This window comes from Cryptomeria japonica, chromosome 7 (genome assembly GCF_030272615.1).
Source record: "Cryptomeria japonica chromosome 7, Sugi_1.0, whole genome shotgun sequence".
NCBI lineage: Eukaryota > Viridiplantae > Streptophyta > Pinopsida > Cupressales > Cupressaceae > Cryptomeria > Cryptomeria japonica.
In genome coordinates this window covers 269,972,328-270,044,416 of record NC_081411.1, presented here as the reverse complement: position 1 = coordinate 270,044,416, position 72,089 = coordinate 269,972,328, and the positions used below count along the sequence as shown (strand labels likewise).

At 34.6% G+C, this 72,089-nt stretch overlaps 1 protein-coding gene across 1 annotated transcript; it reads left to right on the top strand.

Moving 5' to 3' along the window:
* The first annotated feature begins 30,930 nt into the window (after positions 1-30,930).
* On the top strand, positions 30,931-48,824 carry LOC131033958 ((R)-mandelonitrile lyase-like). The gene is made up of 4 exons (XM_057965280.2): positions 30,931-31,183; positions 46,794-47,444; positions 47,862-48,684; positions 48,782-48,824. Exons 1-4 carry the CDS (start codon positions 30,931-30,933, stop codon positions 48,822-48,824), a joined length of 1,770 nt encoding a protein of 589 aa, XP_057821263.2.
* The last annotated feature ends 23,265 nt before the right edge of the window (positions 48,825-72,089 follow it).

Sequence of the window (72,089 nt, the reverse complement as noted above, 5' to 3'; positions counted from 1 at the left end):
GGAATAAATTGATTTTTCTCACATTTTTCTCTCTAAGAGGAAGATTAAGAATGAACTTGATGATGTCCAAAACTTGATCCAGGTTAATGATGCAATCCCTGGGCTTATTGAGAAGGAGATCGATCTTTTGTCTAATCTTCATGATATTATTTCTAAGGAAGAATTTTGAAAGTAAAGATCTAGGTCCCTTTGGATTCAACATGGGGATTCTAATACTAAGTTCTTTCATCTATTAGCTCTCAAGCATAGGGATACTAATATAGTTAAATCTATTTTTCACAGTGGTGTTATTTTTCACAAGGATGAAGATATCATATCTGGTGTGGCTAAATTTTTCTCTAATTTGTTAATGGGTAACCTAGATTTTTTAGGGTCAAAAGCTATTTCTTAGATAGATTTTGATTTTGATTATTGAGGACAAGAATAGGTCTTCGGAAAAAGTTCCATCAAATGATGAAGTTCATGCTATTGTCTTCTCTTTTGAAGGTAACAAAGGGCCTAGACCAGAAGGTCTCCATATGTTCTTCTTTCAAACCTATTGGTAGATTTTTGCTAAATATATCATTTGAGTTGTCAAAGTGTTCTTTGGAAGTAGATCTACCTTGAAGGAGTTCACTACAACTTTGATTGTTCTTATTCCTAAATTTGTGGATCTTAATGCTTTGGTGACTTCCATCTTATCGGGCTTCATAAGTCTATTTATAAGATTATTTCTAAGGTTTTGGTTCTTCAAATCAAGGAGGTTCTCCCCCATATTATTTATATTAAACAAAATGGATTTATTCTTGACCTCTACATTCTGGATTCAATCATTATGGTGCATGAGAATATTCATTCTCTTTCGGTCAACAAGAAGCCGGGTTTTGTGCTTAAGCTTGATCTCCTTAAAGAATATGACAAAGAGGGATGGCATTTTCTCCTAAAAGACTTGAAGGCCTTTGGATTTGGCCCCAAAGTAGTTTAAATAATTGGACAACTTATTTCTACTTTGAAGTCCTCTGTGATTATCAATGGCTCTCCTTCTTTCTTTTTTAACAATTTAAGTGGTATTAGATAGGGTGATCTTATCTCCCCCTTCCTCTTTGTCATTATGGTGGAGGCATCAGGAAGGTTTCTCTAGAAGTCAGCAATGACTAGTAACCTAAGAGGTCTCTCTCAATGCTCTTCCTCATAGGTTGGTTCTCATCAACAATTTGTTGATGACACTATTATTTTGAGAGAAGCCATTTTTAGGGAAGCTAAATGCTTAAAGGAAATTCTTTTGATGTATGAGGCTTTTTTTGGTTAGAGAATCAACATGCCCAAAAGTTCCATCTTCTTTTTGAACACTCTTGAATGTAGGAAACTTATGATTACTACTATCTTTGGCAACTCAGTTGTAGAATTTACTTCTAGTTAGTTGGGATTACCTTTGTTTTCTAATTCGGTTCTACATTCTTTCTAGAATAGACTATTGAATAAGGTTCAATCAAAGTTGGCAGGTTGGAAATGGGCCCTTTTGAGTCAAGTTGACAAGTTGCAACTTATTAAAGCATGTCCTTAGAAACTCCCTATTTCCCACAAGTTCATTCTAATATAAAAAAAACTCGATGCAATTTTCTTTGGACATGAACTGTGAGTAAGAATTGGATACACTTAGTATCTTGGGATCAGGTTTTCTTTCCAAAGATGCTTGGGGGATTAGCTATAAGAAAAAATAGATCATTTAATGATGCTTTTCTTTCTAAGTAGTTGTGGAGAATTTTTATGGAAAAGAATTAATAGAATAACATTCAATATAAAGAAAATATCTCCACAAATTTGGTCACTTTCACAGTTTTTGGTTGGAGGATCAACACGTCCAATCAAGATCAGCCCTTTAGAGGTTTATTTCTAATTCTAGATCCCTTGTTTCTAAAGGTCTAAGATGGTCTTTTGGAAATGGTAGGAAAATTTTGTTCTAGGAGGATTGTTGGATGGGGGACTATCCACTCTCACACCATTAAGGGGTTTCTCCCTATAAACAACCTTGTTCTAGGGTGGTTGTCTATTGGGTGCTTGACTATATTTCTAATATATTTTAGAAAAATTTGGTAGAAATTGATCTAGCTTTGTCTATTCTAAAACATTTAGTTTCCAATATTCATATCTCCTCTACCCTTCTTCGGGATTAGGTGGATTGAGTTGTGGTGCAGGGCACCTAATAGTCCAAGCATGAAAATTTTTTTTCTTTAAAATTTTGTGTGTTTTCTTTATGATTAATTAATGGAACAATCGTTTGGGACTCAGTAGAGCAATGGTTGTGTTGTCCAAGTTTTGGATTGTGTCATTTGTGTTCAGGATGTTGAAATGCTAAGGTAGATCACAAGAGTAGTACTCTAGATGATTATTATCATGTAATAGGGGTCTAGTGTGATGTGTTTAGGTCTTCTAGGGTGTTTTAGGACCTTCATGAGACTCATAATGCATTAGAATGAAAAGTTGCATCTTAGGAGTCAAAAGATGTAAAAAGTTGCTGAGCAACATTTTGCAATTTTTGGAAACGTTGCATTTTTGGATGATGGCATTGCAAAGTTGGTTGAACAAAATGAACCAATAGCATATAAGAAAAAAAAACTTCATTTTATGGGTTGGAGATTTGGGGAATGCAAGAACAAGTTTTTGGTTTTTGAAGCAATCTTGTCTTTTCACCGTTTTGACAGTTTTTCCCTTGTTTTCATTGCTTGGTACGGTCCAATACGGACTTGATTGTACAATATCATTGCAAGGAATGCATTTTTATTGAATTTAATTTCTAGTAAGCTTAATTTGTAGGACTGATTGTCCTTAGTTGCAGAGATATCATCCATTCTTTGCAACTAGGTGTAAAACCCTTGCAAGTAGGGTTTAAGAGAAAAAATGGCTCTAACCTAAGCGTTCAGTGATGGCACCTATTAAAATAAAGAGGAATTATAGGTTAGGGTATTTATATAGTTTTAGAATAGGTTTTTTTGCTTTGCAGGACCCTGTGGAGGAGAGACAATGAAGCCCTAGGCTCACCGTTGGGTGTTGGTGAGTTAGGACAACAAAAGATGGGCAAATTTTGAGTACATGTCGATTGGTGGAAGACAAAACAACACATGGTTGGAAAGCCCTTTGAATTCCCTTCAATAATCCATAATTAATTTTATTTGGTGATCTTACTGGTGAAATGTTTCAAAGACATCTTTCCCAGACACTCGGTTAGGCCTAAACCCTTGAAAATAGGGCAGTCTGAGTTCCCACAATTGTACGGAAAACCCAGATGCAATTTCTAAGTATTGTATGTAACTCTGGAAAGGATATCCAAAAATATAATTTATTTGTGGCCTTGTTTTAGGAATTTTCAAACTAAGTCTTGAAAACCGGTCTAGGATGGCTAATTCAGTTAGGCCTATTTGAGCCCGGTAGAGACCAAGAAAGGCTAGGGAACCATGGTGATGGGTTTGGTGATACTAAAATCCTCAAAAGACTTCAAAGACACTATGTAGATGTACCTTGAGTCCATTGAATGAGGTTGGAGTGTTGTGATCCTTGCAGGAGTTGTTGGAGCTGAGGAGTGGTGTGTGGAGATTGAGGTGGCAACCTCAATAGGAGGGGTTGATTGTCTAAGACCAGTGGCTACACCTTGGAGGAAAGCCAAAGTGGTTTAGAACTTGGAGGTCTCAATAGAAAAACCCCTACTAAGTGCCATTGGATGGGCTTGAGTAGTTGAAGGGTTGAGTAAGACAAATCAATCTAGAAGGTGAATTGCAACAAGCTCCATGACTCTCTGCATCAGAGTGGTATTAGAGCCATTCTTTGAAAGATTTGGTGTATGTCAGATTTTGAAGAATCGGAAGCAAATTCCATGGCTCCAAAGGCAATGACTCCAAAATCCATCCGATAGATGGTGGTAGAGATGATAGAAGGATTGAAGGATGTGGAAGGAAGTAGAGGAACTAGAGATGTTAAGAAGGAGAAGAGGAAGGTTAAGAAAAAAAGGGGAGATGAGATTGATAAAGAAGTGGAAGATGGAGAGGAACAAACAATAGTAACAATGCCTTAAGACCAAAAGCTATTCTTGGATGTAGTAAAATCCTTCTCCAAAGATAACTTGGATGGATTAGCCACCTATGGAGTTAATCTCAATGGAGAAGAGTTGTTAGATTGGATAGAGGCTCTAAATAATCACTTTGATTATAAGGAGGTACCAGAGGAGAAAAGAGTAAATGTGGTCAAATCAAGATTGAGAGGATCAACTTTAGTTTGGTGGAACATGATGCAAGAAGAAAGGGTACAAGAAGGTAAGAAGAGGATAACTTCATGGGAGCGTATGAAGATAAGGCTTAAGGCTCAATTCCTACCAGGGGATTATGAGGTACAAATCCACAAGCGACTGCAAAATCTAAAACAAAGGGAGTTAGATGTCAATGCATACACTGAGGAATTCCACAAACTCAGTTTGAGGGCTAGGAAGCATGAGAATAAAGTGGAGAAATTGGGTAGGTACATGAATGGCCTTAGAAAAAACATACAAGATGAGATAAGTATCCTCACACCAGACATTGTTCACAAGTGTTTTTAGTTGGCATTAAGGGTAGAGGTGAAGATCAAGAGGAGAAGTGATCAATATTAGAAACATAGAGGTGGTAAAAATTTCAGAGGTAGAGGAACCTTTGGTAAAGGGAAACAAACATCAAGAAATGAAGAGCAGCAAAACCAAGAAGGTAGTGGGGACTCACAAAAAGGAACATTTAGAGAATTCTTTAGAGGAAGGAGCAATTTTAGAGGAAGTTTTGGAAGCTCAGGGAGAGGAAATATAGTCTTCACTGGTAGGTGCTATCACTGCAATCAAGTTGGACATACTTGTAAAGCGGAAAATCGAACCCTAGGTGTTCTCCCCCACTCCAAGGAGAAAGGGGGTCACTAGGATTGACGGTTTTCACTTAGGAGGGACTTTACATTCAAAAGAGGGGTTGAAGCCCACAAGACCCAATCCCACACAATGCAGGGTTGGATTCTAAATGAGTTTCAAGGGTTGAGACATCAAGGATACCCTCTTTTGTAAAGAATGTAGATAGAAGATTGAACTAGGAATGTATGTAGAAGCAAGAAAGATTCACTTATAAATAGAGATAGGGATACGGGATGAAGCTGTAGACCTGGAATTAGCAGTAAAATGTTGAGATGATGCTATTCTGCAAATTCGGACGAAAGTTGACGGGACGATGGCGCCTGACGTGCACACGGTCCTCCGAAAAATCCACGAAACAAAGGGGGATCTGTTCGTCTCTGCACAAGGGTTCCAGATCTTCAATTACAGCCGGGTACCTGCAACCTACACACAAAAAAGAGAGGATGATTGGGGGGTTAGGGATTAGGGGTTTGCCTTTAGGTCAAACCCCGGTTTTGGAATTAACCAAGAAATGAGAATGCTGTAAATGTAAATGTTTGTAATGTAAACAAGTACTGATACCTTGTTGTAAGAATGTTTGTATTCTTACATGCGAAGGTGTAATGTTGTTGTATGTTATATGGTGTATGTGATCTCCTCTTCAATGGTTGAATCCTTGTCTTGAATGCAACACTTAGCCTTGAATGGAGACTTAGAATGATCAATTGCTTGAAGGAATGCTTGAATGCTTGAATGCTTGAATGTTTGCCTAGCGCTTTCGCCTCTTGTACACATATGTCCTTCCTCCTCAAAATGGGAGAGGAAATGTAGTTTATATACTTGTCAATTAGGGCTGATAGATTGATTTTTCCGACCTTGGGCTGACCAGGAAACAATATTTTCCAATTTGCAAACTTAAAGACCCGAAGCCCCATAAGAGACCGAGCCCAAAATAGGGCCAGGGACCAGGGCACTAGGTGCCATGGTCCTGGGGGACCAGGGCACTGGGCGCCCTAGTCCTGAAGGACCAGGGAACTGTGCGCCATGGTCCCACCTCCAGGGACAGCAGGGTGCAAGGAGGATCAGGCCAGGGTGCTGAAAAATGGAGTTTTTGGTGTCATAAACAGGTTTCGGGGTCTCCATTCAGGTTCAGTGTTGCGTCGCCATCGTGAAGACCTAAATGCAGTCGAAATTGCAAGTGTCACAATTTTAGTACGCTACATTTAGCCCCCACTTTAGCGGGAGTATAAGTGTACGCCCATACTTCCGGTAAAGTACAAGGAAACAACATTGCAAAACTTTCACCACGTCAAGAAGGCAAGATATACCAAGCCCCCAGTGGACTAAGGATCTTACGACTTCAATTGACAAAGTAAAAGGGAAGATCACGAGGGAGAACCATGACTATCAGTAGTAAGGTTCCCTCACTATGAGTCATGCAAGAAAGATATCAAAAATTTTCAAGGCAAAGCTAAATTTGTCAAGAAATTTTCAAGTATCTTGAAGAGATATGAATAGGGTGTATGCCCCCCTACATTAAAGCGATTGCACACGCCTCATCGGGGGTGATTTCTTTAAGGTAGTGATACATATAGGAAATGAAAAGGAAAGGAGCACGTTATCACAAGGATTTAGCCCCCAAGTGTGAGATAAGCCCAAGGATAATAGACACAAAACACAAGGCACAAGGTGACTTCACTTTCCTTGGGGTCAGTATGCTATATGATAATTCATGTATATCATATGTATGTATGCATAATTGTTCTTCATTCCCCAATCAAGGAAGGTCACCTAGAAGAAGGGAACACGTGTCTTTTGAGTCAACATGAGAGAGACCAAAAAGAGATCTCAATGTTTTGCATCGTCCTCAAGTAGTCAACACTAAGGACAACAAATAGAAGAATGAGAATAACACATAGAAGAAGTAACAAAAGAGAGGAGGAAAGAGTCTGCTATGCTAATGAACTAGTCTAGCACGTCATCTACCCCCCGATCTTGCTGATCAATATTTCGGGAAGGTAGGGAACACGCTAGAGGAGGAACATCTAACACAGCAGATGGAGCTATCACAAGATCCAAACAAGGGCTATGTTCATGTTCCAAGCCACGTTGTTCTTGTCTAGGAGCTAGGATAAGTGCTTTAGAAAATTCGTTAGATAAATTGTTATCAACATCAACATATTCATATTCACTATCAGAATGAAAAGAAGTAACATTTTCATCATGAATAACATTTTCATCTATATCATCATCAAGATTTATAAAAATAGGATCTTTAACTCGCACAGGATCAAGACCATCATGCATCTTATGTTTAGAAGATTTTGGCTCAATTTCTGGTTGAGGAGAAAATGGAATAATGCTAGCTGAAGGTGTTTTTGGGGATTGCAAAGTTTGAGAAGCAGCTGCCTGAGCTCTAAGACGACGCTTTCGTCAGCATTCACGTGCAGAACGATTTCGTCTAGTCTTAGTAGGAAGTTGAGAAGATTGAGGAGGAGGAATGTTCTCATCCTTATCACTTGGGTGTTTAGGTTGTGGTCTCTTAGGTTGGATAATAGGAGAAGAAGAAGGTCTCTTCTCTCTATAAAAAGAAGGAGGAGGAACTGCTCCATATAAAGGAAGAATATTTGGTTTAGGAAGGAGACCAAGTCCATCATGACGAGGAGGTATAGGTCTACTTTTAGGAAGTTTATTAGACATAGACATAGTCACATCCATGGGGATGGGTTGGGAATCTTCTTGAGGAAAGACATTAGTTTTATCTTTCAAAGGAAGAACTTCCTTCTCAAGAATGATAGGAATATCAAGTTTGGGTGTTCTAGGTTCACTTAGAGATAGGATCATATCTTTTTTCCACTTTTGATAAGATTTGAAAAGATGATCACTTCGCGGTGGAAGAAATTGGAATTGTTTAGGCCAAAAATAATCAATAGGAACGCTAGAAGTTCTTTCAGCTGGTTTAAAGAGACTATGATTGACAGTAACAACTTCACCATTATGGGGAAATTTCAAACACTTGTGAATAGGAGAAGCAATAGCTTTCATGGAAGATAGCCAAGGATAGCCTAGCTTCACACGAAATTGTTCGGACGATGGAATAATAGCAAAGCTTACATCAAGGGATTTATTATGGACCTCAATAGGTAATGTAATAGAACCAATTGCAGGAGAAGAAAATGCATCAAATAATTTCACAACCACATTTGTTTTGTCATAGATCACTTGATTCAATTGCAAAGTAAAATAAATTCTTCAGTAATGATATTAACCATGCAAGAAGGATCAATAAGCACTCCACGGCAAGGTGTATTCTTGACTTTTGCAACTATATATAAAGGACCATCAGGTGCCCTGATAGTTTCACTAGAATCAAATGTGATGGAAGGTTCTTTAGGGATTTTGTGCTGCTCTACAAAGTTAATCACATTTGGAGTCATAGACACAAGATCATCAGGTGAGACAGAGGAATCATTAGTATCGATTGCATTAGAGGTATGAGAAGGTAATCGATCAGTAAAAATCTAAAGATTTTGGTTAGGAGGAGCTACAGATGTGTTGCCTTTATCATTCACACCAGAAACAAAGATAGTATTATTATCAATCAAATCTTGAATTTTACCCTTTAAAGCAAAACATTTTTCAGTATCATGCCCAGGTTGACGATGAAATTGACAAAAAGATTTGTTATCAAAATAGGGTGAATTAATCTTTGTAGGATCTATTTTCTTTATAGGAGGAAGAGTAAGCACATTTTGTTCCAATAACTTATTCATAATACTATGCAATGATTCATTCAAAGGAGTAAACTTTCTTTCTTTCTTGAAAAACTTAGAAATAGGAGGCACACCTGATGCTGCATTCACATTGTTGATGATGTTTTCATTTAATTTAATGGACTCTCTTTTTGGTTTAAACTTCCCAAATGGTTGTTGACTACTATCACCCTTATCACTCGGAGCCATAGGATTTGCTTGTTCCATTTGACTCACAGTCAGTTGATAATTGTGAAGAGTTGCACACAACTATTGGAAAGAAGTAAACTCAGAAAAACAGAAGTTTTTCTCTAATATCTTTTTGTAAATTAGAAATAAATATTCTTTGAATATCATTGTCAGGCACTAGGAAAGAAATTTGGGCATACAAATGCTTATATCTACCAATGAAATCAATCACTTTTTCTTTAACACCTTGTTTACAATGCATTAAATCAATCAAAGTAACTTTATGACTTATATTGTTTTGAAATTGTTGAATAAAAGCATTTGCAAGTTGTTCGAAAGAAGTAATAGAATAGGAAGGCAACGAGCAATACCATTGTAGGGCTTTGTCTCTTAATGTTCTAGTAAACAATTTTGCAAGCAACCTTTGGTCATAAGCAAAATCAGTACATATTGTTTGAAAAGTCTTAACATGTGTTAGAGGATCACCCTTACCATTATAAAGCTCCAAATGTGGAATTTCAACATGTTTAGGGGGAATAGCTCGAACAATGTCAAGAGAAAGTGGGCTCGCAACATCAAATGTGGGCACACTAAACTTAGATTGATTCATAGAGGCAATTTGTTGCTGTAAAGAAGAGACAGTTTGTGCAAGATTGTTAATGGTCGCTTCAGTCGAAGAGTTAGATTGTGATGGAGGTGTTATGTTATTGAAAGAAGGTAGAGAGTAAGGTGGCGGGACACTATGATAGTTAGTCATAGGAGATGATTGGAAAGGAGGAGCACTACAAGGAGGAATGGAATGATTAAATGAATTGCCCACTTGCGCCAGGTTCATTTGCGGAGATGTAATAGGGACACTCATTGAAGGAATGAATGAAGAAGTCAGATTGAATGAAGGAAGAGGGTTAGTTGAAGAAGAAGGATTGCCCCCATGACTGGTGATCATAGGTGGAATGTCTTGTATTGAAGTAGTCATTATGTTTGATGTAAAAGTAGGTATACTAGCAATAGAAGTTGTCAAACGAATAGAATGATTGTCTTGAGTAGGAGGTTGTGTATAACCCAAAGTTTCAGCACAACTCTTCATAGGTATCACATTTGAATCCACAATGTGTGCAATACCATGCAAAATATCAATTCCATTCTTATCACTTTGAAGCATACGTTTTAGACCCTCAATTAAAGGAAGAGCTTGACTATCAGGGTATTCTTGAGACATCCATTGTCGAAAATCGTCAAATTGGTTATCCAATTTTGAAATTTGTTCTACAGAAACCTCATGGAGAGCTTCTTCATCATTAGGAGGATTAGAGGAATTACCTGTGTCCTCATTAAAAAGGCCATTCAAATTAGGTTCCATCTCCTTAGTAATTAAACCTTGGAAAGACTTAATTCTAAGGCTTCGTCTAACGGGAATAGTGTAAGTAGGGCTTATTGTTGTAAAACTCATGCACTAAAGAGAGAGAGAAGATTTTGAATTTTAGAGGTAGCAAATTTCAGTAAAATCAGCCAATCTCCTAGATTTAGGCTGTTAAATACAATCAGGACAATCTCCCAAAATTTCGGAAAAAATGTCCGGGACCGTGGCGAACGGAGTGCACACGGTCCTCGCAACGTTTTTCGAAATTTTCAGGGATGAAAGTTATGGTGATTTTACAGCTAACCTGAAAAAATTGAGTGATTTTAAGATCTGTAGATAGGCCAAATTAAAGTTGCAATCTCAAAATTGAACCCTACCAAGATTGTCGAAAAATGCAAAATTTGAATTTTGAAAAAGAGAGGGAAACTGAAATTTTGAATTTTATGATTTTAGAGGGAATACCAAAAGTAATGCTGGTTTTGAAATCTAAAAATTGACTCAATTTCATGCAAAATTCAATTTTGAAAATGGAAATCAAGGTTGTTGCAATTAAACATTTAATTTCAAAAGTCACAAACTGCAAAAATTTGAATAAAGCACTGAAATTTCGAATGAATGCCAACACACTTTTCAGATTTAGGATAGTGAGAAACACAATTTTGACATGAATTTCAATTTCAACAATTTTTGAATGATTAGAAGCCTTAATCCAAGCAATCACTAGACCAACTTTGACTTTAATTTTGAAAGTGTTAGAATTGATGAAATTAGCCAAAATTTTGGATTTTAGCAGGAAAATACAGTAAGATCTAGCTCCCAAAATTTCGGAAAAAATGTCGGGGACAATGGCGCTCGGGGTGCACATGGTCCTCGCAACTTTTTTCCAAATTTTCAGGGATGAGAGATATTATGATTTTGTTGCGGAATCCAAAGTTACAGCTGATTTGGAGGTGTTTTGATCAGTGAAATCATCAGTCAAAGGCTGAATCAAGAGGGTTTTTAAAATTAGGGTTTTGACACTTAACCACTTAATTTTCAAAATTAAAGCACAGATATGATTTGACAATTTGCAGTAGAAGGGTAGATCTGAAACAAGCATTAACAATTAAACATTTCACAAGCTCAATTATTAAAAAGAAAATTTTAGGGTTTTGTGCAATTAACCTCTAAAATTTGCAAAAGATCAAACATGGAAATGTAATTAAGGAAACCAATTTTTCAGATCTAACCATGAATAATCAGAATTAGGATGTTCACGTCGGGTTCACCAAAATGTAAAGCGGAAAATCGAACCCTAGGTGTTCTCCCCCACTCCAAGGAGAAAGGGGGTCACTAGGATTGACGGTTTTCACTTAGGAGGGACTTTACATTCAAAAGAGGGGTTGAAGCCCACAAGATCCAATCCCACACAATGCAGGATTGGATTCTAAATGAGTTTCAAGGGTTGAGACATCAAGGATACCCTCTTTTGTAAAGAATGTAGATAGAAGATTGAACTAGGAATGTATGTAGAAGCAAGAAAGATTCGCTTATAAACAGAGATAGGGATACAGGATGAAGCTGCGGACCTGGAATTAGCAGTAAAATGTCGAGATGATGCTATTCTGCAAATTCGGGCAAAAGTTGACGAGACGATGGCGCCCGGCGTGCACACGGTCCTCCGAAAAATCCGTGAAACGAAGGGGGATCTGTTCGTCTCTGCACAAGGGTTCCAGATCTTCAATTATAACTGCGTACCTGCAACCTAGACACAAAAAAGAGAGGATGATTGGGGGGTTAGGGATTAGGGGTTTACCTTTAGGTCAAACCCCGGTTTTGGAATTAACCAAGAAATGAGAATGCTGTAAATGTAAATGTTTGTAATGTAAACAAGTACTGATACCTTGTTGTAAGAATGTTTGTATTCTTACATGCGAAGGTGTAATGTTGTTGTATGTTGTATGTTGTATGTGATCTCCTCTTCAATGGTTGAATCCTTGTCTTGAATGCAACACTTAGCCTTGAATGGAGACTTAGAATGATCAATTGCTTGAAGGAATGCTTGAATGCTTGAATGCTTGAATGTTTGCCTAGCGCTTTCGCCTCTTGTACACATATGTCCTTCCTCCTCAAAATGGGAGAGGAAATGTAGTTTATATACTTGTCAATTAGGGCTGATAGACTGATTTTTCCAACCTTGGGCCGACCAGGAAACAATATTTTCCAATTCGCAAACTTAAAGACCTGAAGCCCCATAAGAGACCGAGCCCAAAATAGGGCCAGGGACCAGGGCGCTGGGCGCCATGGTCTTGGAGGACCAGGGTGCTAGGCACCCTAGTCCTGAAGGACTAGGGCGCTGGGCGCCATGGTCCCACCTCCAGGGACAGCAGGGTGCAAGGAGGATCAGGCCAGGGTGCTGAAAAATGCAGTTTTTGGTGTCATAAACAGGTTTCAGGGTCTCCATTTAGGTTCAATGTTGCATCGCCATCGTGAAGACCCAAATGCAGTAGAAATTGCAAGTGTCACAATTTTAGGATGCTACAATACCGTGAGTAGGTGCCCGGGAAAGGCCTCAAGCTCAACAAGCTCCTACATGGGTGAAAGAAGGACTCAATTTGTGCAAGAGGAGGATAATCAAAGTGAGACATCTCCTATCAGAAAGGCAAGGCCAATGATAGATGGAGAAAACTTAATAATGAGGAGAACAATGCTCAAGATACCCCAAGCTCAAGAGCCATCACAGAGGAAAAGTTTATTTAGAACCACTTGTAGGTCACATGGGAAAATTTGTAAGGTGATTGTGGATTCAGGTTCCACAGAGAGTATTGTCTTAGTTGAAATGGTGGATAAAATCAAACTAAAAAGGTTACCTCATCTCACTCCTTACAAGTTATCATGGCTCAACCAGGCTCAACATGTCTTAATTTATGAATAAGCATGGGTGGAATTTGAAATTGGCGAGTATAAAGACAAATTATTATATGATATATTGCCTATGGATGCTTGTCATTTGTTGTTGGGCCATCCATGGTAATATGATGTGAGAGCTAGTCAGGATGGAGAAAAGAACAACTGTCTCATCACCAAGAATGGGAAGAAGTACCAAATGGATCCACTACCTGATCCAAAAGAGGAAAAACAAATAGGATCAAGTGTGATGTTGATGAGAGGTAAAGAGTTTCTCAAAGTATTAAAGAAAGAAGGTCACCAAGGCCATGCTATAGTGTTGAAGCCTAAAGATGAAGCTAAGGTAGATCCAATAAGTGAAGTGCCTCAAGAGGTGCAAGGTCTACAAAAACAATATGTAAAATTTATAGGAGATGACATGCCTGATTTTTTGCCTCCAATGAGAGATCTAAACCATCAAATAGACTTAATACCAGGGGGAAATCTGCTTAACAAAGCTGCCTATAAAATGACACCTAGTCAAAATGAAGAGATCGCTAAACAAGTGCAGGAACTCTTATAAAAAGGGTTTATCAAGAAGAGTTTGAGTCCATGTGTTGTTCCTATCATGTTAGTGCCTAAAAAGGGAGGCAAATGGAGAATTTGCACTGACTCAAGACTAATCAATAAGATCACTATAAAGTACCAGTTTCCCATGCCAAGGATTGAGGACCTATTGGACAATCTAGGAGGTGCAAGCTACTTCACAAAGGTGGACTTCAAGTCTGGTTATCATCAGATTAGAATCAGACCTAGAGATTAATGAAAGACAACATTTAGAACCAATGCAGGCCTATATGAGTGGTTGGTGATGTCATTTGGCCTCACCAATGCACCTAGTACCTTCCAAAGGCCCATGAATGAAGTCTTAGTTGAGTTTATTGGTATATTTTTTATTGTGTATCTTGATGACATTTTGATCTTTAGCAGGTCCAAGGAGGAGCACCTTAAGTGTGTGGAGATGGTCTTGAAGAAGTTGAAGGAGGCTCAACTCAAAATCAACCTTGAAAAATGTGAGTTTTTGAAAATAGAGCTAGTATACCTTGGTTTTGTTATTTCTCAAGGATGTTTAAAGATAAATCCAAGTAAGGTAGTAAAAATACTTAATTGGCCTATCCTGAGGGGCATAAGTTATGTTAGAAGTTTTCATGGAACGACATCTTTTTATAGGAAGTTTGTGAGAAACTTTAGCCATGTTTGTGCTCCTATACTCAACAACATTAAAGGAGGGATTAAGTATCACTTTAAATGGATAGAGGAAGCCAATAAGGGGTTTGAAATGTTGAAAGCAAAGATAGAAAATCTGCCAACCCTTAGATTGTTTGATTTCAATAAGTTGTTTACAGTAGAATGTGATGCTAGTCAAAGGGCAATAGGGGCAATTTTAAGCCAAGAGGGTCATCTATAGCTTTCTTCTTAGAGAAGTTAAATGAAGCTAAGAAAAGGTACTCCACATATGACTTGGAGTTGTATGCAATGGTACAAGCATTGAAGAAGTGGCATCATTACTTGTTGCCCAAAGAGTTTGTAGTTTTCACTGACAACCATGCCCTTAGTTACCTCAATGGGCAAGAAAAGTTGAACTAGAGACACCTAAAGTGGGTTGAATACCTACAATCCTATATCTTCACTATTAAGAACAAGAAGGGTAATGATAACAAGGTAGTTGATGCTTTAAGTAGGAGAGTCATGACTATGCAGGAGATACAATTGCAAAGTGTGGGTTTTAGTGAGTTAAAAGACCTCTACAAGGATGATAAGGATTTTGCAGAGATATATAGTGTTTATTCTGATTTTTCTAATGCCTCACATGTCTCTTATTCAGAATACATGATAAAGGAGGGTTTTCTATTCAAAGGTCATCTTCTTTTTATACCTCAATGTTCTATGAGATAAAATATTATCCAAGAGAAGCATCAAGGAGGTCTAGGAGGTCATTTTGGCATAGATAAGACTTTGGAGCAGGTTGGTAGGCTTTACTATTGGTCCAAGTTGTAATCAGAAGTGAGAAGGTTTGTAGAGAAATGTACAATCTGCCAAAGATAAAAAGGATCATCAAGTAATGCAGGTCTATATCAACCCTTGGTCATACCTCAGAGGCCTTGGGAATGTTTGAGCATGGATTTTGTGTTAGGCTTGCCAAGAACTCCAAGGGGATTTGATAGTGTGTATGTGGTGGTAGATAGGTTAAAAAAATGGCACATTTCATACCTTGCAAGAGCACCAATGATGCCACCTATATTGCAATCCTCTTCTTCAAGGAGATAGTCTGAATTCATGGTCTTCCAATCACCATTGTTAGTGATAGAGATTTGAATTTTTTAAGCCACTTTTGGAGGACAGTTTGGAGAAAGTTGGGCACCAAGTTATCCTTTTCATCTTCCTATCATCTTCAATAATATGGTCAAACAAAGTTATTCAAAAAATCATTGGGTAACTTGCTAAGATGTCTTACAAAACAACATGGGCAGACTTGGGATTTAGTACTCGGTCAGGCAAAATATGCATCAATGACTCAGTAAACTGAAGCATAGGTAAAAGTCCCTTTGAGATAGTATATGGGTTTTATCCTAGGGGTATATTAGAGCTTAGAGATCTCGGTTCTATGGCACCTAAAAGTGCACAAGCTGAGAACTTTGCCGAAGGTATTAAAGAAGTGCATGATAAGGTAAGGTAGTCTTACAACAAATATCCGAGAAGTATAAGGTTCAAGCTGATAAAACAAGGAGGGGTGTACAATTTAAAGTGGGAGACTTAGTGTGAGAATACCTAAGGAAGGAGAGACTTCCAAAAGGGCAACCTACCAAGCTAATGATGAAGAAAATTGGACCTCTCAAGGTGCACAAATATGGACATAATGCATATGAAGTTGAACTTCATCCCACCTTGGGTATATCTCCTATCTTCAATGTATTTGATCTCTATCCATACAAGGGAGAATCACAAACACGTTAGTTGGACATATCATCACAGGTTAATGAAGATTGGGTTAGTGATTTGTCACCAAGCCAACTGATCAAGTTGGAGAGTATCTTGGACACCAAGGTAGTAAAGAAGACAAGGAAAGGAATCTACAAGCACTATCTTGTAAAGTGGGAAGGGCTGCCTAATTCAGACTCTATGTGGATGTCAAAATCAGATATACTTTAGCATGGAGTGGAGATTGCAGACCTCTTAACTCAAGGGACTTGAGTTCTTTGTCCTAGGGGAGTATGGTGCAGGGCACCTAACACTCCAAACATGCAATTTTGTTTTCTTTCAATTTTTGTGTGTTGTATTTATGATGTAATAATGGACCAACCATTTGGGACTTATTATAGCCATGGTCTTTTTGTCCAAGTTTTGGATTGTGTCATTTGTGTTCAGGATGCTGTCAGCTTGAGAAGTTGAAATGCTAAGGTAGATCACATGAGTATTACTCCATATGATTGTTATCATGTATTAGGGGTCTATTGTATTGTGTTTAGGTCTTATAGGGTGTTTGAGGACCTTCAAGTTCCTTGAAATGCATTAGAATGAAAATTTGCATCTTAGGAGTCAAAAGATGTAAAAAGTTGTTGAGCAACATTTTGCAATTTTTGGAAAAGTTGTATTTTTGGATGATGACGTTGCAAAGTTGGTTGAAACAATTGAACCATTAGAATATAAGACAATAAAAACTTCATTGTACGGGTTGAAGATTTCAGGAATGCAAGAACAAGTTTTTGGTTTTTGGAGCAATCTTGTCTTTTCACCATTTTGATAGTTTTTCCCTGTGTTCATTGCTTGGTACAGTCCAATATAGAATTTATTGTACAATCTCATTGTAGGGAATGAGTTTTTATTTAATTTACTTTCCATTAATCTTGATTTGTAGGAATGACTATCCTTAGTTGTAGAGATATCATCCATTCTTTGCAACTAGGTGTAAAACCCTTGCAAGTAGGGTTTAAGAGCAAAAATGGCTCTAACCTAAGCATTAAGTAATGGAACCTATTGAAATAAAGAGGAATTATAGGTTAGGGTTTGTAAATAGTTTTAGAATAGGTTTTTTTGCTTTGCAAGACCTTGTGGAGGAGAGACAATGAAGGCCTAGGCTCACCGCTGGGAGTTGGTGAGTTAGGATAGCAGAAGATGGGCAAATTTTGGGTGCATGTTAATTGGTGAAGACAAAATGTCACATGGTTGGAAATACCTATAATTTCCCTTCAATAATCCATAATTTATTTGATTTGGTGAAAATTTTCAAAGACGTCTTTCCCAGACACCCGGTTAGGCCTAAACCCTTGAAAATAGTGTAGTTTGGGTTCCCATAGTTGTATGAAAAACCTAGATGAAATTTATCAATATTATATGTAACCCTCAAAAGGGTATCCAAAACTATAATTTATTTGTGGCATTGTTTGGGGATTTTTCAACCTATGTCTTGAAAACCGGTCTAGGAGGGCTAATTCAATTAGGCCTATTTGAGCCCGGTAGAGACCAGGAAAGGCTAGGGAACAATGGAGATGGTTTTGGTGATGCTAAAATCCTCAAAAGACTTCAAAGACACTATGTAGATGTACCTTGAGTCCATTGAATGAGGTTGGAGTGTTGTGATCCTTGGAGGAGTTGTTGGAGCCTAGGAGTGGTGTGTGGAGATTGAGGTGGCAACCTCAATAGGAGGAGTTGATTGGCTACACCTTGGATGCAAGCCAAAGTGGTTAAGATCTTGGAGGTCTCAATAGAAAAACCCCTACTAAGTACCATTGGATGGGCTTGATTAGTTGAAGGGTTGAGTAAGACAAATCAATCTAGAAGGTGAATTGCAACAAGCTCCAAGACTCTCTACATCAAGATGGATCTTCAGATGGTTGTGTTTTAGTCTCGAATGTTTTTAATTGTCAATTTGAGTTGGGTGCACCTTCTCCTTTTCATGTGAAATAGTGGAATCCCAAGCTTGTTCCTAAAATCAACATTTTTTCTTGGTTTCTATCACAAAATAGAGTTCTTTCCATTCATAACCTTTGTAAGGAAGGTTTTCTTTTTCCTAATAGATTCTATTTGTGCAAGGTTCATGTGGAAAAATAATTCCATATTCTTTTTGTTTAACCTTATGTTCATTAAATTTGGTCTCACTTTCTGAATATTTGAAACCTCAATCAGGTTTTTTGGGGTTCCTTCTTTGAGGGCTAGTCTCAATGGGTGGAACCAACTTAGAATCCTTCTTTGTGTCTTATACGATCTCTTGATATGTCTGATATTGCATGGAAGGTTTGGAAGGTAAGTAACAACAAATTTTTTAGGGATATGGCCTTCCCAACTTCTAAGCTTGCTTTCAACTGGTTGCCATTAAGGAAAATATGTTTTCTAGTTTGCATATTACTCCCCATGTTAGTCCTAAGGTGGTTGTATTTGATTATACTATGCAAATTGCATAGACCCAACATCTTCCTTGTGATATATCTAGCCCTTTGAATAATTTCAAGTGAGCAAAAGATTGTATTGTTTAAAAATTTCCCTCCTGAAGGTTGGATTAAAATCAACATTATTGTGGCAGCCAAGGGTCATTCAGTGTCGAATGGTTGTGGGGGATTGTCTTCTGATCCTAATGGTAGGTTTGTTTCAGAAGTGGCCCTTCCCTTGGGCAATCAGACAAACCAATTTACTAAAGCTAATGAAACCTACATTGGTCTAAATTTGGCTCGTTCTAAGGGTTATAGGAAGGTTTGTATTGAAGGGGATTTTTTGAAAATGATCAATTACTGAAAGGCGATCCAAAAACCCAATTGGACCATCCAAGGGTTGATTATGGATTATTTGGATATAATTAATACCTTGGATGGATGTTTTATTTCCCATATATATAGGGAAGAGAATTTTTTGTGGACTAGTTTGCTAGTTTTGGTGTTGATTATTTTTCTATTCGTAGGTGGGGGAATAATAATCCTCTCTATCTCACTATGGTAAAATATAAAATTGATTATGCCCTAAATTTTATGGTGCATTACTTTGATATGTCAACTGTCATTAAGGGTGAAGTGCTGAATGAAGAGTCTTGCTACCACATTGGTAATAGAAATAAGCCTGCCTCTTAGAGGAAACCCAAGAGAAGTCCCACACATTCCTAGTCTAAGGGTATTGAAACTAAATATGATGAGTTGGAGTTCATCTAACCTATGAGACCTAGCACATTTAGAGATTTGGCAAGGAAATCTCAAATAATGGAAAGCCCAAGGTTATCCCTTTATGTTAATATTGGGAAACCCTCTATATTTTGCAAGGTGGAGATGGGATTTCTAGATAATAGGTCCAAAGGGGTTAGTGTGGAGGTAGGGAATAGTGATGATGGGGAAGGGGATATGTCTCAATCTATTATGCTTAGTAGTGAGGGGATGGCCATGGACAAAGATGAGGATATTTAGGATATTTATTTGTAGACTAGTTATGATTCCCAAGGAGGTTCTATAGAGGAGACTATAGAGGATAACCCTACAAATGCTATGAGGATGTAGAGAACCTAATCTTAAAAGCTTATTATGGTTAGACTATTAGGAATCCCACAGATACTGAGAGGGGGGGGGGGGGGGGGGTGAATCAGTATCTAACTGGTAATTAAATTTTTTTAACTTAAAACATGTAGAACATATTATAACAGTGTACCGGTATGCAAGAAATAATGTAATAAATAGAATTAAAAACATCCACATGAAAAGGACACCATGATACAAGGATTTAACAAGGAAACCTGGTGTGGGAAAAACCTCGATGGGATTTGTGACCCACAATATCCACTTACTGGCCAATAAGAGAATATTACTTACAAGAGGGGCCTGCACATGCAGGAAGGCCAATTGCCTAGAGTTGATTGCTCAATGGGAAGTCTCACTGACTTACAATGTGGATTATACAAATCCAATACCTTGTACTTCTTTACAATAGCATCTATAATGCCTGATCTAGTACCAGTTTCTGCTTTGTTCTTTACATAAAACCTTTAACCTATATTTCACATAATAGGTCTGCCTAATATCTTCTTTTTCTTCGCTTCTTTCACTTACAAAATGTCTATAATGATCTCTGTTATATATAAGAGTCATCTTACAACTTGCCAAGTTGGCTTACAAAGTTTTTACAATAATAAACAAAATATAATATAACAAAAATCCTATCGGCCTCTATGCTGGTATGCTTCCTTTCTCTGTGTCGTTTCCGGTGGTCTGAGTGCCGGTGTAGAGTGTGATCTGTTGATGCCAGTGAACTATCTTGTCAGTGTAATGCCTTGCCGGTGTAATGTCTTGCTGGTGTAATGCCTTTCCGGTGTAATAGGATTGTAAGGTTGCCATCAATGACAAAACCTTCAATCACATACAATGTCTCATTAGGGTGTGCATATGCCAACAATCTCCCCCTTTGGCATTGATGGCAACACTCATGTGAAATTTCAAAAGTGTATCCAAAAATGTGATGTCAAAAATGTTACCAAAAATGTGTGCTCCCCCTGAGCATATGATTCCTGTGATATTGAATTTTCTCATACCACTACTCCCCCTTTGGCATCAATGACAAAGGTTGTTAACATATCAGTAGAGTTTGTAGTTTCAACCTTGTAACTGGGTAGTTACAATTTGAAATAGATCCACCAAAATCAAGTTTATACTCTCCATAAACTTTTTACTGTCTCTTATTGCTGTCTTTGTTCTTTTAACTGTACTGGTGAGGTGCTGTATATGCTCTGTCAGTGTTTTCTGTCCCTGTATCAGTGCCTCAGATATTTCCTTCCGCAATGATGCTAGATAGTCCAATCTTGGACTTAGTTTTAATCTCAAATGCTTTGCCTTATTCACTATTCTCTCCTTTTCTCTTTCTAATTTAAGTAACTCTTCCTCAAAATTTGTTATCCTTTTCTCAAAAACTGATAATGTATCAGGTGAGTTAACAAAATTATTAGCAAGTTTATTGATTTCATCCCGTACCTTGCTTATTTTCTTATCTATGTCTACTATCAAAAAGTTTGTCTTGCAGGTGTCTTTGTATAGAGTTTTGTATTCCTTTAATAAGTTGCATAGTTCTAGTGTAGAAGTGTGTTAAATTCCCTAGTACACTTCTTTATTTGATCTTCAAAGAATTTTTTCTTTTCAATTTCTACCTTGTCCTTCAATGTCTCTTCCTTTATTTTCTCAATGTTCTCAGTGATGTATTTACACAAAGTATCAAGTTGTCGTAAAGAACCTTTATTGTCTATATTACAGTTAGGAGCAATTACCTTCAAAATTGGGATTGTGTCATCTATAGCTTTGTATGCCTGTGAACTACAATCTGTTATCCTTTTGATTGAATCTTAAAGTACTTCGGTTACATTTGTTGATTTGTGGCCTGCTGAGGAGGAACCAACATTCTGAATTCTACTGGTGGAGGAAGTAACCAAGCTTGTTGTGACCTCTGGTAGGTCTTTTTGTGTTTGCATTTCTTTAAGCAATGGTTTGTGTACTTCTCCAGTTGCCGGTTGCATTGTCTCCTCATGAACCTATTCCAGAGCCTGTTCTTGTTGTTGTTGCTCTTCTTGCTGCACTGTCTCAATCTATTGTTCGTTGTCATCTGCCGGTTTCTCTTATGTTTTATCAGTTTGTTCTTTGTCTACCACAATGTTGATCTTTGTGTATCAACATCTACTATGTATAAGACTTCAGGATTAGGATTGACATCCTCTAGATCCATACTTTCAATTGCCGGTTGATCTTCTATAGTTGTTGTTACTGGTGATGTAAAAGGAGGTGGGGGTAAGTTGTCTTTTACTTTGATACTCGAAGGTCCACCAATCTTTCCTTTTCCTTTGTCTCTTTCTTTCTAATATACCTTTATTGGTTTGGGGTTCCTATATTCTTCCTATTTTTCTTTTTCAACTAGGAATATATCCCATCCATTTTCTGTTTCTTTAGTCACCTCATTGACTCTTCCAATCATTAATGCGATGTGCCTGTGTGTAGTAGAGAATACTGACCGGTTTACTTCAGCAATTAAATCATCAATTTCTTTAAGTGAGTTCACTGGGTACACAACAAGTAGCTTTTCTATCTTGATTTTCTTATCATGTTCTATTACTGCTCGTCTCCTTGCTTCTAGTCTTTTGAATAGTTCATCTGGTACTTCATCTACAACTTCCATCAAAAAATTCTTATACATGTCCACATGCAATATAACACTATTTTCTACTTGTTCTCTATATTCTTCAGTTTCCCTTCCTCTGTAATTTCATTCAATAGTATGTCAAGAGGAGACAGGTTTTGTTTTGTTCTCTTTTTCTTCTTGGGTGTCAGTTTCTTCTTTGGTGTAGTCTTCTTAACTGGAGATCTCATTGCTTGTTGTTTCTATCTTGTCCTCCTAGGTGAGGGTGTGGTTGCCGGTGAGGGATCTCTTTTCTTTACAACTCTTTTGGAAGCTGTAGGCATGTCACTCTTCGAAGAAGTGCCTACTGATGATAGATGAGTCTCAGGCTGTAGAGTTCCTAGCTCATCCTTAGTGATACCAGTTTGCTTTAACACATCTTCTTTAATAGCCTTTGCCTATCTAGAGCCTCTTCTCACAACTACCTCAACCTTTTTCACTCTCTTCTTAGATTGTATTTGTTTTTCTATAGTCTCAGCACTACCAAATACTTCTTCCTTTGGTTCGTTTGGTTCTTCCAGAAGTGCTTTAGCATAAGTCTCAATTATATGATCATCTATCTCATAGCCCATCTTTATTACCCAGATTGTTCTTGGGATGACTTCTTCAATCCAGATTTCATCCTTTTTTATTACAAAACATATTTTATCCTTATATTTGTCAACAATTTTTTGTGATAATCTGATTCTCTTCTTCATTTTGGTCTTTAGTGCTTGAAAGTAACCATGGATATTGTTTTCCTTATCTTCTCACATATTGTTGAATAGTTCTGTTAGCTGTTTACCTACCGGTATATCAAATCCAAGTTCTTTGTAGCCTATACCGGGAACTTGTTTGGTTATATGAAGCATCAAACATACTAGCAGATTTCCAAACCTAAAAGTTCCTTTCTTATCCTTCTTAATCTTGCCTAGGTTGTCAATTAACTCATCCTTCAACCACTCACATATATCAATCTTTACATTACCCGTGATCATGTCATAAGCACTCTTAATGCATAAACTTGAAACTGAATTGAGTCTATTTGCATGAGTTCCCTTATACCCTAATATCATGCTAATAAACCTTACATTGGTGTCGGTTACATCATTGACTCTTAAGGACCTTTTATCAAATGTAGCACCAGTTAGCTTAGTAACTAGGTCATTTGAGACCTTCTTGGTTTTATCTGGCCTTTTACCAGTGGTTGGTAACCCTATGACAACTTTCATAGCTTCCTTGGTGATTTTGTGAATTGCATCTAACCAGAAAAATTCACCATGTACCCTGCTTAAGACTATCCTAATCACATCCTTGGGAAATTCAGGAATGCAGAGGATTTCAGTAAATCCTAGGGTTTCAATGATTTAATGTTCTGATTTCATATTTCTAGAATTATCACATATGACAGTTTTATACATAGTTTTGATCTCTTCATCTCCCAATTCCTCTATGTTGCAGTGAGTGTAAATTCTGGGATCTTCAGCATAAACAACTCCTTTTGGTATTTGTGAGAAAGCACCTATATTGTCATCTTTCTTTGCTACTTCGGGAACTAGTTGAAATACGGGCCTAGGGCATTTTATGACCTTGACTACAGTAGGGTTTGCTATATATTCAAGTGCAGAGGTGGATGCCATAATGATAAATACCTTTTTCTATCTTGGATGGATTGATTGCTTGAAGTGCTTCACCTCTTTGCTTGAAATTCCTTAGCTTCGTAGATTTCACGCTCTACGAATGTTTGAAATCACGGTGAAATGAAATGGAGCCAAAACCACAAATTTATAGTGTTTATATGCCATCTACCACATTTAATGCATGCTGGTTAAGTATTCACTTAGCATTGTCTGCCGGTAATGAAGTAATTTCCAACTTCTCATCTCTAACCGAGGGAATAATAGCACATGTGTCATTAGATTGCCAAACCCTCAAGGAAACTTTCTTCAATTTGATGAAGAACTTCCTGTCAATGGAGCATCACTCTGTCCTGCCAGTGAAGCATCACTTTGTCCTGCCAGTGAAGCATTGATTGGTTCTACCAGTGGAGGAGTATTCCCAACATTTAGATCAACTTTTCTAATGCATTGTTTTGAGAATTCTTGCTTAACCTCTTCAACTTTTTCTTTACCTTTCAAGCTAGAACTTTTGTTGTCTGCCGGTGATCCTTTACTTCTACAAAATTTTGCATTATGCCCAATCTTGTTACATGCATAAGAAGTCACATTATTCTTCTGAATAGCTTTCCCATAACCTATGTCGGCTTGTGTTCTGCATTGATTAGATAAATGTCCAAATCTTCCACAAACATAACATCTCACATTCATTCTACAATTTTCAGAATTATGACCAACTTTGTTGCATTTTGAACATTGACCAGTGGGTGTGTTGATATTTTGATAATTTCTAGATTTACATTCATTTTCTCTATGACCATACTTATTACAGTTAAAGCATTTTCCATTGAATTTATAAGCACTAGGTTGCCTTACCGGTTTGCTATGATCCCGTGTGTTTGCAGTACCGGAGCTTTCACCAACTTCAAAGCCAATTCCAGAAGTGTCACCTTTAGGTTTTTGATTCTTCAACAATTTACCAAGTTCCTCTGAGCTTTTCTTGAATTTTTCTTTATGTTGATTTGCAGTTTCTAGTTCTCTTTCTAAGACTTCTTTCTGTCTCATTAGTTCATTGGAGTCATTCTGAGTGTGCATTAGATTTGTCCTTAATAAATCATTTTCATAGCTAAGTCTTGTGTTCTCATTTGCTGCATCACTTAGTCTTCTGGTCAATTCTTCTTCATTCTTCTTCCTATCTTCAATCTCTTTACAAAATCTCATAGTCATATCCTGTATCGCATTCTTTGTAGTTATGTTCTCCAGTTTCAGCTTAACATATCATTAAGTGATTCCTTTTCATCATTCTCATTTTGTATTTTTTCACAAAGTTCTCTTCTCTTATTTCTTGCAATAGTAAGATTCTCTTGAAGTGCTTGAGTGATATCCTGAGCTGCCTTTAGATCATCTTCTAGTTTGATATTTTTCAATTTTTCTATATCATAGTCTAAGAGAGCTGCTTCAAGTTGCTTCATCAGATTTTCCATATCTATTGGTGTCAAGATCTTCCTCAAGCTGTTACGCTTCTAAAAATAGAGGACCAAGCTCTGATACTAGTTGTTAGGAATCCCACAGATATTGAGAGGGGGGGGGGGGGGGGTGAATCAATATCTAACCGGTAATTAGAATTTCTTAACTTAAAACATGCAGAACATATTATAACAGTGTACTGGTATGCAAGAAATAATGTAATAAATAGAATTAAAAACATCCACATGAAAAGCACACCATGACACAAGGATTTAATGAGGAAACCCGGTGTGGGAAAAACCTCGGTGGGATTTGTGACCCACAATATCCACTTACTGGCCAATAAGAGAATATTACTTACAAGAGGGGCCTGGACATGCAGGAAGGCCAATTTCCTAGAGCTCACTGCTCAATGGGAAGTCTCACTAACTTACAATGTGGATTATACAAATCCAATATCTTGTACTTCTTTACAATAGCATCTATAATGCCTGATCTAGTACCAGTTTCTGCTTTGTTCTTTACATAAAACCTTTAACCTATATTTTGCATAATAGGTCTACCTAATATCTTCTTTTTCTTCGCTTCTTTCACTTACAAAATGTCTACAATGATCTCTCTTATATATAAGAGTCATCTTACAACTTGCTAAGTCGGCTTACAAAGTTTTTACAATAATAAACAAAATATAATATAACAAAAATCCTGTCGGCCTCTATGCCGGTATGCTTCCTTTCTCTGTGTCAGTGTCGGTGGTCTGAGTGCCAATGTAGAGTGTGATCTATTGATGTCGGTGAACTATCTTGTCGGTGTAATGCCTTGCTGGTGTAATAGGATTGTAAGGTTGCCATCAATGACAAACCTTCAATCACATACAATGTCTCATTGGAGTGTGCATATGCCAACATAGACCATGTTTACTAATTGGTTGGTGTCATATATTTATGACATTAGGAAGAGTCTCATCTCCCTCTCTAATAAGGTTGGAAGTCTTTAGATGTTGGGAAATAGAGGGATGGATACAAATGAGTCCAAACAAATATTGACCCTAATCGAGGTGCTAGCTAAGGATGTTAGGCATATGATATCCAATAATGAGAGAATAAACATGCTGGAAGGTTTGGTGTTCAAGGTTAACAATAAGATCAATACTATGGTTAATGTTAGCAATGAGGCAATCTAAATAAATTCTAGTGGTCTCCATATGTTTAATGAAAAAACTTAGGCCTTTGGGTTTGGTGGGAAGAAGAACAAAGATAACAGTTTGGAGGTGAGTGTTGTTGCTGTTGGTGAAGAGGAGACTGTGGGCCTTGTTGTTGGTGACGAGCAGGCTATGAGAAGATTATTTTTTATAAGGAATTATGTTTTTTCATTGATCTCAACCCATATGGAGTAGTGTGTTGGTTGTTGTGATTATTACAGATGTGGATTAGGGTACTGTCATTGATATTAGACTATGATAATAAATTTTCTTGTTTGCAATTGAGGTGATAGTGTTTAAATGGTTATATGCTTGATAGTTCATGGTTGGATGTCAAATTTTTCTGATCAAATCTATGGTAATTTAAATTTCATTATTACATGTCAAATATGTTGTAATGAAACAACTCATGTAATGCTATTTTTGGTGTCTCTAGCTTAGAAGATTATTCTGCATTTATCCATATTTGAATATATGATTTTGTGGTTTGGAAGTATGATAGAGGATGAATTATAGTCTACATATTTGTCATTCTAGGTCACAAAAGTTAATATAATTATTTATTAGACATGCGGAGTAAATACACTATTGTTGCTTATTAGGATGGGTTAGAGAAATGCTCCACACTTCTCTACAATTCAATATATCTTCTTATGGTTTTGGGGACTTGATCATGGTGCCTATAAATTATTTCTCCTCAATTTTAATGTATTCAAGTGTACCACAATTATGAACCTAATTGCTATATCTCAAGATTGTATTTTCTAGTCTGACTATGTTATTGTGCTTAGTTTTATTTTGCTTGTACAAAATTTAATGATCATGGTAATATTTAATAAGGTTATAGGAAAGGTTTTGAAGTTCATATTATGCCTATATATACTTTGGACATCGGTTTATGGTCTCTTCAGTAATACTTGTTGACTAGAGTTAATGTATGGAAGGCTAACAAGTTGGATGGCTAACTTGGAGTATTTGCATCTATGCTTTGAAGTTTGCACTAGCATAATGATTTGTGCTAAGTATTTTGGGTATTTTTATCTATTATTTTGAGATATATAGTTACTTCCTCTTCATCATAGAAGTTAGTTGGCAAGCCTCTAAGTTGGTTGCTACACATTTTAAGTCTATACTCTCCATCTTTGCTAAGTAGTAGAAATGTGTTTGATCTTGCATCTTGATTTTATATGTTCAGGCCATTTTAGAATATGTATTGAGATATCTTTTTTCCCAGTTGAATTCTTGGTTTATGTGCTTTTGTGGCTGACTAGTGTGATGATACACATTTTATCTATGTGTTTTTTGAACCCAACCTAATTGGTGTTTTGAAGGCTTGTAGAGGGGATAATGGAAATATTAAATGATGGAAAATTATGTTGTGATTGTTTTCTATGGGGAAGTGTTGAAAGGAAAGAATAAGAGATTCAAAGGTACCTACATTTGAGTAGACCTAAAACCATTCTAGAGGTAGTGAGCTGAAATTAGTTGATGTGGTCATGTTGAGTTATTGTAGTGAAAGTGAATCAATTGTTCATGCTAATTTGAGGTTGAAGACTCCTTAAATTTTAAATATTTTAATCATAAGGGAGTAGTGAACTTTCTTTTTATGAAGACATAAAATTAATTTTTGTGAGGTGGTTACTTCCTTGGGTTGAAGCCCTAAAAATATGTTCTAATCCCATTTATATTACTGTAAGGTTAGATTTTGATTGTGAATCCAAGAATTATTTTATTGTGGTTTATTCCTTGTTGGATTTTCAATGTAAATCTAGTGTCTCTTCTTTAATTGTGACAACAATTTTTTTAGTGGCTAATATTCACCAATTGACTATTTTTTGAAATTTTAGAGTCACAATTTGGCTAATAATTCAAGTTTTAAGGTGATATAAATCCCCACATGTTTACAAAATTTTAATTTGGTGTTATTTAAATCACCAAAGGATTTTTTTATTAAATTTTTAAACTCAAAGATTTGCCACAATATTCAATACGTGATTGTATTAAATTCACCAAAATTTCATTTATTATTGTAGATATCTAATTTAATTTGCCAATAGTATATCATAATTATTAGTTACTTTATAGTTATATCAACAATCTTTAAGTGTACCACCAAAATAAAAATATAATCTAATGACTATCATTCAATTATATTAGAAAAAATTCACTTTCAAGTTGTAATGCTCATGAGGGTTGAAATTTATTTTCAATTATTGACCTCAATGGAAATCAATGGTCTAAAAGAAATTTTGGACCCCATGATTTTATGAATTTTTGGTATATTTTTTCTCACATAATTCAAATAGGGCTATTAGATTATTTTAAATTAGTGGTAATAACTAAATAAAGTTATGGGCTATTTTGGAAATAGGCAAGATGACAGGGTATATGGAGAGAATTGTTGGGAAAAATGATGTAGAGCATCATGATAATCCAACCAAGAACCTCAAATAATTCATGAAGTTCAATCATCAACACAAATCTTCCAACATGTTAGAGGCATTCTCATATATTACCCAACAAAATCATCAATCAAATAACCATTATCAAATCTTCTCCATAGATATCAATCCATCATTATTGTAGATCCATATATTATGAATTAAATATGAATCATTTAAACCCTTCATCTATTCATTTCTTGCAAATGAAAACCAAGAATTTTCCCAAACTATGAAATTTACTCTATTCTGGTCATGAAATTACAGTCACGAATAGTCATTAATAACTCTTAAATTATTCTTCACTAGGACAATTGCTCTAGTATGATTCTAGAAATGCTAGTTATAAAACTGTCCTCCAAAATTTTAGAAATATCCAACAGTTAAATCCAAAGTTATTATTATTTTCCCAAAACTGGTTGCCGTGAATTAGGGTTTTGGGTAGTTCGAAACGGTTTTCACCAAAACTCTCATAACTTTCTCAAAAATGCATGAAATCAACTAAAACCAAAAGAAATGGAAATATTATTAAATATAATACACTATCATGATAAAAATACACTTGTTTCTAGGCTGTACATGGCCATACAAGGCCTGGAAACAAGAGGAAAAACTTTCAAGACCACAAAACAAGAGATTGAAACAATGAAAATATGATACCAAAATGTTTCCAATGCTTTCCAATTCCTTCTCCAAATTTTACATACCATTATGAACAACCATTACAGAGTTTTTATAGCCTTTTCATCTTCACATGGAAGTTACAACTACCCAACTTCCTCTTATGACCATATAACTTCCTATTTTGGTCTTTTTACAACTTTTGAAAAGTTGCATTTTACAACTTTTACAACTTTTGACTCAAATGACTTTAAACCTTCACAAGAACCTTCAAAACATATTAGGATGGAATAATAATGTATTTTTGTCACCATTTTACCCCTCAAAGGTTATTTTATATAAATATTACCAAATGACTAATTCAAGACCTTACTGGGATAATTTGGACAACTCATTACAATGGGCTTTTTTTAGCCTTACATATTGATTCATATTGACTCAAAATGACATTAAAAATGAAAATGTAATTGAATATACTTATGAATTGATTTTTATTCTCTTATAGACTCCTTTTGTGCCTTTGTGTTAGGTGCTCCTGCACCAAAAAACCCTACCATTAGCAGAATTGGAAAGATGCAAAATTTACTATAGGAGGAAGAAAGGTTGAAATTGATGAAGGAATGATCATGGAAGTCACTGGCATGCCGATGGGAGGCAAAAATTTTGATAGAGACATAAAGCTTACAAAGGCCACTATCAAGGGATTCTCGAAGGATGAATCTGAGAAAACCAAGTTGGTGAAATCTGACAAGACCTACTACTCATCGAAGGTGATAAAGAAGGTATGGAGATAGGTTCTATTTGTTGTCATGAAATATGTTAATCTTGATGGTAGATAATCTCGTTTCTATGGTTATCACTTTGTGGTTATGAATTATTTTCTCCATAAAGATCCGGTGTCTATACCCTTCTATCTATTTAGCTCCCTTAACACTAGCACTAAGGATTTTAGGGCTAATCTAGATAGTAACTGTCCCATGCAGGAAGGGTTAATGTTTCTTTTATACAACCATGTCAAGGCCTCCTCTATGCAGCATTCTATCACTGAGCTTTCAGATTCGGATGACGAGTCTAAGAACTTAGAAGATAGTGAAGATGAGGGGTCTGATACTAAGTGGGAAGATGATGGTGACAAGATTACCTCTGCTAAATGTTCTAGCAAGGGGAAGGACAAAGATATGGCTTCTGGGTCTAGAAAAAGAAAGCTAGAAAAGGGGTTAAAGGAAAAAGGAGTAAGGTTCAGGAGGAGGACAACTGGCTTGAAGATGATGATGAGGGATGGAGATTGATATAAGCTCAGATAAAGTGAATGATTTTATAGATGTCCAACACAATAACCTTGACCCCAATAAAAGGATAGATGATGTTGAAGATGATGGGAAGATGGTGAAGGAAGGTGATACTCTACCTCCCAATGATAAAACTACTGGTGCTAATGTGGAGACCCTATATAATACTACTCCTGAGATCAACATTGATATAAGAAACTCTCAATTTACCATGCTGAATACTACGAAGAGTGGGATGATAGAGTTCTACAAGGTTATTGACTGGGTCTATTCAGAGATAGATAGTTTTAAGAACAAGCAGGAGGATTCATCCAGGAAAGTGGATACCTTAGAAGCTATTGGAATAGGTAAGATCAGTACCCTGCCTAACTACCTGAATGAATTGACAAAAGTCATCAGTGATGAAGAGGCTATCAATGTTGCTTATGGCTCTTAATTTAAGGTTGTGGAAGCTAAATTCAATTATCTAGAGAAGTGGGTACTCAATCATCGAAACACCCTGAAGAAAGTTGGAGAACAAAGCCAAAAAATTCTGAAAGCCTCTGCTGATAGCTTCAGTGTGCTGATTAGAAAATTGGAACAAATCCATCAGGAAAAAAATACAATTGACACTACTAAGGATAAGGTTTTGACTCTTGAAGGAGGGACTACTAGTCATGGAAAAAGAACTCGAGCAAGTACTAGGAAGATGACCCAGCATGCCAAGGGGCTGGAGGAACTGAAGAGCACTATTGCCTCTATGGTCTAGCTAGATAAAGAAGCGACATACCTTATCATAAACCTTTCTTAGGGTCTGCTGCTCATGGTTGTCCCTTAGCTGTTTATGTGTTGTCCCTTTGCCTCTTTTGGCTTCTTGCTGGATTTTTGTCTTTTCCAACTGTCTCTTTTTGTGTTATGCTTTATCTAGCTGGTATTTAATGTCTTATTTTTTGATTATCTTTTTGTAAAGGGTTTCAAGGCCCCTTCATAACCTATTTTTTACTTAATCAAAAAATAAGTAAATAAAGTACATTCTACCCCTGAAAATCATTATGATTTCCATATTCAAGCCTCTACTTTTCTATAAGATTTTTTTTAAATGAAAGGATTTAAAATAGTAATTAATGCATACTCTTATTATTTCCCAAGATTTTCCAAGAATTTCTACCAAATATATTGATGTAAAAAAATTCTCCAATAAAATTATATTGTTCCAGATAAAATGAAAGATTCAACCAAAAAAAAAATTATTTATTCTTAAAATCTCAATATTCACCAATATTTAATATCTTTTTTTAAGGGGATGTTTCTTAAATTTATCATTTAATTGTGAAATTGTGTTTTGTTGTTGTTGATCAATTTTTCAATAAGGGTTTAAATTTTGAGGGAATATTGATTCACCCTATCCGTTCTTAGTATTCTTGTATATTTAACAATAATTATGTGTTAATCATAGTTGTAGGATTTGTAGCTTTTTTCTTTCCTCTAGTAGAAGTAGAAGTAGAATCATGTAACCCATGAAAGCCAACAAGTAAGGATCTTGAACGAAGTTCCTTACATTTTTCCCCGCCATCCATGTGCAATCTAGTTGCCTCAATATTCTTAGCTTCAATTATAAGTTAAAAAGCTTTTACCCCTTTAGCACCTATTCAAAAAAAATTAAAATAAACTATCATATAGGTAGCCCTATATCTTTTATGACAAAAATAACAAAGTCAATCTCTACACACTTACGAGTTTTTATTATCCTTATCAACTAGTGTTACATATTGTAATAGAGGCTTCTAGTAGTTAAAAGGCCCTGTTTCATATTTCTTAATGAGTTTGAAAGTACATTCAAATGGTTTTGATCTTGTTGGCCTTGGTACATTCTCATTCCCTAAATAACCTCTATTGGCTACCATACTTCTATGAGTTCTACTTCTAGGTCTACTTATTTCTTACACTTCAATCTCATCCTCTTCACTATTAGTAATTTCACTACTACTCAAAATTTTGGTCAGTTTAAACTTTCACAGAAACTTACAAGATCACATAAATGACAAAATACTTACAATTCCCCTCCTATGTGTTAATTTTTTTATTTACTTTTTTAAATGTAAAAAATAATTTAAAGAAAACAATAAATTGTTTGTAATTTAGTGGATTTGATGATATAGTCTTGTCTTTCTAATTCTATTCAATCATCTATTGACTACTAGTCTTGTTTCTCTTCAACACAAGTTTTCAAATGTCAAAATGACAATTTCTTTTTCTTTCTAGTTGTTCTAATAATTAAAATAGTCTAAGGTTTTTTTTTGGAGGGGTAAGGGATTCCTTGTGGGTCCATCCAACATATTTTATGTTTTAGAATATGTCCTCTTTAAGTAATTTTTAAACAATGCTGGTCGATATGGGATGTCGAGTCCTACTAAGGATGGATAATTATCCTTGACCATCACCTTGTTGGGAAATAGTTACATTCAGTAACAAATATTCTAAATATAAATTTATGCCTAATAAACTAATCAAAGTATGAGATACAACATTTGGATAATTACAACATGTCAAAAATTGAAACTCATGCACAAATACAAAAAATAAGTTTCCTTAATGTGGAAATACCATGCGTAGATCCTTCTTCTTAATGATACAAAAAATTAACTTACATTTATGCTTCACAATCCTATATTATGTTAAATTATAATACAAAATAATAAAGAATAACATCACCATAAGATAAAACTAATAAGACCCAAATAAACAACATAAGATCATCACATAACATAGGATTTATGTGGAGAAAAATTTGCACAAAAAAATCTACCAAGAAGAGAGTCCAACTATGAATTATCAACAATAAATTTGATTACAATATATTCACTTTCATTTTCCTATTTTCCTTCAACATGGAAGCATCTATTGTACCTATGAACAACCTCCCTAAGCCTTACACCTATCCTTGTTTTCTAAAACTAACTGTACATTTAACTATTCTTCATTTCATACATTCTACATTTAAAGTGTTCGATTTATATAATGGAAAGCATTCCAAATCCACCAATAATGGTGCCTAAAAAATACTATTCATTACAAATGGATATAATCGTTGGATTACCTCCATTCCAAGTAGAAAGTTGACACTAGTTTTGGCTTCAATACTCTCTCTCCAACTTGGGTGAAAATCTTCTAAGATATGTTAGGTAACTGGTGAAAAACTGAGAGGAGGGGGGTGGGGGGGTGAATCAGTTGTTAACAGATTATAACTTTTAATCCACAATATAACCTTAAACATATCAAGTATCGGTAAAGCACAACCAGATGCTGGTAGAAACAGATACCGATAAACAATACAACTTAGGAATTAACCAGATAATCAGTGTAAAGAAATCATACCAAATAACACCATGATTTGTACATGGAAAAACCAGAAAGGGAAAAACCATAGTGGGAAGCCTAACCATAGTTAGATGAAACATTTGCAGAAAGTATGTATTACAATGAGGGGCCTCCACTTGCAGGAAGGCACACTTCCTAGAGTGTACTGCTCATTACAAAAGAGTCTCATTGACTATAGAGATGTTACAACCTTCTCAAGATAAATGGACAACAATCCAATAGAGTGAACTACTGGAAATAACATCTACTATGCCTGATTACAATCTCAGTTAAGCTTAATGCCAGAGGACTAAATCCTCTTCTGAATCCAATCTAATCACCAATGATCTATCAACTCCTCTGCTTGAATGATATTACAATATTCACACATTACATTCCTTGACCATGACCTTTCCAATAACCATGATACTTTTACAAAGAGTTTCTACCTCTTATTTGTACAAACCCTAAGGCCTAAACCAATTAGGTCAGCCAGCTAGAGATATTATACTAATGTCATTACATAATTCCATATTACAATGATATACCACATCGGCTTAAGACCAAAACAATAATAACAAATCCATAAAGCATCTTGAATCATCCAGGTAATGTGTAGAGTACACGCTAGCATGATATCGGTCCATAACCTAGATAGGTATCAAACCTATTTTGGGTCCACCATGCCAAAGCAATGTCTTCAAGCAATTGAAGAATGATCAATGAACATCTTCAACATCTTGAAATCCTTGAAGAAGCTGCACCAACAGCAATTGTGCATCCTATCATGATTCCTCAATGAAAGCTCTGTCAGTAAAGACTTAAACTAGTGCCAGAAATGGTTTACTAGAGTGTATGATAACATCCAATTACCAAGCCAATACCAACTGACCAAAACATGCTCATAGAGCATATAACTCATGAAATACAATATACTCCATTGATCCAAACATGTCAGAAGTGTCCAACAAATAATCTCTTCTGTCAGTAACACTAGATCTTCTACCGATAACCAAAACTTGTCTGTTAGTAACCATCCATATCAGCTAGTGTTGACATCAATGAAAAACATCAATGCAACACATAATCAATCCATTCATAATGCTAGCAATCTCTTCCTTTGGCATTAATGGTAAGAATAGATGTGAAAAACATCTAAGTACCAAGAGATGCCAAACAAGTCTCCCCTTGTGGAAGACAACCAATCAATCAATAGCTCTCCCTTGTGAATCATATCTTTGTAAGGTTCAAAATGATTTTTCACATTACTATCACTCCTCCTTTTACATCAATACTAGAAACTTGACAAAATATCAAAGAAATGATATAAACCGCTCAATTTGAAAGCTGACTACTCCCCCTGAGTAGTAGCACCACTCATCAGTACTGGAATGAATAATGTTTCTAATAATACATGTCGGACTGATGCCAAACTTCATCAATCAAGTCTCTGCCCGAGGGGCAGAAACCCCTAAACTGTCTCTCAAATACTCAAATGATTCCTTAGATAGCGGTTTAGTGAATATGTCTGCAATCTGTTCTTTAGTGTTCAGATAAACCAATTTGAATTCTTTTGCTTCTACCTTGTCCTTCAGAAAGTTATACTTTATTGAAATATGCTTAGTCTTAGAGTGAAATATCATATTCTTAGACACATCAATATCTGTAGAGTTATCATAGTAGATAACTACCAGTTCACTACAATTTACCCTAATATCCTTCAACATTTTCTTCATCCACAAAAATTTAGTGCAATTAGTTGCTACTGCAACATACTGAGCTTCTGCAGTAGATAAAGAAATGCATGACTATTTTTCGCTTATTCATGAAACCAATTTCTTTCCAAGAAAGAAAGCTCCACCAGAAGTGCTCTTCATGTCATTAGTATCACCTGCCCAATCTGAGTCAGTATATGCACGTAAAGTGAAATCATCTTTTTTTGGAATACCATAAACCATATTCTGTTGTTCCTTGCAAATACCAGAATATCCTCTTTACTGCACATTCATGATTTTCTTTAGGATTACTTTGATATCTTGAAACAATACTTGCTGCATTCATAATATCGGGTTTAGTCCGAGTTAGATATAACATACCACCAATCATAGATTTATACCTTGTCGGATTTATTGGTGAAGAAGTACTCTTGATAGATAATTTCTCACTTGTAGCCATAGGAGTACTTACCAGTTTGGAATTCTCCATACCAAACTTTTTCAACAATTCCCTCAGATTCTTAGTTTGACAGATAAAAATGCCTTTATCAGTTTGAGTAATCTGCAAACCTAAGAAAAATTTCATCTCATCAATCATGGATATTTCAAATTCATTTTTCATGTTGTTAGCAAATTCCATGCACAATTTATCTTCCCCTCCAAAAATGATATCATCAACAAAACTTCAATAATCAGAATGTCATTATCAATGATCTTATAATATAGATTACTATCAGCACTGCCTTTAGTAAAACCAAGCTTCAAAAGATATTTATCCAACTTTGCATACCAAGCTCTAGGACCCTGTTTCAAATGATATAAAGCTTTCTTCAATCTGCAAACCATGTCTTTGTCATCTATCAGTGAAAATACATCAAGTTGCTCAATGTAAACTTCTTCCTCAAGCTCACCATTCAAAAATGCACCTTTGGCATCCATTTGATAAAACTTATAGTTCTTATAAGTTGCATAGGCAAGAAATAGTCTAATAGCTTCAATTCTATTTACAGGTGCAAATGTCTCACCATAATCAGTTCCTTCCATTTGAGAATACCTTTACAAACCAATCTATCCTTCTTCCTTATAACTTGACCATCCTCATTCAGTTTATTTCTAAAAAATTATTTAGTTCCAATAAAATTCTTATTTTTAGGCCAAGAAACTAAAGACCAAGTTTAATTCTTCTCTATTTGATCTAATTCATCTTCCATAGCCTTTAACCAATGTTTATCCTTACAATATTCCATAATAGTTGTCGGTTTAATTTGAGAAATAAGATATACCTTTTGATTTGCCAGTTTTCTTCTTGTCATTACTACCTTGTTTCTATCTCCAATAATTTGATCTTCAAAATGATTTAATCTTACATACCTTGGAGTCTTTTAAAATTCAGGTTCACCTCTCTGATCATCAGTCATAGTTGAATTTTCTAATAGTGTCGGTGTAACTGTTTCAGCTTCCTATACCAGTTGAGGTATTTTTGGTTTTGTTATGATCATTTCCACTGTCGGATTCCTGTCATATGATATAAAATGATTTATTTACTGTTCATCAACTTTCACATTAGCACTCTCCGCAATTTTCTGCAATCTTTTATTATAACATCTATATTATTTGCTTTGAATTGAATAACCAATAAATATTCCTTCATCAGATCTAGGATCAAACTTTCCAATTGAATCATCTCTTTTGATATAACATTTACTTCCAAGAATTATGAAATACATAATAGTAGGTGTATGTCCAAACCATAGTTCATAAGGGGTCTTACCGGTTTCACCTTTGATGTGAAATCTATTGAATGTGTAGACTGTCATACTCACTGCTTCTCTCCAGTAGAAATGAGGCAATTTGGCTTCCATCGTCATAGATCTAGCTGCATCCAAAATAGTTATGTTCTTCCTTTCAAATACTCCATTTTGTTGAGGAGTCCTAGGTGCAAATAGTTGTCTCCGTATTCTATTAGTCTCACAATAGCTGTTAAATTCATGAGAAGTGAACTCACCACCATGATTTGATCTTAGACATTTAATTTTCAATCCATTTTTTTGTTTCAACCTTCGCTTTAAAGATCTTGAATTTCTCAAAAGCTTCAGACTTCTCCCTTAGAAAAGTCACCCACATCATTCTAGAATAGTCATCAATTATCAACATGAAATACCTATCACTTTGAAAGCTTCTAGTCCTTGCTGGACCACATAAGTCAGTGTGAATCAAATCAAGTACATCATTAGATTTATCATGTATTCTTTTAAAATAACTTCTAATTTTCTTACCCAATTGACATTCCTTACATACTGGATTATGAGGCTTCATAATCTTAGGTATATCTCTAACTACCTTAGTTGAACTGATCTTAACAATACAATCAAAATTAACATGACACAACCTCTTAGGTCATAGCCAACTCTCATCAATATGAGCAATAAAACATGTCTTATTACTACTGTTCAGGTGAAAGATGTTACTTCTTGTCTAAATACTGGTTGCAATCTCCAAACAAGTTTTGTTAATGACTTTGCATTTTCTATCTTTAAACTGAAGATGAAAACCGTTATCAACAAATTCACCAACACTCAAAAGATTATGCCTTAAACCTTCTACATAATAGACATTATTAGTTTTATGCTTGCCATCCAAAGAAATAATACCTCTACCTTTGATCATACATGCCTTGTCATCTCCAAATCATTGTATTTTTGTAGGGACAAAATTTTTCTTTTATCTCCAGTCATATGATGTGAGTATCCACTATCAAATATCCATTCATCCTTATCTTCAAATTTTGTTGCAAGGGCATTCTCTTCAATTTTGATAGCTGGTTCTGGTTCATCTTCCTTCAAAGCATAAAACACCCATTCTTTTTCATTTCCTCATCCACTAGCTGAGTCTTCTATCGGTTCATGTCCAGAGTCATTAGTTACTCCTTCCTCATCTGCTATGTAGCATTGTTTGTTTTTCTTGAATCTATTTCTTTTTTGGTTAGTCTTAAAAGTTTTCTTAACTCTTTCCTCAAACCTTGCATTCCTTTCATGACATCTAGATGCAAAATGACCAATCTTATTATGTGCAAAACATTTAAAAGGTTCTTTTCCTTCATACTTACTTCCAGTTGGACCTTTAGGTACTCTTATAGAAAATTAGGCTTCAAGTTGCTCAAGCTCTTCATCTTCTTTCCTCATATTTTCAACTTATTTTGCTTATAAGGCTCTCTAATAAATTTTTCCGATAGATGTTGATGATGATGCATGAAAAGAAGGTTCAGACTTTACAACTCCAGAAGATCCAAATTCTTAAAGCTCAAAAGTAGATAATTTCCCAATCAAAATGTCTCTATTGACTGAAGTGTTTTCCATTGTTCTTAGCTCATTAATTGCAATTGACTTCATCTTGTAAGCCAGTGGAAGGGCTTTCAAGACTTTGGAAAATATTTCATCTTCACTTAGAAATCCTCCACAACATTGAATTCCCATAACAATCTCATTTACTCTTTCCATAAACACAACAATTCTTTCATTTTCTTCAATTTTCAAGTTTTCATACCTTACCTGGTAACCATCAAGTTTAGCAATTTTTCCAGTAGGGTCACCCTCATTCAGAGTTTGCAATTTGTCCCATATAACCTTAGCCAATGATTTGTCAGTCACACTGATAATTTGTTGATCAGTAAGTGAACACAAGAGTTCTTCTCTAGCTTTGCAATCATTTTCAACATTCTTTTCTAGGTCTATAGGAGCAGGATTGTCGGATGCCAGATCATAAGCTGTGTATCATTTCTCATTAATCTCCCAAATATCCTTACCAAGACATCTAAGATGAGTCTCAATTCAAATTTTCCATATATCCCATAATTTGTTCCATCAAGCTTAGGGATTTTTCTTCTGAAAATAGCTATTGGTGGATTAGAAGTGTTAGCTGCCATAAGATCTACCTCAAGTGGTTAAGCTTCTATAAAAGAGGACCAAAGATTTGATACCAATTGTTAGGATAACCGGTGAACAATTGAGAGGGGGAGGGGGGTGAATCAGTTGTTAACAGATTATAACTTTTGATCCACAATATAACCTTAAACAGATCAACTACTGATAAAGCACAACCATATGCCGGTAGAAACATATACTGGTAAACAATACAACTTAGCAATTAACTACATAATCAATGTAAAGAAATCATACCGCATAACACCATTATTTGTATGTGGAAAACACAGGAAGAGAAAAACCATGGTGGGAAGCCTACCCACAGTCAGATGATACTTCTGCGGAAAGTATGTGTTACAATGAGGGGTCTGCACTTGCAGGAAGGCACATTGCTTAGAGCGTACTGCTCATTACAAAAGAGTCTCACTAACTACAGAGAGGCTACAACCTTCTCAAGATAAATGGACAATAATCCAATAGAGTGAACTGCTGGAAATAGCATCTACAATGCTCGATTAAAGTCCCAGTTAAACTCAATGCCAGAGGAATAAATCCTCTTCTGAATCCAATCCGATCACCAATGATCGATCAACTCCTCTACCTAAATGATATTACAATATTCACACATTGCATTCCTTTACCATGACCTTTCCAATAACCATGATACTTTTACAAAGAGTTTCTACCTCTTATTTATACAAACCCTAAGGCCTAAACCAATTAGGTTGGCCAGCTAGAGATATTATACTAATGCCATTACATAATTCCATATTACAATGATATGCCACGTCGACTTTAGACCAAAACAATAATAAAAAATCCATAAAGCATCTCAAATCATCCAAGTAACGTGTAGAGTACACGCTAGCATGTTACCGGTCCATAACCTAGATAGGTATCAAACCTATTCTGGGTCCACCATGCCAAAGCAATGTCTTCAAGCAATTGAAGAATGATAAACAAACATCTTTAGCATCTTGAAATCCTCAAAGAAGCTGCACCAACACCAACTGTGCATCCTATCATGATTCCTCAATGAAAGCTCTGACGATAAAGACTTAAACCAGTGCGAGTAAGGGTTTACTAGAGTGTATGATAACATCCAATTACCAAGCCAATACCAACTGACCAAAACATGCTCATAGAGCATATAACTCATGAAATCCAATATACTTCACTGATCCAAACATGTCAGAAGTGTCCAACAGATAATCTCTTCTGCCGGTAACACTAGATCTTCTACCGGTAACCAAAACTTGTTTGTCGGTAACCATCCATATCAGCTAGTGTTGACATCAATGAAAAAACATCAATGCAACACATAATCAATTCATTCATAATGCCAAAAAGATAAACAAGACATTAAATGTAATAATGAAAGACCACCAAGAAGCACTTGTTTCTTCTTCCAAGAACTTCATTGAATAATCCCAAAGGCCATTGACTTAACCACTTCCCAATTCATTAATTATCTATTCTAGGTGCCCACATGTGAGAAAATAATATTAAATAATTGTTTCACAACCCACCTTTACCCTCGATAGTGGAACTTGTCACTACTTATGAATGTATTACAAACAATAGTTGAAATATATATTACAGATTATTTTCCCAATACACGTTAAGTGCCTTAGGACACTTTATAAGGAGATTGTAACCATGTCATGGGATTGAGAAGGTAGGAATATTCTCACTTAACATAGTACATTATAAATATACTCATAGGAATCACAAATGAGGGAAAATCATCCCTTATCCATCCATGTACCATCTAAATATTAACCATGTCCTCATGTTCTAAAAAGATACCTATAAATTAAATATGATAACCACTATTATGAAAAATACTCCTCACATGCTTCAACATGCCACATATGGAAGAAAAAGGAACATGAAAAGGTGAACCATATCAATTGACATCGACACCTCTAGTAGTCTTTACATGAACATAAGCATTAGAATCAAATGATAACAAAGGCTCTGTGTAATTTCCATACTCATACCAATTGGAATAGCAACAATAGAAAATTATAATTGATCCAAACTAATAATGCATCAAACTATGGTATACCAACATAAATAGAGCTTCGTGCTATTAAGATATCGAATCTAAATCCGCAATTCAATTTTTTTATATCCATTCTCCTATCTCAATGCATCACATCATTTTACAAATGACCATAAAACAAGAATAACTAACGAATTCTACACCAACACTACAAAAATCTCATGGATATATAAAATCTACATTTGAGTCATCCCACTACAACTAAATAGGTGATGAACCCAAACATGAAAACTTAGGTTATAAATAGAAAAGAAGCTGGAATTTTTTTTTAAAATACTTGTAAAAAATTGACAAGACTTCTAGTTTAATTTTTTGAAATAAATTATGACAAGCATTAAAAGGGTTTTAACAAAATGAGCACTTTGTGACATGATGTTATTTCAAGAGATCACCAAGGTGATCTCTTTATTTCAAAATTATTACTTTGGTAAGATCATTTATGGGATATCCTCGTGACCTTGGAAGCATGTATGTTTGAAGTTAGTGATTGGTAAAATTATTGGTAGAGATTTCCTGGCCTAACATGTAGAAAAGTAGGTGAGTATGGCCTAACATGTAGAAAAGTAGGTGAGTACTGGTGTAAGGTGGCTAAGATAAATTTTCTAGTCAAGCTTTTAAAGATTTTAAAGATCATGTTTAGGGGGTTTTCTAAAAGTGGTTTGAATTCTAGCTTTAGAGATAGTCATTGGAAAGGTAACTCATTTAAAGGAAGAAGAGACTTGAGGTGTCCTTTGCATCTCATTTATGATGCAATGTCATCATTTCCAAAGAGAAGGGAGATGACAGAACGTACTTGAAGCATTTTAAACTTCCTATTACTTTAGGAAGAATCTTGAATTATTTGGATAATAAAATTTGTGAGGATGTTTTTTCCAAATAGCGACAAAATTCTCGTTTGAGTGTGAGCTTAGAGATGGAGACTTTGATCAGCCTAACTACTTCCAAACAACAAATAACTCTTCTAGGTGAAATTGGGGAGAAGCGCTTGAGATCTATCATGAGTGAAAAGGTTTTCAGAAAACAGGTTTTGGGAGGTATAGATGATGTACTCATGAATCTAGATAATTTTTGGATTCCCCTTTCCCATGGATTACTATAGCATAGGTGCAGAGGTGCCAAAGATTCCAATCATTTTGATGGACGATGAAGACGAGTATCAAGACAACAAGCTTTTAGAAACCATAGGGCTGAAACTCATGTAAAATTGGATGAAAATAGAGGAAAACAAGGATCCAGATTGGATCAAAACGTAAATTATCTCGAAGGGATTGAAGGACAATTGCAGTTGGATTCTCTAGACTTAGCAAAGGACTTAGAATATGAAGACACACATGAGGTGGTTGGAGATCAGGAACTGATATGTGTTGCTAGTAATTACCTAGTCTTTGTTCTGGCTTTGTCATTGGTTAAATGATTTGATGGAAATTTTGTATTTGGTCATGTCATAGGAGACAAATAGATAGGTGATATATAGAATTTATAATTTTGGAGGCATACTCTTTGTAATTTCAATCTAGGTCTGTATCCTAATTTTCATTTTAATATAATTGGTATTGGTCCTTCTACCTATTTAATGATAAGGGCTTAGATCAATAGGTTTAGTTTATCTTATTTTAGTCATTTTTTATTAATTTTGAAGGAATGATAAACTTACAAGTAGCAATTTGAGATAGATACAAATGGACAAGATATAGAAAAACAAAAATATAAAATTGAGATTATATGAATTTGAATGAAAGGTGTAAATTAAAATATTCAAACATTTGATAATAATGACAGGAATATATGATTATGATAGATGTTTGATCTAACACATCTATAATTTGATGAGTAAGAGGTCTCACAAATGTGTGAAATGGATTGTGTATATCTTCTTAGGACAATGGAAAGTGGAGAATCAAACATTACTTCATTTTTTATTAGTAAATGTATGGTTAGAATTAGGCTACTTAATTTGATGTATAGGACTAAGTGCTAATTTAACTTTGGATTGATGACTTGTATTTATTTTTAATTATAGATATCCTATAGGGTAAAGATGAATCAATGAATCATTCTAATGAATCAATGAATCATTCTAATGAATAAGAATAAATCTAATAATACGTGTATTCATGTGTATTCTCCGTGTTTGCAAATATCAATGTCTATGATTCATGTTTTTCATGTGTATGCTCCATGTTTTTTATTCATATTGGTAGATGACTTAGTATGAGAAAATTAAAATCAACATTTCTTGAGGTCAAGTAAATTTGCGAGGGGTGGACTAGAATACCCCTACTTTGAAATATACATTAATAATAATAAAATTAAATACAAAAGAATAAAATTTTTTTAATTTAAATTAAAATATAAAAGAATGTAATGAAATATAATTAAGTTAATGAATTGGTCAAAGGACATGGAAGAAAAAATAGTGACTCCCTCAACAATGAGATATAAAAGGGAGAAGAGAACCTCATTTGAGAGGGGGATAATTTGAGAATCAGAAGTGGAGATCTGATTTAAGTAAAATGTGTAGATATGATCATGGAAGGTTGTGTCCCTTTCAAATGGCAGATATAATGAATTGTTGCACTCTTTCAAATGGTACTAATGGTGGAAAGAGTGTGTCTCTTGCCAAAGGGCATACATGATGAAGAGGTGTGACCTTTCCTTCACATTGAGAGATATAAAGGAAAGGAATCAAAGCATTTAGGGACATAACCATCAATCGAATCAGATCAGAACTATTATTTATAGGTAGTAACATCCTTGTTCTTGGTGGTATGCATGGGGATGTGTTTAATAAGTATGCTTAATATATGAATCCCGATAATGTTCTTATGCAAAATAAACAATAATATTAATATGGATTGTAATATGTATGACAGTCATACTTAATTTCTTATATGTTCATAATACATAAGAAATTAGTATACTTATAGTCTAAATCAAGTTATTACTGTCAATATTTAAGAAGATGGGAATGAAATGTTCCAAAGAGGGCCAGTCTAAATTCAAGCAATAGGTTAAGTCCCAAGATAGGGTGGAGATCAGCGACCCATAAGCCTTGAGGGTATAGACCCAAGATAGGTAAGGGCTTGGATCTCTAAACTTTAAGGGATCCTATTGTATTTGGTCGCTAAGCACTTTGGTAATATACATAGACCCTTCTTCCTTAAAACCGAAGTAGTAGGGTCTGATAACTATATTAAGAACTATGAATAATGAAATTAATCATCTAATGAGGAAAATAAATAGGCATTTGTTAATTACTAATAAGTTGAAGAATATCAACGATTGGTTTCTTGATTAGTCTCTCAATCAATTTTAATATATTGAAATAGATTAATTATGTTAATCAGGTAGGGGACATTGCAAACATGTTGTCCTATTAATTTTTAGATAATTAGAAGATATTTAATCGCTTAGAGGAAATCAATATTAAATTTTAGTTTAATTAAATAAATATGATTTATTTATTTAATTGAATGATGGATGAAATATTAGAGGGTAAGTCTTGGATAATTAAATAATATGATTTAATTAATTAATTAATTGATGTTGAGATAGTTTAGTGTGTCTAAAGTGATATTAAGTGTATTCTTATCATAGTAATTTTAAGTTTCTAAACTATGTAGTTTTGAGACTTTCATTTCTACAACATGGATATACTTATTTTTTGATAATTTTAATTTAGTTTCCTTAGATTTGTGGCTGTGCTGCCGTTTCCTTTTTTTCAACAATTTCATAGTGGTCATATACAAATAGTGTCAATATTTAGAGACTTGTTGAGAAATTTACGTGAGATTGGTGAAAAATGTCAACTCTATTATTTTTTCTTGTTCTATGTCAATTGTGTCTTTTGTAATTGTCAAATCTTATATATGTGGATCTTGTAAAACATGTAATTTATCCTAAGAAGTATCTAGCCTTAGACCTATTCTTTAGACTCATTCTAGATGAGCTTGCCTATGTATTTCGTTAGGAGAGTCAAAACCTTCATAGATAAAGTCTATAGTCATAGCATCCATTTACTTACCTTCTAATGATTTTAGTTTAGCTTTTATATCTTTATGGTGAAAAAGTTATCATCATTTTTCATATTAGTCATAATTAAATGGTAGTAATATTCTTAATCCCATGATCATCTTTACACAAAATATAACCATAAATGTCATCCATATTCTTTATTGTTATCCCATACTAATTATAATTTTCAAAAGAATATTAAAAATTAATATTAAATATTTAAATTTATAATGATGGTGATAAAAACTCTTATCAATTCCGACCTCATCTCTTAGGCAGTTAGAGCCTTTGCACTCAGCCATATTTAATTTTTGGTGGATTCATTTGGAATCATTCAACTTTACCAATAGACCAAAGACCTGTTGACAAGTATTTACATAAAATAGAATATATTAAAATTTAAATTTTGAACATTGTAAATTCCAAATAACAACAATCTGCCGGCCGTTTATTTTGAGGGTTTAAGTAACCAATTAAAGACATAACAAAGAATCTGCCGGCTGGTTATTACGAAGACTCCGTAGTAACTGTAAATAGACAATTAACAATTTTAAATACTTTAATAAATTCACATGCCATCAGCAAGAACACTGATCATCCTTGCATCTCATCTATAAAAGAATTTCGTCGAATGCAAATACTTCACAACATATTTTTCTCATTTTCAAACCTAGAGGAGGAATTGCATCAGATTCGTTGCTCAGTATGGAGATAATATACATTCTGATTTCATGCCTGCTGATATTTACAAAGCACCACCATCAATTCTGTTCAGAAGCAGCACAATCTAATTTGGGTCGGTATAAATTTTCATTTTCTTTTGTGTGGAATCAATATAGGTCCAAATACAAATGTTTTCTTATACAATATAAGTGTGTGAATACGTTTTGCTTGATGTTTGCAGAGTACCCATATCCGTTTATGACAGCAGATGCTCAAAAGGCGGCTGCAAGGACTTATGATTACATTGTGGTTGGAGGAGGTACAGCTGGATGTCCCCTGGCAGCAACTCTCTCACAGCACTACTCTGTTCTGGTATTGGAGAGGGGAGACTCTCCTTACGGAAATCCCGATGTAGAGACCTTCAAAGGGTTTTCTAAAGTTTTCGGTGATCCTAAAGATTATCCCTATGTAATGGAGGGCTTTGTCTCAGAAGATGGAGTGCAGTTAGCAAGGGGGAGAGTTCTGGGAGGCGGATCAGCCATCAATGCTGGATTCTACAGCAGGGCCAGTTCTGAATATATTCAGAAAATGAAATGGGATGAGAAACTTGTAAATGAGTCGTATGAATGGGTGGAAAAGTTGAATGCATTCAGACAATACAAGCTTTTTCCTTGGAATACTGCTGTCAAGGGTGGGCTTCTTGATGCAGGAGTTCTTCCGTACAATGGATATACTTTAGAACATTTGGAGGGCACCAAGATCGGTGCTTCAACTTTTGACTACAATGGAAAGAGACATTCAGCTGCAGATCTTCTCCAGTATGCAAATCCAGAAAATATTGTAGTTCTTCTGAATGCTACTGCAAGCAGAATTCTCTTCAATTTGGCGTCGGGTACGTATACATCTTTTATTTTCAAAATTCCCCTAGCATTCCATGAAAGATTGCCTCCTTCTTAAGAGAGGATTGGGGGAGGGCTTAAATTGGCTACAATGTATCAGCTGCTTAGGTTGGATGAACTCCTTTCCTTTATTTAAAAATGAAATACTTTAATAGTTAAATTGTTGATAAGATTTATTGTTATTTTGAAGAAAATTCATTTTTTCTTACTGAATTTGAATAAAGTTGTACTCCTTTGATATGGTATATTATCTATATTTGGATTATACTTCTTTTATCATTTTATTAATTATTATGAAATTGTAAGTTAAAATTACTACATGCTATTGATTACTTTCATTAAGGAATGTTTCGTTTTCATATATTCATCTATGTGTGTATATGTAACTCTATCAATAGTACATATTGCAGGTGATCTTAAGGTCAATGGAGTGGAGTTCATGAGTACTAGTGATGGTATGCATTATCAAGTATCACTTGACAAATTCTCAATCAATAGTGAAGTTATTTTGTCAGCGGGAACTATTGGTAGCCCTCAGCTTCTCCTCTTAAGTGGAATTGGCCCAACACAAGAACTTAAAAAAATGAATATTACTACTATTTTAGATTTACCTTTTGTGGGGAAAAAGGTTCAAGATAATCCTATGGTAAAATTCTTAGTGGAATCCCCAAAACCACTTGAATTTGCACAAGTACAAGTAGTGGGCATTCTAGACAATTCACAACTCTATATCGAGTCTGCTAGCTTTCTCCAACAAAATAATATGACGAAGATACAATATTTAGGCCTTGTTGCAAGTAAGGTGGCATTTCCTTCATCAAGGGGTGAACTGTGGCTTAAAAGTAAAGATCCTCAAGATAACCCCTATGTTCGTTATAACTATTATTCACACCCTTCAGATTTAAAAAAGTGTATGCTTTGTGCAAAAGTAATGGTTAATCTAAGTCTTTCATCCTTTATTCAAGAGTTTGCATTTACTAAGAATGGACAAAAAGAACTTCAATTCCGTGGAGCGAAATTGCCAAAAGGTCAGTCAAATGATGATGCATTGGCCAAGTTTTGCAAAGATTCTCTTGGGACATATTACCATTACCATGGAGGTTGTGAGGTGGGTTTAGTGGTTGACAAAAGGCATCGAGTGCAAGGTGTTCCTAATCTAAGGGTCGTGGACAATTCAATTTTTAAGTATTCCCCTGGTACCAATCCACAAGCCACTACCATGATGCTTGGAAGGTATTTACTTTATTTATATTTACTCTACAACTTTTAGCTTTCAAAATTTTCAATTTACAACATTGACAAAACACTTTTATTACTGTAATATATGCAGGTACATGGGAATTCATATCCTTCAAGAGTGTATGAACCTATAAAAGATATTTTTATATTGTACATAAATCATAAGAAAACAACTATATTTTGTTTTTAGTAATTGTAGCATTAAATAATGCCATTTATAATCATGTAACTGGAAACATACATGTTTGGGTCATTTCTACCTTGTCGCTTCTTTCACATGAATATCAATTTATTGCATGGTAACACATGTATGTAATATTACAAGAGAAATAGTATTTAGCTTTTGATTATGTATCATATTAGAAAAAAAATATTTTTGATTAAGAATAAACAAGTTTTGAGGGGACTCGAAACCCCATAGGTTTTGAAGGGACCCGAAAACCTCAGATTTTACCAGGATCTGGAACCCATAGTACAACACTACTAAAAGAGAAGAGCATCAACATACCAACAACCACACCATAAACTGGACATAAAATCATCCCTAACACATAAACATGGGTTTTACAAGCCTCCCTTAACCTACATATGTTTCCATGGGTGTATCCAGGCACCCATCACCTTCAACAATACCAGATTACAATAGATCGACATATTCTCACAATTTAGACAAATGGGGTTTTGAAGGGCTCCCCTAACCCTCATCATGATTTTTAAACTGGCTCTCACAACCAACAAACAAAAGCTTTCCCAGGCTCACTTAACGTGTAGCAAAGTATTCAGCCTGCCAACAACACAACTAGCCCTTAACCAAAAATCACAACTGGCCAGACTGGGCCCTTTAAAATTTCTAGCATCCAGCTTGCATGTGGGAAGAACAAGACTCACACAATGAGTACACACAGAATAGAGAAAAAAATTGAAAGCACATGCATCAAACAACCAACCTATGGGTTTTACCAGGATCCCACAACCTGAAAAATGACAAACTAGTCAACTAATTCCAAATAGAACCAGGAGGGATTCAAAAGGGTCCCTCAACCCACAAAAAAATCTGAGTAGAAGGGGCACATAGAACCCAGAACTTTCCATGAATAAACACATCATAGAAATGAAAGGCAACTTCAACCAGCAACACGAGCAACAACATCATCCGAAAGGCCTCCCCACACCATCTCCCCACCTCAATAGGGAAGAGGTCCACCTCGATAGGACAAGAGAGAAGGAAAAATGTCAGCCCTGAGACTCCTCTAGCAGCACGTTGAAACTCGACCGCTCCCAACCATCGAATCTCCACCTCAATAGGAGAAAGGGACACCATAGTCATGCAAGGAGGAGAATGACCCAAAAGCCCTAACATTTGAATCATAGTCCAGCACAGAAAAAGTCCCTCCACCTCAATAGGAGGACAACCCAAATCAAAAAAAAACCCAAGACACTAGTTCTTCCAAAGAGAAAACCATATATGTACCAGATCTAGCCCCAAGGGCATAAGGCATCCCAAAGAAAGAGAGGAAACCAAAAATTCACAAAAGAAGAACCTTGAGATACCACCAGGGTCTCAGATAAGATGAATCACCGCCGCACGAGTAGATCTGAACCAATCAGCCCCTCTGCTCCAAGACACAAACTGGGTCGAGGAGAACACACCTCCCTCCATACCACACGCAACCCCCACGCTCCACAGACCATGCAGAGCAATAAAGAAGGCAGGGAAGCAAAGAAGGGTCAAAAGGAAGAGGCCCCACTCTTGCCATCTTCTTCGTCATCCTCATCTCCAACGCCTAAGTCTTCAGGAGCCCAAACCCTTGCCATCTAGTAAAAGCACTATGTTACTATTATTAAAAAAAAAATGTTATTTATATTTAACTACTTCTATATAAAATAACACTCGTTTCAAGGTTTTAAACAATCAAATAGCAACACTGGTTTTTAATGAATTGAAAAGTTTGTATTTTATAATTATTTTTCATTTATATGTTACATAATACATAGTGTCCACACTTTTATTTATGTACATATCTTTTGGGATGTAATATCATCCCACCCTATTTTGACAATACACAATAGTCATTTTGCTAAAACAATATATGTATATTTCATTAAAATAATATAATTTGTTAATTATATTAAATAAATTGATGAAATGAATATGTGAAAATAAGATATTGTTAGATTCAATGACAGTCCCAAAGACACTGAGAAGGGGGGGTGAATCAATGTCTAACCGGTTGACAAAATATTTAAACTTATTAATAACTTTGCATCCCAAAATAGTGTATCGGTAAATAAGAATTATTGCAATAAATAGAAATAATAGAGACAGCATAGAAACACAGCATAACACAAGATATTTAATGAGGAAACCCGGTGTGGGAAAAACTTGGTGGGATTTGTGACGCACAATATTTACTCACTGGCCAATGAATAAATACTACTTACAATGAGTGGCCTGCACATGCAGGGAGGCCAATAGCCTAGAGCTCACTACTCAATAAAGAGTCACACTAACTACAAAATGGATTATTAAATCCAATACAATGTACTACTCAAAACAACATCTCTCACACCAGGTTCAGTACCGGTTTAAGCTTAGTCAATTACCAAAACCTTCGTTGTCAACTAGATCACCTTATACAAAATTGCCTTATCATACATTATACTTCTCATCCATCTACTTACATAAAATGACCTATAAGATCTCATACATATATGATTCTTTTACAATATACTATGTCGGCTTTACAAAAGATAATTACATTACAAAAAAATTCATATAAACAAAATGTTATCCTATGTCGGCTGGGGTGTCAGTATGCTTGTTGCTGATGTAATTTGAATGCTTGTGAAGTACTTGCTGGTGTCGATGTATGCTGGTGTAAGAAGTTTCTGATGCGAGGCATGTAGAAACTAATTGTCTGTGACTTTCCAGTTGGTTGCCAGATGGTTGCCATCAATGACAACATCAACTATTCTCATAAGAGTGTAGAATGCCAACAATCTCTCCCTTTGGCATTGATGGCAACAATCATGAGAAAAATCAAAACTATTATCCAAAAACTCAAATCCAAAAAGATGTGCTCCCCCTAAGCAAGTGATCTCCTCTATACTTGCATTTTTCTCTCCACTACTACTCCCCCTTTGACATCAATGGCAAAGGATGTCATCAAAAGAGTACAAAAATGCTACCTCAAGGTTTGTAATCGGTTGGTTACAATCTGAAAGCTGTCCGCTAAAATCATATTCAGACTTTGCATAAATTTGTTACTATCATCAAAAGTTGCCTCTATCTGCTAGATCATACTAGTGAGATAGTTCATCTGCTGCTCCGGTGATCGTTCTCCTTGTACTATTGCATTAGACAATACAGTTCTTTGAGTAATCAGATTATCCAGTCTCGGACCAAGTTTATATTTTAGTTCCTGGGCATTAGACTTTATCCTTGCCTTCTCTTTCTCAAGTTTTTCTAGCTTCTCCTCAAAGACTGTCATTTCCTGTTCATAAACTGATATGAATCCGGATGAACCTATAATATTATCCACAATGTCATCAATTTATTTCTGTGTCTTCTTGATCTCCTTATCAATGACCTTAGTCAAATAGTGAGGCTTACATGCTTCCCTATATAGCTCCTTATACTCCAAAATTGTAGAATTGAGTACCGGTAAAAGTGTATCCACATGATCGGTACATTTCTTTGTTGTGTTTTCAAAGAATGTGTTTTTCTCTTTTTCAACTCTGTCCTTTATGATATCCTCATTCACCTTGTCTATAGTTATAACATTATCATAAATGAATTTGGACAATGTGTCCAATTTACCTAAAGAATCCTTAATGTGATCTATGTTACAATTTGGTGCAATCATCTTAAGAATAGGTAAAGTGTTATCAATTTCCTTAAAAGACAATGTATTGCAATAAGTTATCCTCTTTATAGAATCCAAAAAAACCTCTGTGATATTGGTAGGTTTGAATTCACCTGTAGACATACTCAGTTTAGCTGTAGATTTCATCTCAACAGATGTCTAACCCATCACCTTAACTATTTCCTCTTTACTCCCATCAGATGTATCCATTTTTCTTTTATTTTCCTCTGATGGATCTATCTGTGTTTGTACCCCAACCTTTAATGGTTTCTCAGTTTGTTTCAGTGTCTTTGTAACTATCGGTTTTTCAATCTCAACATGAACCTCTGCCTCTATTTGTTTCTCTAAAAGTTCTACTGCTAGATTCTCAGTTTCCGGTGGTCCTGTGCTAGTACCTTTGTCTTCTGTAGGTTTTTTATTCTGTCAGTTGCTCTGTTTGGGTTGGTATCTTAGTTTCCTGACAGTCAACTGTTTGTGCCAGATTCTCTAAAATCTTGCTATTATCAACACTGTCTACCTTAACCTCTGAATTGTCCTTATCCACAACAATGTTTACCTCTTGAGTATCCACATTCATTGTAAAGAGTATCTCACACTCTGGATTAGTATTATCATGTGTTATACCTTCAGTATCGGTAGCTGGTGGATCTTCTGAGTGTACCGGTGCTGTATCCAAAGGAGGCAGTGGAAGGTTATCTATAACCTTTATGTTTGGAATACCACCAACTTTGCCTTTACCCTTGTCATTGTCTTTCTAATAAACTTTGAATGCCTTTTTAGGTATTCTCTTTTCTTCTCGCTTTTCCTTTTCTACAAAGAATATATCCCATTTATCTGCAGTCTCATCTGCAATCTCTTTTACCCTTCCAGCCATCAGGCTTACTTATCGATGACCACTAACAAATACAGATCGGTTAGCTTCAGAGATAAGTTCATCTATTTCTTCCTTGGAGTTTACCAGATGAACAGCCAAGAGTGCTTCAACTTTCAATTTCTTATCCAATTCCATCACTGATAGACTTTTTGCTTCTAGTCTCATGTAGAGATCATTTGGTAGCTCATCAATCACTTCTATCAAAACTTTCTTATATATATCCAAGTGTAAAACAATTCTTTCCTCAATGGTGTTTTTGTCAATATCATTTAAAGTGTTATACCACTTGCTTAAATTATACAAATTACCTTCCTCTGTTTTTTCATTTAGTAAATCATTCAATGTGGGGTTAACTGGTGTCTGTTTCTTCTTAGGTGTAAGTTTCTTCTTCGGTTCCCTAACTGCCTGTTGTTTCTTCCTTAGTTGCCTGGTTTTCTTAGGTGAAGGAGAGGGTACCAGTGAGGGTTTTCTCTTCCTTTCTACTCTTTTAAACTCAGCAGCCTTACCACTATTAGTGTCGAAAGATGTTACAACTGGTGAAACTTGTGCTTCCGGCTATAGTCCTTCAAGTTCTCTTGCCGATATACCACTGATGCTCATGACATTTCTTTGATTTCCTTGACCTTCTTGGATGCATCCCTAATGATTTTTTCTCTTCTCTTAGTCCTTTTTTGCATAGACACTTTACTCTCTATGGTTTCTGCATTTCCAAAGAATTCCTCAGATGGCTCCCTTGGTGCATCAAGTAGAGCTTTAGCATAAGTTTCCAAAATAGATAAGTCTACCTCATATCCCATCTTTGTAACCCAAATAGTTCTGGGACTTGCTGCTTCCATCCAGGTTTCATCTCTCTTAATAACGAATCAGATTTCCTTGTCATATTTATCAACTATGCTTTGTGGTCGTCTCTCTCTTGCTCTCATCTTAGATTGGAATGTTTTGAAATAGTCTAAAATGTTCTTAACACTACCTATTCCCATACCAGTGAAAGCATCTTGTATCTATTTTCCTACCAGGATGTAAAAACCAAAATCCTTATGACCTATGTCGGGTATCTCCTTGGTAAAGTACAACATTAGGCATACCAGAAGGTTTCCAAAAGGGAAAGTACCTTTCTTGTCACCCTTAATCTTCTTCAGGTTGTCAATTAATTCATCTTTAAGCCATTCACACACATCAATCTTAGCATTATTGTCTACCATCTCAAATGCACTGTGAATACATAGGCTAGAAATAAAATGGACTATTTGCATGAGTAGCTTTGTAACCTAGTACCATACTCACATATCTTACATTTATGTCCTTAACATCATTTAATCTAAGTGACCTGTTATCAAATGTTGCTCCGGTTAAATCCATAACTCCTCTATTAGGAATCTTCTTTGTTTTATCACGCCTACTACCGGTTGAAGGTAAACCAGTAAGGACCTTAATTGCTTCCCTGGTTATTTTGCAAACAGATTCTAACCATATGAATTCTCCATGGACTCTACTAAATACAAGTCTAACTACTTCCTTATGAAATTTAGGAATGTTCAGAATCTCTACAAAACCTAAATTTTCCACAATCTTATGTTCAAGTTTGATTACTCCATTTTCATCAGAAATGACCTCATTAAACATTTTCTTCAACTCCTCACTCCCGAGGTTTTCTATGTTGCAATTTATGTAAATTCTAGGGTCATCTGCAAATGCTACACCCTTAGGGATTTTCGAAAAAGCTTCTATAGAGTCATCTTGTTTCGCAATCTCGGGAATAATCTTGAATATGGGTCTAGGGCATTTAACATTTTCCACAATGGTAGGGTTCGAAATAAACTCTGGAATAGAAGATGAGGAAGCCATTTCAAAGATAAATACCTCTAAATCAAAATTCTGAAAGCTTGAAAATCACGTCGTAGCTTTGCCTTAGAATGCCTTGCTCAATTTTGTGCTCTTTGATCATTTGAATGCTTGGTGAGTTTGAAATGAGGGTTTCCCATTGCTTTATAGCCAAAAATATCTTTAAAACAACATTAAATTCTTGTCGGGTAAGTGAAAACTAGACACATCTGCCAGTAAAGAAGAAATGTATCTTCTCACCATCAACCGAGGGTAGAATGTATGATCTTCAACTTGCTACAATACCCCCTAAGGATTGTTCCTCAGTTAGATGAAGAATCTCCTACCGATGGAGGATTACTCTATTCTACTGGTGAAGATATAGTTTCATGATTTCTCTGATCACTCTTCTTAATCCATTGTTTTGAAAATTCTTGCTTAACTTCATCTACCTTTTCTTTGCCTTTCAAACTAGATCCTTTGTTGTTTGTCAGTGCATTCTTGCTTCTACAGAATTTAGCAATATGTCCAATCTTGTTACATTATTCCTCTGAATAGGCTTTCCATATCCTTGACTGGTTTGTGATCTGCATTGATTAGATAAATGCCCAAATCTTCCACAAACATAGCATTTTACATTCATTCTACAATTTTCTGAATTATGACGTACTTTGTTGCACTTGGAATATTGACCAATGGGTGAGTTTGTATTCTAATTATTTATAAATCTACACTAATTTTCTCTGTGACCATATTTGTTGCAATTAAAACATTTTCCATTGAATTTATAAGCATTAGCTTGTCTTACCGGTTTGTTCTGATCTTCATTGTTTGCAGTATCGAAACTTTCTCCATGTTCAAATCCAAGTCCATTAGTATCTCCATTAGGTTTCTGTTTTTTAAGCATGTCATCAAGTTCTTCTAAACTTTTCTTAAATTTATATTTGTTTTTATTTGCAGTAGCCAACTCATTCTCTATAATTCCAACTTGTCTCATAAGATTAGTTTTATCATGTTGCATGTGAATCAAGTCTGTCTTTAACATATCATTTCCATGACCAGGTCTCACATTTTCATTACTAGCATCATTAAGTATCCTAGCCTTCTTCATGACCAAGTCTTCTTCATTCTTATTCATTTCTTCAATATCTTTACATAATCTCATAGTCATATCTTGCATTTCATTCTTCATATTACTGTTTTCTTGTCTCAACTTGTTTGCAATGTTTCTAAGAGTTTCTTTTTCATCATCATCATTATGTATCTTCTCATGAATTTATTTTCTTTTATTTTGTGCTATAGAAAAGTTCTCTTGAAGTCGTTTAATGAATTCCTATGCAATCCTCAGATCATCTTCAAGTGTGATATTCTTCAATTTTTCTGCATCAAAATCTTCAAGGGCTCCTTTCAACTATTTTCTTAAGTTCTCCATCTGTATTGATGTCAGAATATTCATCAAGCTATTAGGATTTTGAAAATAGAGGACCAGGCTCTGATAACAATTGTTAGATTCAATGATAGTCCCAAAGACACTGAGAGGGGGGGCGAATCAGTGTCTAACCAGTTGACAAAATATTTAAACTTATTAATAGCTTTGCATCCCAAAACAATGTACCGGTAAATAAGAATTATTGCAATAAACAAAAATAATAGAGACAACATAGAAACACACCATAACACAAGATATTTAATGAGGAAACCTGGTATGGGAAAAACCTCGATTGGATTTGTGACCCACAATATTTACTCACTGGCCAATGAATAAATACTACTTACAATGAGGGGCCTACACATGCAAGGAGGCCAATAGCCTAGAGTTCACTGCTCAATAAAGAGTCACACTGACTACAAAATGGATTATTAAATCCAATGTAATGTACTACTCAAAACAACATCTCTCATGCCAGGTTCAGTACTGGTTTAATCTCAGTCAATAACCAAAACCTTTGTTGTCAACTATATCACCTTATACAAAATTGCCTTATCATACATTATACTTCTCATCCATCTACTTACATAAAATGACGTATAAGATCTCATACATATATGAGTCTTTTACAATATACCATGTCGGCTTTACAAAAGATAATTACATTACAAAATAATTCATATAAGCAAAACTTTATCCTATGTCGGTTGAGGTGCTGGTATGCTTGTTGCCGATGTAATCTGAATGTCGGTGAATTGCCCGCCGGTGCTGGTGTATGCCGATGTATGAAGTTTGTGATGTCAGGCATGTAGAAACCAATTGCCGGTGACTTTCCATTTGGTTGCCAGATGGTTGCCCTCAATGAAAACATCAACTATTCTCATAAGAGTGTAGAATGCCAACATATATGATCATGCCTAATAAACTTACTTGATTCTATATAAAATAAGACTTGTTCCAAGATTTTAAAGAATTCAATATCAACATTTAAATTTTATTATGAACTGTTATTATATGGTCATGTCAAGTGGAAAGTATTTGGTTTTATAATTATTGTTCTTTTGGAATACAAAATATTTATTTTCCACACTTTATTTATTTATCTTTTGGGGTGTGATATAATCTCACCCGTTTTACGAGGATAGATGATATTCATTTTCCTCAAAATTATATAGGTTTATTTCATAATAATAATTTGTTAATTATATTAAATGAATTGATGAAATGAATATGTAAAAATGACAGAAATTTTCTTGTTTAAATGTCAAGAAAAATTAACATAATAGTCAAAATTGCATCCCTTCTCTTTTTTCATTTTGTTTTGTTCATATTATAAGGTAATGTCCTAATACACATGCATAATCATGTGATAAACATAACAGTAATAATATTTGTGATCTATAATCTATATTGCTATTTTCAATGGTGTAGGTTAAAAGCGTGAAATAAGGGATGCACATAAGGTGATCGGATTTAAAAAAAATAAAATTAAAATCTACATCACCACATTATGCTTCTCGTAAATTTGACTTTCATCAAGATTTTTATATAAATCCCTTTCTTAAATATAGTTAACATCACATTGTTTGTGTTATATTTTTTTGTGTTTTTAATGATTATATTATTCTTTAGCTAATTTTGGTAGTAGACAAATCTAGAAATGTAGAAAATTTAGAATATTCACCCTTCCCTAATGGTGAGAAATATAATAAAGATAAAAATATTTTTCAATCTATATGGAATAAGTTTTATAATGGGGAAATATTCTCATAAAATTTGGATGGTAAAAATAAATATTATGTAGAAAAAAATGAGCTCTTGTTCAACATAAAGACAATATTAAAAATAGCCTGGACGAGTAGCAGAGTTGGCTTGGGCCATGGGTTTTCTCCCCATTGGTCTCGGGTTTAACTTTAAGCCCTAGAATCAATCGATGGACCTGGCTTATGGGAAGCTTGGTACATCTTCAAGGACTACTCTTGCCTCAACTCGCCCCATAATTGGAAACCTATGTCACTGGACTAAGTTGCGGGGACTAGTCTCGCCTCATCTCGCCCTATAATGGGAAACCTATGTTGTTGGACTGAGTCGCGAGGATACATTGATATAACAAAATAAAGAGAATATTAAAAATAATTAATGTTCATGACCTTAATATTTACTCCAAAACATTAGATTGAATCAACAATACTAACACTATACTAACTAGAAATTATCAGAGTCAACTATGATATTGGTGCAAATATTGAAGGGTATTGAAGATTTGAGCTCCACCAATCATGGTTTACAAACACAAAGAGTATGTGATCTTGATTGTTTCTAGATTAGATTGTGTGTGATTTTTTGCATCAAAAACTCACACACAATCTAATCCGGAAACAATCAAGATCAATATCTCATGGATTGTGAAAACTTGATGTCTATTACAAAAAATATTTCACAATGAAGCATAATTAATGCTTCAATTGGTTTTCTGAACACAAACATTGAATCCAAAGGTATCAATATGCACCAATAGTTGTCAAGTACTGGTATCCATAGCTAAAATATCACCAACAACAAGTGCTAACACAATCAACTATCTATACTTCATATTTATACAAAACATATCAAGTGAATCTCTTGTCATCAACATATAGAACCCATAACATGCAATCATAAGTTCCAATTGCAAACCTATCAAGAATGACCATACACACCCAAGAACTACCACTACAAAGGTAATGTCAAATCTAATAATAATTAAGACATCTAAAGATCCACTAATAGAATCATAGACAAAATGTAATCATAACTATGTAATAACAAGGAACATGCACCATAATATGCATATAACTCTCATTACAAGTCTCCATATCTCTCTGATGTTCTCCACACCCATTAAAGGAGAGAGATAAAAAAATTATGTCACTTGTCACATGACCACAAAGATAGATATCACAATAGCTCCAACTAAACCTTAAATCTAATGTAACATGAAACCAAACATCTAAGAAGATAACCAAGACCATTATGAGAAACTTAAAATCAAAACCTATAGCATGTCCTTCTACATACATCTCTAAATGCCAAATACATCAAGTATGATCTCCTCTAGAATGATATCATAATATCAAATCCTATGCACAAGGAGACAAACAATACCATTAATCTATCAAAATGAATCCTTGATAACTAACCATCTATCCATAGCTCAAGATCCATATCTCTGAAATATAAGCGTAAAATTAATATACCTGAAAGGAGCAATGGGAAATATCTCCCAAGTAGAACAAGACTCCATTATGATAATTTTCATCAAGATATCCTAGACATCATGACTTGTTGTAGGAACAATCTCCTTTCAAGACCATGCTAGGTGAAATCTCATTGTTATTCTTGTTAAAATAACCAACCATATCAACAAATGTCTCTAATAACAAAAGAATGCCACCATCACCTAACTCTCTATGTATCTATGAGCACTTGTAACCAATCAATCCATGCAAAACTCTAAATCCAATATAGCACCATAATGAATTAATTAAGCAAATGATCATGTATTTAATAGAAAGGGAACCAACTAGATCAATTTACAAGCTCCAACCATATAATTAAGAACATAAAAATGACCTAACAATTTCCTCATAGGAGATCATGTGCTTTTATTGAACATAACCTAGTTTGAAGAACAATGTGTCCTATCAAAACTCTAATCTATAATCAAGAGTTCACCATGATATAATAACAAAAATTCTCTAAACCAAATATCACCTCTCAACATCTCTAATCAATATTAAGATAATGATCTCCTACTAGTGAGTCTAAAAATGTGAAACTCCCTTTTGTAGGAATAAGATCAAGATATCCTCCAAAAATCTATATCACTAATGAAGATCATACACCATCCAATGATGAATACACATCACTATCAATGACTTTCAAGATATCATGATATTGAATCACACATGGTACTATTATTTTCATCTCCTAAATGAAGATCATTTAGGTCTATAGACATACAACTAAAATATCAATAACATCAAGTGTAACCATGATCTGCAAGCTAAGAAGATACATACAAATACGAAACAAACCACCAATCAAGAATAATCTTACATAGTTCGTACATCATTATCAAAAGATTCCAATAAAATTTGTAACCAATGAAATGCAACCAGGATATCATTAAATCATGATAAACCACATGCTACAAGTACCAACATCAACTATCCAAGTAATATAAACCATATCCATCCCCTCATCTTAAAAATAAACATACCATTGCACTAATGACCACAAACAAGGCTAACAAAGTTAGCAGCAATAATGAATCAAACTTAGTTGATATAGATAGTCCACATTTGAGTCATCATAGTGTAATAAAATAGGTGGACTACCCACATTACTACCAAATTTGTAGATCCAAACACTAAAAACATGAAAACTCATCATCACATTACTAAAGTGCAACTGAGAGATCAAAAGAAGATAAAACTATAAATCGAATGAATCAAACAAAAAATCAACTTTGATCTAATTTACCAAACATTTCCACAATTGAGTACCAAAAAAGAATCAAGGAGATAAGAAACAACTTTCTAACATCAAACTAAAACACCACCAAGCTAGTAAAAACATGACCTTGTCATGTAAATGCTAAAAGTGTACCTGCATAACCATGAAATCATAATCATCACAAGCACTATTCTTGAACTCAACTATCATTCACATCAGACTCCAAGTCTTAAACCATGTCCAAACATGTCCTCAAACTAAACACAACTTGTTTTTCAATTACCATCAAATTCAAACTCTAAAAATCATTTGTATACCTATACCAAAAAGTACCAAATCTGATAATTATATATAGCATCATAAATATCTTATTAAATAATACACTCCCTCAAGGTTTTACCTATTAACTCACCCATATGCTCACAAAATGGCACGTCGAATCCTAGGCACCTATAAGTGATAAAAAAAGTACACAACTCTCCATATTTATCAAACTAATAAAAAAAGAACACGATTGTGTAGTAGATAGAACATGCTTTCTAATATCTATTCGGAAAAAAAAATTTGATTCTATATACAAAATTTATGACCTTGTCGATAGAAGTAACACTATCTATGATAGCATGCCAATAGTGGTACCACTATTAGTCTGTCTATGTTTGGAAACATACTATGGGGTGTTACGGTGGGATTTGTCCCCTCCAATTACTAATAATTTATTTTATTTTATTTTCTCTCCAAACAAAAGGTTTTGAATTTTCATAAACTTTGCGTGTAAAAATATATATAATGACATGATATAAATTTTTCAATTTGCTTTGCATACTACATATTTGATTCCCTGGGCTGCTTGTACGATTGGGCTAGGGCTAATTTTTTTTTGTATTTTATTCAACTTGGTCTAAATGGGGCAATTTATGTATGAAAATTATTCTCTCAGCCAAATTGGATCTAATGGTGAGGTCCATTTTTGTTTACAGGGTCATCTCTAAAAACTCCCTCCCAAAACCCTTATATGAGTGTATATCCAAAAAATTCATTTGATTCAATATTTTTTAAATTCCAAATCTACAAACAACCCATCATAAAAGAAAACCCAATACCTTCAGATTTGTAGTAAACAACCTCCAAAAACCCTAATATATTTCCATGCATTTCATTGTCCAATGCAACTCGATAGATTCAAACTTAAGTAGGATTTGCTCAACCTAGAATTATCCAGGCACAACCATGCATTTAATGCCCAATGAAAGAAAACTTGCAACCTCATAATGATAATTTTCATATAACCCAAAAGAGAAATGTATTCAAATAAGTATTCAATATCCATATACAAGAGAATAGATATTACAACCATAAAAAGGTGACACAATATAAACCCTAGAAAAATCTCCAAGAAAGAAAAACTCAGCCTCCAAAAATATTGATGATTCATGTATTATTTAATAATAAACATTAGAACACATATCCAAAGACTCCATGAACAACTCTGAAATATCAAGCTTTCTCAATGCATCCTCTATGTGTCCAAGTATATAACCAAACATACCATGCCATTCTTGGCATATGCACTCTTTAGAAGAATACTCAAAACCCCAACTAGATCACCTTTAAAAACTATAATTTTTGTTGGCTTTATAAAAAATGCTCCCACAAAACCACCAAGTGGTATTACATAAAACTATGTAACTGAAAATGTGAGATTACAAACCCCTGACCCAATTTTAATATTGGTTAGTAAGTTTTAACTTTATCAAACTACTTTCTCCAATATTAAATAAATACTCTAGATAGACACCTAAAATTGTCCTCACCTAATTAAATAATGTAGCATCCTAAAATTGCACCCCTTGAAATTTTTGATCGCATTAGGGTCTTTGCCTTAGTGTTTGCACTCCTTGGCCTAATTGAAGACCTAATTATGCTCTTGCCCACCACAAATGCCAAAATTTTCTAACTTGCACTCAGTTTGCACCTTGATCCTACCCCAAACTAGGGAAGAACCAGGGTGTAGAACCTTGGTCCTCACCAGGACCAAGGCGTCGCGCCATGGTCCTCCCTAAATGGGACCTAATTCAAAACCATTTTTACCATCTCAAATTTGAGTAGGTTCTCTCTCTCTATATCAACCTATGTCAAAAAATTAGTCAATTAATCCAACAGACAGGTATATAAATAGGACTTCCCCTCTCATTTGAAGATCATACACACATTGATAAGTAAGAATTGAGCACACAAGAGATCAAGAATTGAAGCATTCAAGAAAAATTGAGCATTTTCAGTCTTTTTCAAGCCTCAAAGTAACAATAAAGTCAAAGATCAAGCATTGAAGTGGAGATCTACATCATATTTCATGAAACCCTAATTCCATGTGCAGGCAAGCAAAACTTCACAAGAAGGTATAATCATTTTATTTTCAGTCATAATTCAACATCTCCCTCAAAAGGACAACATTTCCTTTCAGTCATTTCATTTACATTCATCTCAATTTCATGTTTAATTCCAAAACTAGGGTTTGACCAAAGGAAAAACCCTATTCCCAACCTATTTGTCTATCTATTTGTGTGCAAGAAAAAAGTGCATAGCTATTCTTTTGGAGTAAAGATTTATTTTTGAGACGGAAAAACCCTTATCGATGCATCGAAAATTTGGAGGACCAAGAGACAGCGCCAGGGTCCCTGCTTTTTCGGGCCATTTTCATAGGACAGATTCAAATCAGCTTATAGTTCTTAGATCTAGGTGCACGATTGAATCTCACACCTGTAGCTCAGTATTTTCTCAGTTTTGTCTTCAATCTCAACACTTTACCATAAATCAACATTTCAACTTACAAAAGAGGGGAAAACATATCATAATCTATCAATCCACTTAGCATTCAATGCTTATCTGATTTATGATTGAATCTATTGGATTCCTCCCCTCTTTTGAATGTAAATTCCATCTGCCCATTTAAAACAAAAGTTGATTTGGTGATTTCTCCTTCTATGTTGCAAATTGCGAAATAAAAATTTTCCCCTTTATATTTTGGTGAACCTGACTCCTTACACCTTTAATTTTGATTTTTATTTTCAGATCTAAGTGTGTATGCAATTTAAAATTCAAAATTTCATTTAAAATTTTCATTTCCTTGCGACTTTAAAAAATTTAGAGGTTAATTCACTAAAAGCCCTAATTTTTATTTTCAAAATTAAGCTTGAAAATTGCTTAATTTGGGTTAATTGTTTCAAATCTAAGCGCTCTTCAATTTTAAAATTCAAATTTTCACTTGCAAGTAAACTTTATAGTTAATTTTTAAAATTAAGTGGTTAATTGCAAAAACCCTAATTTTCAAAAAAATTAAAAATCAAGTTTGTGGGCTATTTAAATTTTGAATTTTCCTCTTCAAATTTGTATTTCAAATTAAAAATTTTAATCTTGGATATAATTTCAAATTTCAAATTTTAAAATTAAGTGGTTAATTAAAACCCTAATTTTTAAATTTAAAATTAATCTTGTGCATTTTCCAATTCTTCAATTTCTCTTTAAGCATTTAATTGATTAATTTAAATAGATATGAAGTCTTCTTTTATCCCCCTCATCATAAAAGTGAGCCCTTAACCCTAAGTGTACCCCTTTTTATTTTATTTTCTCAATTAATCATTTCATTAAATACCCTAATTATGTCCTATTTTGACCTTCAAGGCCTGATTTCACACATCTAGGCATCTTGGATTTACACATCTTTGTGGAATTCATTGTAGAATCACAATATCTTGCTTCCCCAAAAATTTGGCAAAAATTTGGTCAGACAAAGAGGTCCCAAATTTTGAGAGCTTGTTTAGGCGGTATTTTACTCTTTAATTCCAGAGATTTGTGAAATTATCTTGATTCTAGGCCAGTCTAAGGTCAAAAACAAAGTTGGGGTTTCAACATCATAATTTCCAATTTAAATTTGACAATTAAGAGGTTATTTTCAACCCTAGTTTTAAATTTAAATTTCTATTTCCTAGTGGATAATTTTAAATTTAAATTAAGATGTTATTTTAGCAGGGCCCTAATTTTAAATTTTAAATTTTAAATTCCTAAGAGGTTGCATTATTGCTCTTTTTCCTTTCAATCAATTTCTTCATTTAATTGAGTAATCATTTTCCCTCTAATTATGCATTATTCAATTATTTTATAACTTGGATTCCAAAATTCAAATTTTTAATTTTTAAATTTCCCTCCATTGGTGTATGAGTTTTAGTACTATTAGTCCAACCTATAGTATCTCCATGAGAAGAATTTGTAGAAGTAAGGCTTCCCAAGGTTTAACTACCAAGGAGATGAAGCCTAATTTGGGTAACTTATTTCATGAGGATATTCATGGTTCTTCCAATCCTACAAATGTCACTATCTATCCTCATTCTTTATATAATTCTCATGATCTAGAGGAATCACCAACTAGGGTTTTTGTTGACCAATTGGAGAAGATTGACAATCAATTTTAAAATATTCAACAATGGATGAGTCAACAATACTCAGAAAGTGTAGCTCTCCCATTAATTAAAGGATTAAAGAGAATGGTTCAAAGTGATAAACTTAGTGTTGATATCTTGCATGGTTTTTCTTATATTGTTGATCCTAATAATATACCCATGAAGAGTTGTGCTGAATCCCTAGGTTATACACAACCTCCTAGTTAAGTTAATAATTCCATTCCTTTGACTACTCCTATGACTAGTGTTCCCACATTTACATCAAACATCATGGCTACCTCTACACAAAATGTCATATCTACAAATGTTAGTCAAGGGGGCAATTTCTCTTCTTTCATTCCTCTTACCATGAGTCTTCCATTTGTTACTTAATCCTCCCCTATACCTACAAATGTTAGTCAAGAAGGCAACTCCTATTCTTTCATTCCTCCTACCATGAGTCTTCCATTTGTTACCCAATCCTCTCCCATACCTACCTATCGTAATATTCCACATCCTTATTCTCAACCCCCACCTTCCTATAATAATATCCCTCCTTATTCTCAACCTATTTCTTCATTCAACAATGTTACCCCTCCTCAATCCAATATGTCCAATTTCAATCCTTCTACCAAAGCTACCATCAACAATCTAGCCCAAATAGTCTCTTACAACACCAAATAGATTCTATGAATCAATCTAAGTATAAGGTGCCCACATTTGATGTAGCGATTCCATTATCCAATGACATTGTCCAAGATATCCCACCTAAACATGTGTAACTCCCTCAATTGGAGCTTTATAATGGAAAAGGTGATCCCTTGACTCATGTTAAGACATTTCGAACTTTGTGTAGTGACTTTTCTCATGACCAAAGATTGTTGGCTAAACTGTTTACTAAAACATTAAGGGATAAAGGTTTGCAATGGTATTGATCTTTGCCTTTTTATTCTATTACTTCTTTTCAACAATTGGGTAATGCTTTTATTCAACAATTTCACAATAATAGATCACTTTAATTGATTTGATGCATTGTAAGCAAGGTGTGAAAGAAAAAGTGACTCATTTTATTGGTAGATATAAGAATTTATATTCTCAAATTTCTTTTCTTGTGCGTGATCAAGATATTCACAATATTTTTATTGCTAATTTACAAAAATATATTAGGGATAAACTTCTCTTTTCTAAGTTTACTTCCTTTACCTAGTTGTGCACAATACTTCATAACTATCATCTTATCATGAGCCAATTGGAACAATCATCCTCTTCAATGTCTCTGAGTAATAAGGGCAAATATGCTCAACAACCTTTTGTGAATTTCAAGCTGAATAGGGAATTCATCAAATTCGATGACAACAACAACACTCAAGTGGTAGCCGCGATAGGTGTGCATCCTTTTTCTAAATAATTTAGAAAAAAATTCAGACCTCTCAATGAATCTTTGCATAGTATCATGTCTCAATTGTTACAAAGGAATGTGTTGAAACTTCCCCATATCAAACCAATTGATACAACTAAGGCTTTTCCATCCTATTATGATGCCAAAGGCTTTTGCCAATAATATTGTCAACCTGGTCATGACACTGAAAAGTGTTATTTTTTGAGAAGTAAGATTCAAGACTTGATTAATAACAATACCATATATTTGGCTCGAGTGACTGATAAAGGAAACAAATCAGTAGCTCCTCCTAATCAAAACCTTTAAATTTTCACTGATCCTTTACCTTTCCATTCCACTGATGTGATTGAGACTAATAATCTTGCCTTCTCTTCCAATGATGTTGGCCATGAGTCTAATAATGTGGTGAAACTTCTAAGGACTTGTGCATTAGATTTGATCCTAGTGAGACTATTAAAGCACCTGATGGCCCACTTTACATAATTGCAAAAATAAAAGGCATACCCTCCCGAGGAGTGCTTATTGATCTATCTTGCATGGTTAATGTGATAATTGAAGAATTCTTTATATTTTGCAATTGCATCAAGTAATATATGATGATACTGATGCGGTAGTTAGAGTTTTTGATGGGTTCTCTTGTCCTACTATTGGTTCTATCACACTTCCTATTTATCTTGGAATGAAGTGTTTAGATGTCAAATTTGCTATCATTCCCACATCCAGTCAATTTCATGTGAAGTTGGGACATTCTTGGATCTTTTCCATGAAAGTGATTACTTCTAGTGTTCACAAGTGTTTGAAATTTCCTCATAACGATAAAATCATCTATTAAGCATAGCATATATCAACCTACAATGAAATATGGAGATGTTTGTCTTCATTAATTTTGGTCTTAATAGTTCCAACCTCTTCTACCTAGAAGTGATGCTCTCTTTAAATCTTATCAAAAATGAAAAAATGAGATGATTTTGTCATTGAGTAAACCTATAAATCTAACACTTAGCACTCCTCTTGATGATCATATATCCCTTATTGATGAAAAGATTATTCTTCCTCCAAAGGAAAGAAATAATCTTCTTCCCAATGAGGAATCTATGTCTTCTTCTAAGGTTAAGACTATCTTTCCTCCTAAAGAAAGCAATATTATTCTTCCTAAAGAAGAATCTATTCCTTCTCCTAAGGATCAATCCAGTCTTCCTCTCAAGGATAGAAATGCTCCTCCCCCTAAGCATCAATATATTCCTTGTAAGGGTATACCTATTCCTTCTCCTCATGATGGACCTAGTCTCCTTCCTACACCTCCCATTCCTCCTTTATATGGTGTAGTTCTGCCTCATAAATCTTACAAAGAGAAGCAACCGACCTCTACTATTGTTCAACCTAGACCTCAACCCATTCATCATTCCTTAAGAAAATAAAACAAGCCTATACTTGATGAACCTAAACCTTCACAACCTTCAGCCAAAACTAAACAAAATTATTGTGTGAGAGAATGTCAATAGAGACGTCATGTTGGAGATCATGAACTTACTTCCCAAAACATTTCTTCTCCCAAGAATTATTGACATAATTCTATTTCCTCCTAATGAGGATGTTCAACCTAATTCTCCAAGATGAAAAATGTGAAAATATAATTAATGATGAAACTATTGATCCCAATATTTCTGATGATAAATATGAATATGTTGATGTTGGGAATGTTTTATCTAAGAAATTTTCAAAAGCATTAATCCTAGCTCCTAGTAATGAACAAAATGATCCATCATTAGAGCATGGTCCTTGTTTGGAACTTGTGATAGCTCCATCTATTGTGCTCAATTTCGCTCCTCTTGCATGTTGTCCACCTTCTCAAAACAATGACGAGAAAGATTAAGGCAAATGGTGTGAAATAAATAAATATATTTGATAAAAAATTGAAATTTTAATGCAATAGTACTAAAATGTCAGGAAAAAGATAAGAAGTGGGTGTTTGATTGACCACCCTAACCACACTTAGATCATAATTATTTTTAATATTATTTTAGATATAAGTAGAAGACTCATGTCTATATGTGACACATATTTTTTTATTTTTTTTAAATAATTAATTAATTATGATTTTTTTACTACTTTTTTAAAATATAAAAACTTGTATGTCTGGCCACCATAACTTTGTCAAAACTTTATGAAATTCAATCTTTCTTTTTTTAATCCTATATTATACGAAGCATCTATAATGTGACGCATGTTTCAAATTCAAAAAATTTGATACTGTTTAAAAGTTATAGATATTTTTCAATCAGCCTATCAATCAGAACCTAGTCAAAATATTGCAATTTTTTGGCCCCTCATGATCCTACACATACCCTCCCTCAAAAGGAGAACATTTCCTTTCAGTCATTTCATTTACATTTATCTCAATTCCATGGCCAATTCCAAAACTAGGGTTTGACCACAGGCAAGACCCTATTCCCAACCTATTTCTCTTTCTTTCTGTGTGTAGGAAACGGGTGTGCAACTATTCTTTTAGAGTTAAGATTTATTTGCGGAGATAGAAAAACCCTTTCTGATGCTCGAAAAAATTGTGGGACCAAGAGGAAGTGCCACGGTCACTGCTTTTTAAGCCATTTTCACTGGGCAGATCCAAATCATCTTATACTTCTCAGATCTAGGTGCACGACTTAATCCCGCACTTGTAGCTTAGTATTTTCTCATTTTTATCTTCAATCTCAACACTTTACCCTAAATTAGCATTTGAACTTATAAAAGAGGGAAAAACACATCATAATCTATCAATCCACTGATCATTCACTCCTTATTTGATTTGTGATTGAATCTAGTGGATTCCTCCCCTCTTTTGAATGTAAAGGCCACGTCCCCATTGAAAACGAAAATTAATTTGGTGATTTCTCGTTCTATGTTGCAAATTGTGAAATCAAAATTTTCCACTTTACAAATAAATCTTTTTATTTATTTAATTATCCCCTTTTCTTTTATTAAATTAAATGACTTTTTTATTTCTTTAATTAATTCACTAAACCTCTTTTAGATCTTTTCTATCCTAATTTATAAAGATATATTTTATTTATTTAAATTCCCTTTTTTCACAAATTAAATAAATATTTTATTTAATTAATTTATGTGACCCTCCCTCTATTTATTAAATAAGTTCTTTAATTTATTTTATTAATTCATTTACCCATTTCCCCTCTTCTATCTTAACCACTCACTTTATTTTATTATTTCGTCCACCTACCCTTTAATATTAACCGACCTTATTTTATCCCACCTCTTAATCCTATCCATCCATTTTTAAGATCTTCTTTATATAAGTCCTCCTTATGTCTCTTTCCATCAATCAATCTTGAAGCATACTTATATTTTACCAAATTGACTTAAGCCTACATCAAGCTACATCATCACAGCCACATCCAATCTTCATTTGAGCTCTTGTGTGAGCATAAAAATCCAAGAGCTACCATATCAAAACAAGATCAATGGAAATATAATAACAATAAAGATCAAAGCTATGTGAATGTGTGAAGGTATCATTTAAACTATTTTATGACTTTTTATATTTGATGGTTTTTCATTGATGTGTTGAATTTAATTATAGATCTATCATTTTTTGGTTGGAATTAAGGTTCAATTTGACATATAAATTTTTTGCACACTCAGTGGGACACTTATCCCTTGTTTATAACATTTTCTTGGATTTTTTAGTGTTTTTTACATTTGCAAGCCAAGTTTTGTGTCAAGTTCCAAGTGATTCCATGTCTCTAGCAGTTCATGTTGCATTTATATTTCTTTTGTCAAATCATAATTCTTACTTTATTTAAGGTCATTATTGACTCATCTACGGTCATTATTAGTGCATTTATGACATATATCCCTGCATTTTTGGTTTCCTACAAATTCTATTTTGACACTTTTTTGTTATTTTCTATCACATCTATGACAAGTTTTGGCACATCTATGCTTTATTTCAAGACATTTATGGTTTAATAGGTTTTTTTTTGGTTTTTTGTATTTTTTTTTTTTCTTGGATATTTTATATTTTTTGATGTGTATGCGATTTGTTCATATGCATATTTGGATCTATTATGACTTTCATGTGGTATCTCTTAATGTTTTTTTGGTTTGTTTTGCAGCATCTGTAGTTTTTTCAAATTCATCCAACTTTTGGAGCTTTTCATTTTCATATGTCAAAGATCCCTCTTTCACTTTCTATTATTACCTTGACCTAATCTTTGGGTATGCAGTTTAAGATTATCATTTGAAACTACTAATGCATTTGTGCTTGCAAGGATAGTTGGGTTTCTTTTTGTGATTTAATAAAATAGCTAACATTTTGTTTTGATGCATTAAAAAGGATCCTTGTTTGAAGTGTCTTGTGTGCTTGAATACTTTGTATTTTAGAACCCTAGGGTGTTTGTGAGAGTATCCTATTCCCTTTCTTTTATGGATCTTGGGCAAAAGAGAAATCATTAAATGTCTTCTTTTATACAGGACCTACCTTTGGAGAAATGGTCACTCCAAAAGGCAATGACCCAAAGTGGTTTTTCCTTCAACATGCTATATAAAATGTAAAGGTGAAAACTAGAGCCTAACTTTAGGGTGTAGGCTATGATGAATAATGATGAACAACCGATACCCCAACAAGTACTGAGAGTGGGGGGGTGAATAAGTACGGATAAAAACCCTCTTAACAATTTATCATGCTAAAGAAAAACTAATTGGTTATCACCATTACTGAACTTAACCATGGCAATACCGACTAAACACAGTAAGACACTAGACACCATAAACTGATAGGTTTGAATACTTCAAATACAATCAATTATGCAACATCAACTTCACCCATAAACATATGCATGTGGTATAATAAAAATACCATAACCTATTAACCTTGCATGCATAATCCTTCAACCAAATACTTCATAAACATCACATGAAAAATGCATAACACATAGCACACAAATTTTTCACATGGAACCCAAATGGGAAAAACCATGGTGGAGATGAATACCCACAAGCTTGTTTTGAACTCTTTCGAAGCTCACCCTATTAGGAGCCTAGTTCAGTTAAAGACTTTACA

Bases quoted from the DNA above. Each gene is read 5' to 3' on its own strand.
- LOC131033958 (XM_057965280.2), top strand. From the start codon at position 30,931: ATGGTGAAGGAAGGTGATACTCTACCTCCCAATGATAAAACTACTGGT. The intron at 31,184-46,793 runs GTAAGATCAGTA...TGATGTTTGCAG, and splicing joins CTTAGAAGCTATTGGAATAG to AGTACCCATATCCGTTTATG. The intron at 48,685-48,781 runs GTATTTACTTTA...TAATATATGCAG, and splicing joins ACTACCATGATGCTTGGAAG to GTACATGGGAATTCATATCC.